The 72,089-nt window shown below is 39.2% G+C and overlaps 3 protein-coding genes across 3 annotated transcripts in view; 2 read left to right on the top strand and 1 right to left on the bottom strand.

The window, feature by feature from the left end:
• Window positions 1-5,522, top strand: part of SLC9A2 (solute carrier family 9 member A2) — a 33,050-nt gene extending 27,528 nt beyond the window's left edge. The window contains exons 9-12 of the mRNA XM_085320771.1: window positions 1-59; window positions 972-1,103; window positions 2,961-3,051; window positions 5,082-5,522. The exon at window positions 1-59 is cut by the window's left edge and continues 38 nt beyond it. Coding sequence (XP_085176897.1) covers window positions 1-59; window positions 972-1,103; window positions 2,961-3,051; window positions 5,082-5,452 — 653 coding nt within the window. The 3' untranslated portion in view covers window positions 5,453-5,522. The remainder of the gene's footprint in view (window positions 60-971; window positions 1,104-2,960; window positions 3,052-5,081) is intronic.
• A 5,114-nt stretch (window positions 5,523-10,636) lies between these two features.
• On the bottom strand, window positions 10,637-21,242 carry SLC67A2 (solute carrier family 67 member 2). The gene is made up of 6 exons (XM_085320804.1): window positions 21,083-21,242; window positions 17,668-17,755; window positions 16,388-16,431; window positions 14,956-15,085; window positions 14,157-14,366; window positions 10,637-13,662 (listed from the first exon to the last, which is right to left on the bottom strand). The coding sequence occupies exons 1-6, from the start codon at window positions 21,170-21,172 to the stop codon at window positions 12,872-12,874; spliced, it is 1,353 nt and encodes a 450-aa protein (XP_085176930.1). The 5' UTR covers window positions 21,173-21,242; the 3' UTR covers window positions 10,637-12,871.
• Window positions 21,243-29,972: 8,730 nt separating this feature from the next.
• On the top strand, window positions 29,973-54,285 carry TMEM182 (transmembrane protein 182). Its single transcript, XM_085320831.1, has 5 exons — window positions 29,973-30,326; window positions 30,710-30,809; window positions 32,237-32,335; window positions 41,546-41,683; window positions 52,848-54,285. Exons 1-5 carry the CDS (start codon window positions 30,186-30,188, stop codon window positions 53,069-53,071), a joined length of 702 nt encoding a protein of 233 aa, XP_085176957.1. The 5' UTR covers window positions 29,973-30,185; the 3' UTR covers window positions 53,072-54,285.
• Window positions 54,286-72,089: the final 17,804 nt, after the last annotated feature.

Below are 72,089 nucleotides of genomic sequence, written 5' to 3'. Positions count from 1 at the left end.
CTGAAATGGAAAACATGCGGGAAATATTAACAAAGAATCTCTACCAAATACGACATCGAGTAAGGATGACGTTTTTACATAGTTAAATATGTGTACTGATTACCTTTAAAATGTGTCTTTGCACTAGCTCTGCATCTACTGTACAATAGCAAAAAATTGAAGGTRTTATTTGCTTAAACTGCCTATGGGTCCATTCTCCCTCCATTACGTGAATAGTTTACTTGATCTTACACTGTCGATAAAGATTAATGTTTTATGTATATTATATAATGCATAATATGTATTTTTATACATATGTATATTTATAAAGTGTACATRTTACCTGCCATGTACTTACATTACTCTGAAGCAGATCATAGGTGCAAATTCAACCACAACATAGTCCCATTTATATCAGCAGTTTGGTCAGTTTTTGATGTAGGATTAGATTTCCCATTTGCCCCCAGTTGTGAAGTTGCTTGTTTTAAGAACAGAGGTGATGAGCTGGAAAAGCAGTGAAATAAAAGCAAAAGGACATTTCACATTTACCCTCCTGTGCCTAAATATTTTGAATGTCTGCATCTTTGGAAAACATTCAGAAGTGGAGCTTGCTTCAGCTTGCTGGAAGTAAAAATGACTTCCCCCTGTGTGACTGATCTTGTTGCTTACAAATGTACACCCTCTGTTCATGTATTGAGTGAGCTAGTACAAGCCTGGGGTAAACACCGTATCAAGCCAGCCTTTTGCAATTTCTTGTCCATTATAAATATCAGCAGGTTTAAAAAAAAACATGCTGGTGAAGCAGGTGACTAAAAAAAATGCTGGCTTAATTAGTATCCTTGTTCGTAATCATCTTTAATATGATTTTGTTTGCAAGGATTTATGATGCTTATTAAACCATTAAAGCAAAAAGCCTGTTTTGCACAGTTTATATAGTTCAATGCATTTGACATTGTGCTTTTCAGAATGTAACCACAGCCTTTGTATTTCAGACAATGTCATATAACCGACATAGCCTGGCTGCAGATGCGAACGAAAAGCAGGCCAAAGAAATTCTGATCCGTCGCCGGCACAGCCTTAGGGAGAGCTTAAGGAAAACTAACAGCCTGTCAAGAGAAAAACCGGTACTTGCATTTCAGTTTGTTTATACAAAGTAGTTCTCTGTAGMTACATGTTATGTCAAAAAGATCTTCTGAAATGTAGAAACATAAATCCTGAGTTTGGAAGACAACCACACAAACATGTCACACTTGCATCCTGAGTTGCACTCATCCACCCCTGAATTTGTGTTGACCCCTTCAGTAAAGCTCCAGTCTTGTAGAGCATGATGTAGGAGCAGGATTTTCTGCCATGATTTTAGCTCGGAGGAGCTGAACGAGCTCCACTCACAGTGTACCTTTAAGACCTGCTCCGAATTCTGTATTGCTATTTTGCTGAGGCCTGTATGATTGAGGTAGAAAATGACATTGAGATTAACAAGATGCTCCAAAATATGTGAAAGAGGAGTATTTCTGGTCAAGATAGGATGAGCACTTCTTTAAAAAGTGTCATGGACTCTTTAGTATCCATTAAATGTAGCTAGATCTTCAGGTTAAGAGAAGCCTCTCTCTTTACAAGAACTTTCATGGCATGATGAGATTTGGTGGTCTGAAGCAAACCTATTATACTATCATTGTAAACTTTAGACCATAAAGAAAAAGAGCATGTCGATTAATTCAGCAGGGACATTGAGCCCCCAAATCATCTTCCCATTTCAGGGCACAGGGAAATTAAGCATCTTATAAATATGTATTTTCATGTTGCAAGATTCCTTAATGACTGCTGCCTTCACTGTCACAGTTGTCCTTTGATGGCTGAGGTTGGAATGACATCTCCGCTGTAAGCACCGTGTCTCGTTTGTGATCATTACCTGGGCTACTCTGGCATTTACTTCAACAATAGCTCTGCTCCTGAATGATTTTTTTCCCTCTCAGGCACAGATACATATGTTTTCTTTGTCATACTAATAAATGATTTACTAAGTGCAGTAACGAAGAGACTCAGCAAGATTGAGACATTTTCAGAGCAGGGACAGAAACAGGATGTCTGACAGACTGACAGATTTTTAGATTGCAAAGACTGTAATTTTAAAAATAATGATCCTTAAGTAAATCCATCATATGAGGAAGGTTAGTGATCCTGAGCAGCACTACCTTATCCAAAGAGGGAAAACAGCTTCTGGAAAATGGATTTCTCTTTCAGTTTCCCTTTGAGTGTGCAACAGTGAATGATACAAGCACAGGAGATCACGTAGATTGCAAGGGTTTTTGAAAAAATCTTTGTAATAAATATAAGAAAGACTACCCTTGAGAAATTTCTGAATTTTTAAAAAATATCCTATCAGGAAAGTACCTCTTACGTTCCAGGAAGAGTTAGATGTGTTGTGCATCCAGGACCCTTTGAGTTTAGTCTTTGGGATACTAGACTGTCGTACCCTGAACTTGCAGTCACACTAGTACTTAACTTTCCCAGCAACTTCGGTGTGGCTCGTCACCTGTCATARTATCACTTACATGTATAAAGCATTTTCAGGATAGAATATAGATTTGTTCTTGTGCCCAAGCTTCAGTCTCAACCTGATTTTAGCAGCTGATTAATAAGGCTGCAGACTGGAGTTGTASAAAAAGATGCAGTGTTTGCCTACCTCAAAGAACCTGTCCAAGCCAAGTTTTGGTTAGAGGGCATACATTTGTTAACTCTGATCTCTGAGGGTGTATCATTTTCTTTCACTGAGCTGACTGAGATTACTCTTTGTCTTTACCTTAGTTAGCATAGATCTCAACCTGCAAAAAAGCACTGAATGTATAGAAAAGATCCCACATTAGCTCATCCCCCTACTCTCTAGCTTTAGCTACATAAGCCCTTTCAAGCCTCAGTGGTGCATCTTAACATTCRTTTTGTAGTCTGCTGTAACTTAACTTTTCTTATATTTATTTGTACAGGCTGCTGCAAATACAAAAAGGTTTCTTTCACTTCCTAAAAACACTAAACTCCCAGAAAAACTACGAGTAAGAAATAAAACATCTTCTAGAGGTAATGGAAAATTTTCTGCTGTCTCTTACTGGGCTGCTACTCATCTTGCCTATGTAGATGGCGAGCTTTTCCAGAGATGACATGGAGAAATCAGCATATTAACTTTCAAATAAATATTAACCATTTTATGCACAAGCACACATTCTAGAGTAATGCATTCTTAGCATATTTCTAGGTGTTGGATATTTAACAGGGGTTATAGAGTGTTAAAGTGACTGGGCCTAAAACAGCTATTTTAATGTTGGGAAATGCCCCAGCAGGAACAGTCTTGTGTAGCTTTTGCAATTCAAAWGCCCCAGTGGCGTAGTCCACACAGCATATCCCCTCATGCGAGCAAGTACTGGCCTGAAACACTTTTGCACCAGAAATATTGTCATGGCCCATGCTCCTTTTCTTTCTTATGTAATGCCYAGATCTCCTTCTTGGTTTGTGACTCTATGATTCATTATGGTTTCCTTTCTCGTTGGGTTCAGAGTAGAGGGTGGTGCCCTGAGAACCAAACCAGAGAAGCAAATGAGGATGTAATCTCTGATCTGCAGATCTCAGGAAGAACTTTTAGAAATGCTCAGAATTACAACCAAAATGTTTAATTTTTTTTCTGCCTAAACTCACAAAGGTTTCATTCTAGAGTTCCTGAGTTTTGTAACAGAAACAATTATGTAGGAAAAAAACTATTTAGTATGAAAACTTTGACCATTCTAATGTATTATTTTTCCTTATTACCATTTMTATGACCATGCTTATACACGCTCAGAATCACTCCTTTTCATGCCATGTTATGGTCAAGATCTCCTGCTGGGAAGATTAAATCTCTGTACAATCACTAAAATTTTTTCTGCCCCGCTTCCCCTTAATCCCCTATTAGTTTTCCTCTCTTCCAAATTAATTTAGAAGAGATTGTGTCCTTGTCTGTTGATAGTTGCATCTTTGCTCTCCTGAGTGTAAGATGCCTTTTATTTTGTAGCTATGTCTACAGAGGTCATCTACTGTCACCTAGAATTAAACATGAAAAAGGAAATGTGCCTCTAGATTATTCAATTGTCAAAAAATATCCAATTTGATGTATGGGGGGGGGAGAAGCCTGCCAACACTGTCTGAAGAGGAGCTTTCTTGATATAAAATTATCTGGGTGAACAGACAATTATATGGTGATATATTTTGTTGACCCCTTCCTCATCTTTTTAAAAGAAATAATATGTAGGTTATTCATGGAAGTTGTTCTTATGACAGTTGCACAATCTACAATTCGTTACTTTGATACATTTAGAACACCGTGTCTGACTTAGATTTAAGAACAAATGTGAGTCATTCATAAATGATTATCAGATGTCTGAAGTGTGCAAGTTTTAGTGAATATGTTAGTCAATTTAAAATAAGTCTTCTAGGGAAAATATATTATGCATGTACACATTCAGAGTGTTTCTAGCTCGGTTTACCTGACTGTGATCYTTTAAGAGTTCATTCCCTGAGTGGTAGTGCCATCTTTCCCTTGGGCATATTCTGCCCTGCTGTGGAGGGTTGAAGGCATCTGCAGCACTTACAACCCGTGAGATCTGCCCCATAGGCAGATCCCTGTAGCATTCAGCACTCTGCAACTCCCTCTCAGATTAGGCCGTTTATGGAGTTTGGGGATGGAACATCTCATTTCTGCATCCTGCCTGGATGTAAGCAGGGACTAGACCCCAAATAGCTCAGACGGGGTCAGAGGATTTTTCATGTCCAGAGCCAAAACTGTAGAATTTGGGGAAATGTCAGCAAAAACAGAGTGTGGTTYGGTAACTTAGTGACAGCTGAGTGGGGGTTTTCTAAAAAACACATTATTTGGGGTGCAAGGATAAGTCAAATCTGTCATCTATCCCTGCAGAGTTAAGTATTTATTACTGAGTCTAATCAGAAAGGACTGAATCTAGAAAACACAGAGAAGCATTTTATTTTCATATGGCTACTTCTGTTCAGGSTGCTGTTATTTGAATACTCCACAAATAGCAATATTCTGCACCTAAAATTTGAATTTTGTTTTAAATTAACAGTGGGTGACAGCAGTGACTCTGAAATGGATGCCTCTACCACAGTGCTCAATTTAAGGCCCAGAGCAGGGAAAATTTTGAGAGACCAGAGACAGAAACAGCAGAGGCCACTGCCCGAGTTTACGATGGAGTGGAAGAATGAAGTCGACGGGAAACAGGATGGAGGAGGAGCGCCCCAGGAGCCGAGCGGCCAGCCTCAGCCATCCGTTGGGTTCAGGCAACCACTGCTGACGAGACCGAGATTTGGCACGTTGACTGGGGAAGATTTATCTACGGACCACAGGTCAACAAGACCTATGCCACCACCACGATTAGTTAGGCAGGCGTCACAGGGGGAAAGGCAGAGAAATAAGCCGGAGAACCAGCCCTATTGAACATAGCAAAAATAGAGGTATCAGTAAGAAATCATGGATGTAATGAATCAGGATTTTAAACTATCTCATCAAACACTGGGATCTATTAAAACAAAAGCAAACTCAGTGGAATGGAATACTGGAGCAACTGCAACTGAAGACGTAAAAAAAAAAAATCTCTTTTACAAATGACACAGCAATGCTTTAATTACATTATTTTCACTATTAAGATAGGATGGAAATGTGCCTTATCACATCATCTTTTCTGGAATGAAGTCATCCAAGTTCAATATCTATTGAAAACCATTGTTGAAAGGCCAGTGATGAAAGGAATCTTTAAAGCATTCTATATAATTTCAGATTTTATTTATGATCAAATTGTACTTGTTTTGACCAGAGCTTTAATAAGAGTAACGCTGAAAWTTGCACAATGCACCTATCATGTAGATTTTGTAAGAAGAATAAATGTTTTCAGAAGCTGAATTTATTTGAAGAGTGGGGACACAGAAAAACAGTATCTTCTTACTGGAAAAAAGGAGCAAGCTGTAAGAGCAGAACGGCAAATACAGTTTATAGAGAAAAGTTGCAATAGAGACAAGACCTGAATATCTTGAATTTTTACTTCGTGAATTTTTGGCAATGTGTAACCTTTGAAAGGTACTGAGGATCACCAAGGAAAATCTGGGTGACTTTGACTTTCATTAATGTCAACGAGAGCAAGTAGCACTACACCAGAAGCCCTAAAAAGGAAAGCTTCAAGCAGATAAATAATGTTCTTATTTAAAATTGCTTTTTGCACCTTAGTGTCTCAGTTGCACTGCAAACACAGCACTAGAAGCTGTAGCGCACTGCACATAGACAAAGCGAGCAGAGTTGCATCACTGACCTTTGATATTCAAGAAAGCTAGTTCACACATGCTTGTGACTGTGGTCTACTCATTTGCCTTTTTTTTTTTTTTTTTTAAACTCAGATAATCTTTTCTTTGCCTGGGCTATACTCTGCCTGGAATGAAAATGTTTCTTCTGATCTGTTTGTACAGAAAAGTAGCACGATAGGGGCCTGGAATCAGCACCTTAATAACACTCATAAGAAACAAATTTTCTTCATTCTAGTGTAAATGTCTGTCATTTGACTGCATACAGGAAGGGAGAGTGCTTTAAAATAAATGATACTTAACTGTAGGTCTCAGGAATTTGCACTTTCTGTCCCACTTAATCTTTCCTGGTTTTTGAGCTTGCTTCAACACAGATATGCATTTCAGCACAATGCAGAAATCATTTTCATTCATTCTACTTGTTACAAGATTCATAATTTTCATTTAAGAATTTATACTATAAAAGTCACAACTTACTTTCCTTTTTGATTAGCACATTTCTAAATCAGTGGGCAATAAGACTTGTTTTTTTATTTAAGGTTGTTTTGGAAGAACTATTAAAAAAACTATTAAAAATTGGATATTCCTTTTAAAATAAGGTAGAGTTCTTTCAAAGGTTTGGGGACAGAGTTGAGTTTTATTAATAGGAATTAAGACTTCCACTTATTAAACAGCTGTTCAGAAATATTCATTTTACGTATTTATTTGAAATGTCAAACTTTCCTAAACTCTTGTATCAGCACAGGTGTTTCAATCTTCTTCCTCTGTTCAAGCTATGGAAATTTCTGCTCTATGTCAAATACAAATCTTAAGCTTYAGAGAGATGGCTATATGAACCCTAGAAAATCTCAGTCAAATGTTCATGTTGAGGCAATACTTCTATTATAAACAAATTATTTTTGTGGAAGGACTGTGGCAATGCTTAGATATCTATGAATAATCACTCTTGTTTGGAAATAAAACTAGGTTCAAAGTCAGTAAATTTTAAAAACAAATCTGAATTTGCCTGTCAACAAGAACATGTGTTTCATTAGTAAAACTGTCATGAATACTCTGTCACTGCTTTACTGAGATCATGTTTGAATATGAAGCCCTAAGTTTGGATTTCAGTTTTGAAACCAAGTCCTCCTTTCCAGATCAGATTCTTTAGGTTAGGTATTGTATATCAGTGGCCAATAAATAAACACAAAATATTGCACATCAACATTTATTTTAGTTTCTGTGGAGCTTTATCTTTCCTGGACTGGTAATGACCAAGCAATTGGCTTATATCTAAGATGGTGCCTATTTTTTTCAAATGGTGATCAGCTTTAAATAATGACTGCAGGAACCTTACAATTTCACTTGCTGTCCACTAAAACAGTGCGTACTCGAATCACTGCTATTTAAACTGGGTACCCCATAGCACAGGCACATGAAATTGGAGGTCATTTTTATGAAATCTGGTCTTAAACTCTTGGTGCTTCAAAACATGCTAATACTTAAGTCACCTTTCCAAAGCACTTCAAGGTCCATGGAAGACAAGCATCAAGATAAGACTCCTGCAGCGTTAATGCTGTAAAGCAGAATCACAAGTGTTTTGGGACTGTCTCCAAGTGAGTGCTTTCTCGCTTGCTCATCCTTGCTCCTACCACCTTTTCCAGGCTCCTTTCTGCTCTCCCATCACCTCTGAGAACTACTTTCCTGGATGTTCTCCTTTTCAATAGCAAGGACAGCAGCAGGCAACATACACTGTGTTCCAGCTGGCCCTTCTCATCTCACTCTTACTCTGGTTTGGGTTTGAGGCTTGTCTTTTCATAACTTTTCTTTTTGTTTTGTTTTTCCTTCTGCAACACTGTTAGGTCTTTCTAAATGGCCCATTTAGCTTCAGCTTGCATAGAAGACTTTTTCTTAATCTTGTATTGAAGAAAGATTCTGCCTGTTGGCAAATATGTTGCCCGATAAATCTGTCCTCGAGCACCATCTGATGGGGAAAGCATGTATTGACTGGGGACATGATTTTCACTTTTTTTTAGCAGAACACTTCTTCAGCCTGACTGGGAAACTTGCCAAATGTACACAGAGATTTCTGCTGCCTGATGCCCCAAAACACTCTGTAGTATCGATATTTTACAGTCTTGGGGRAGAGGGACAATGCCCAGCTGCTCAATTTCAGGGATGAGACAGTAAAAAATATGTATGTTAGCACGTGGGTTATGGGTTTCTGGGATTTTTTCTCCCTCTCCAGTTGCTGAGAGACCTATAGATGGAAAGCAAATAGGATAAGTGTGTAGGTATAGCATGGGCTAGAGAGTAGATACACATCCAGTTATCTGTTTTAAGGAGGTATTGGAAAAAGAGAATAATTTGACATATAGGACCAAATCTTATCAGACAGCCAGCTAAATTGGGAGCTACCAGAAGAATAAAATAAAAATAAAATAAAAATAAAAGAATAAAAGAAAGCATGGCTGCTTAATTCTCCTCTGAATATTTGAAGGAGTCTTAGCATTCAGAATTTATCCTAGTTAGAGCTGAAAATTCTCCCTCCTGGATACTGTGCATCCCCACTTGAGGATTTTCTGTATCAGAAGTAATCCTTCTGCAGGYGGGAGACACTGCTTCTAACAGGACACCATGATGGGATACTGGGTTTGCAGCACTTCTCTCTCAGATAGTCACTGAAGCAGTTCCTGTACAGCACTGACATGCTTTGGAAGGCTCTTTAGCCTGGGAGTTTTCACAGAATACCAGGGATTAAGATCTCATGATCTGAAACCCKCTCAGGTTTACATTTACATCTCACAGATTACAAAAGCACTACAACTGACAGAGATCCTGCTTCAAGAAGCAATTTTTGGCCACAACCTGGAGAAAATGGAAAAAGCATTTTAAGTATCCCATTTTGTTTCTTCGTTTATTTTTCATGTTGTTTGACATCTGCTATTTATTACAAACTTGACAGATGAAAAAACTTTCTAGATAACCTTTTAGAAAAAGCTCTGCAAACTTTCATTTCTACAAGAAAGAAATCTGAGGTCTGCTCACAACCTATTGATTTTCAAAGCTAAGGCTACAATAAACTTCCTTAAAAGATTCATGATTAGATCTTTGTGAAGGAGCCTGCAAAATTATAGCAGTGACAGYACAGTTAAGCATGGGGTTTTACAAGTCCCAAAGCACCAAGCTATAAATACTCACCCAGCATACTTCACAGAACTGTAACTGAATAGGGATTGGCAGTGAGTGATCATATCCATAGAGATTCCAACAGAATAGCTAGAATGAGATTTTCTATACAGCTGTGACATTAGGCCTACTATGGGGGTTGGACAGTGGTATTAAGAAGTGTTCGAAGTACCCTGCAAGTCAATTATTATGTAACACACTTGTCCTGTTTTGTTTCTGCATTACCTGCTCACAGATCAACATAGTCTTAGAAAATAAGAATGGTACTGACCTCTATAGTGGTGCTGCAGTAAGTAAATTCAGAGAAAAGAAAACAAGAAAGGAAACCAAAATATGCAAAAATTGTACATCTAGAAAGTATATTTGCAACATACACCAACATGGAACACAAGTTTTGTATTTGTTTATTCATTTAAAATCAAGACTTAAAGTAGTTACCTACAGAATGAGTACATATCATGTGCCATGAGCTGTTCTACAGAAAGAAGCTACTGCATCGTATATGTAGCCCCTCAAACATCAGCTAACCATAAAGTCGGAAAAGTAGTAACTCTTAAAAAGAGGAAAATTTCAAAAGGTAGAAAGCCCTCCTACAAAACAAACCCAAAATAAAGTAAAAACAAGTAAGCGAAAGTCTTAATTTGTGGACACTTGCAGGTAGAAATTTTGTTTTTCTTTAGTCCACATTCAGATCTGTTTTGTTACAGCCTTTAGCCACCGTAATKGGATTCAACAGATTGCTGAGTAATTCAGTAAGGCCCACTACACTGTAACCAAAAATTGCTGCGACTACTTCTCCCCCTCCCCCCACGTAGTTACATCCCTCCTGCCCAAGGATGTTGTTTACCCACCACTCTCTGAAGGTACAAGGAAGAGCCAACACAAGAGGGTCCAAATATGGTCTCCGGACACTACAAGAATTGCCTTAAATGCATCATCTAAAAAGTGCTAAGCTCTCTATTCCATTTTTTCTTGTTCAATTGTCAATCGACTCCTTGGCTGACCCCTAGGCTCCTTTGCCTCTTAAATGAAAATAGTTGTATTCAAATGATCATTTCCTTGAATGGGGGGAAAAAATGCACTTACATAACATATTGACTTGGATGCCCATGTTTCGTACTACAGTTTCAGCAGAAGGGGAAAAAACATAGTGACAAAATGATAAAGGTGGAATGCCATTCCATTTTATTGCTATTTATTAAAAACAATTTTAGTGTAACTTTTTTGTAATTATAGCTTTACAAAGAAGAAATATTTCTACAGTACTTTAGAAATCATCTTGGTAAACAAGTAAAAACTTTTTTTCAGTAACATCAGTTACAACATGCCCCTGAGACCACAGCCTTCCACAGGTTTATCAGTTCAAATATTTAACTCCATTTTTATTTAAGACCATATGGAGAACTATTTTTCAAAACAACATAATAAAACAAAAATATTTGCTGATTGTGGATAGCACATTTTTCATTGTACATAACAAAAACAGTGAAGTTTTATATGCAGAAACAATATTCAGGTTGTTGTACAGTTTAGCCTAAACTGAATTTTATAGTGTTTATAGAATTTAGCGTTAATCAGTCCACTGACTCTAGAAGGTTAAATGTTATCTAATATAATAAGAATAGTAAAAATTTTTCAATCTTTCACATATACTGAATTAATCTTTGGGTTTTTTTCCTCTACCTTCTTCCCCCCTTGCCCCTTGCTGTAGCTGCAAAACAGAAATCCTTGTTTTAGAGAAATGTTGGTTTAGAGGAAAAAAAAGTGTTCTAATGACTGGAAAAGAACAGGATAGGAAATTTATAGAGTGCTTTGAGGCAACCATGGAGCAAAGTAAGGGCACAAAAAACACTTGAAAATTCCTCAAGTTCATAAGGACAAGTGAATGAGACAATTAGAATAGGAACTCTTTTCTCTGTGAGCTTTACCTATCACACAGAAAATGAGACTATCTACTGGAATGACAGCAGTAATAAGACACACTCATTATCTCAACATACAACATTAAAACAATTGGAAGTTTTATATCTATTCTCATGACGCTTCCATCTGAATCGCTTTCAGCAAGGGCCTTTAACTGTATCAGGTGCTCTTGAAAGGGAAAAGAAAAGGAAGAAAAAAAACTGCAGAACACCAGTGGTTCTCCTGAAGTAGCAACATTATTTGCACATTTGTCTTCAGGGAGGTAACTACATTGCTTTTACCAAAAAACAACATTATACATAGCTGACTTTCTACCTTCATCAAGTAATGCTAGGAAAAACACACGGGATCAATGTTACTAGTGCAAAATATGCTTGCTGTGTGTTTCAAATTAAATACCAAATGGTTATGACTGCTGAGTAATATAGGTTTGAACAACAAATGGTAACGAGCCAGTGCTACAACTCTCACTGTAGTTCTGTGAGTAATCTTTCATTAGTTAAACCATCTAGACAAATGATGACTACAATACCAAATAAATAGTTTTTCTCTTGTCACTAAAATGTCATTTATGCCTCCAAAGATGAAAGAGAACATAATCCAGAGCCCCCTTTAAACTACTCCTATTTGCTCCAGCATACCTTTAACAGTCATCCAAAAAAATAAGAAGGGAATGTATTTTTAAAATGAAAGTAGAAAAATTGCTCAGGAAATATTAAAAAATATTTATGTTAAATTCATCCAGAAGTCATAATTAATACAGAAATCACTAGTGCAACTTTCAACAAAGTTTACATTCTCAGTTTCAGTCYGAAGACTTTGCATTATTTTAAAACTATTTTAGGCCTGCTAATACATGAAGTTAGCACATAACCAATTCTGTTACCTGGGAAAGAATCAGCAGGAGTCAAATGACTGCTCTAAAATACCTTATCATGCTACACAGTAAGTATTACAGGCCAAGCATGCTTCATAACGTCACATATGGAAACATCCTGTTCATTATGCTACTATCACAGTAGACCAATGGCTTATTCATAACAGTATAAGAAATAAAGGCTAACAAGCTATACTGAAAATTCTCCTTCTGATTAAGTAATAAAAATACATTTCTGATTAAATAATAAAAATCAGCTTCTTCATGTCTGCGCCTAACAATGTAAACATTGCTTCAAATGTGTCCAAGCAGTATTTGTCTATTTTGTATCATTTTTTCCTCCAAAAGGTTAAAAATCCTTAAAAAAAAATTAAAAAGCTAACACTTTATATTAATATGTCTCTCTCACAAGTGTTCTGTTAGTACCAGCTCACAGAGAACTGTCCTGAGTAACAACACTGCAGAAGACATTTATATCTACTTGTCTCCATCTGAACACATGATGCTGTATGCGTCTGGCAGGTATAACCATTACCCCAGGTTCTTTAATTCACTTTGTCTTTCCTTTGAGATATTCCACTCAATCCAAATTTGCGACTACTGAGTTTTTAACTTAACATTTCTATTGTCACAGTATTTTGGTTTGTTCACAATCATTATCAGAATAGCTACTAAGGCTAGTCCACACCCTAGACTTGGAGGACCACAAGGACTAAACTCCTGAGCAATTCCTGCAAGGAGTGGGGCAACTACACGTCCCACTGATGTCACAGACTGTCCAACACCTAGGAGCATACCACTGGCCTGATTCCCACCAAGGCTCAATTCAAGATCAATGATACAAGTACGGCCTACAGTAGTCAAAAAAGCTAAGAATGTGCAAGAGAAAATGACTGTCCATATGTTAAGTGCTAATGAGTACAGAAGAATCAGTGTGCAAGAAAGAATGCTGGAATGCAACAAAATTGTGTAAGTATTGTGCTGGTAGAGTCTTGTTATTGGCTCAAGCACACAACCAGCAAGGACTCCAAGAGTACTACTATAGCTTATTAGGTATCCAGTGAACYTGGGTTTCACCCCAAATCTCTCCTCCAAGGCCAGACCAAAATTACTGTAGTATAGCAGTATAGTGACAGACATTAGAAACCGTATCAGAAATATATCCCACAAATCAGARCATGCAATGCCTTTCATCCTCTTCAGCACCAGTGCAGTCTGGATCCACGAAGACTGGAGAGGACTATTACTTCCCATAGTTACTGATTTTAACTGCAGGTCATGATTTGCTTTTGCTGAGAAATTGTCTGTAACTTTGTTGCTGTTGGTGCATTGTTCACCTTCACTACTGCTCCTGTTTTCTTCACTCCATGGTAACACCCAGACAAGACCTATATGGATAAGGGAATTATTTAATTCATTCAATTGCATTAACTTTACACATTCTAACATAAGTTTGTTTTAGTTTACTTAACATAGAAATCAAAAATAAAAACACTTTTGCATTCATTTCACTAAAAAAAACATTACAAAGTCTAGTGTTATTCACAGTATCAGTTCAATTTTAAATGTGGCAAAAGCAAGGAAGGAGAACACTGAGGTGACACACTCACAACATAAAAACTGATCTAAGAACCACAGCCAAAATTCTGATTTCTAGTTTTCATATTTGGACACCAAAAAAACCCTCAACAACAACAACAACAAAATTCAAAATTCCTTCCCTTCCACACAGGTTCAAATTCAAAGTGTGACATCACTTTATAAAACATGTATGACACAGATCTTAAAAGACACCAGCGAATTCAAGGTACTGCAAATRGCATAAATACCCGAAAGTGCAAACGAAAGGGTCCTGAGATGCAAAATATGGCATACAACTTACCAGCATTCAGAATGAAGATAGAGGCACAGATGAAAGATGCTTGATAAAAGCCACCTTCCAGCTCTGTAAAGTAGCCACCAACCACAGGCCCCACTATGAAGCCCACATTAGAGGCTGCATTGAAGCGTCCTATTACTAGAGGACGGTTTCTCTCAGAAACCAAGTCAGAAAGCAGGGCTTTTGAAATGGAGAGTGTGTGCTTGAAAATACCTGCAACGTAATATAAAAAAAAGCTTTGCTCAATCTAGAAAGATTGCAAATGACAGCAGCTATCTGGGATATCAATGTTCAAAGTCTGTATGATTAATATTTTAGAATATTCTATAAACCACAMATCATTCAATACTGGCAAGAATATGTGATGGAGGAGACAGGCTGAATAAACTGCATACTGGGCCATGACTGTTCCCTGCCTATTCAAAGATGTGGAMCCTGGAATCAAAACTGACTAGGCAGCTTTGTCAAAGGAGTGCTCCTGCAGCTCTGATAAAGGAAGAAATAACTATTCTGAGTGCTGGATCTCATTAGGAATAAAGTAGCCTCAGAAAAAAAGGGATCCTGTGAGTGGGTAGTGGTGAAATAGGAATGGCTTGTCTGATTACAAACATATCCCTGTGCCAGCTTTGCTGTGTATGGACATTTTCAGGATTGCAATACCACAGATTCATATGAGAGACAGGTCGGTGGCAGAAATGTAAGTGTACTGCAGGATACTAATTATGCAATCATTTATGTTCCTTCCTGACAAAGGCAATGCTGTCACAGAATTTAAGCCCCCAAATACCAAGTGGTTACTTACCTACAAAGACTCTAGAAATGGCAAACACGAATACAGTGGTGGATATTCCAAGAAGGAAGTAACCCAGTGCACTAAGAAGAATGCAAGCAAGCAGGGAGTACCGTCTTCCTATTACATCACTCCAACATCCCTTGAGAAAGCAGGAAATTAGAGCTTTTAAAAACATTTAACTATCCACTGTGAACAATCCGTACATCTAAATTAGACTGAGAAAAAAAATATCAAAGAACTGTCAATGATAACTTTAACAAGCTTATCAGGTACCTTTCATAAGGGCTCAAATTCTGGAAATGAAGAGTACRGTTCTGTCCTACAGCCTGCACCCCTGCTGAAACTATGATTCKATTTAATGTCATCTACAGATAAAACTTTATTTAATTTCTCCCCTTTAAAAATATAATCCCGTGACAAACACCATGAAATATTACTAGTAGTGGCCCAATGACAGTATTATCACAACCTTACAAAAATACCGTTTGTTTRCAACAATGGTCACTGTGCACAAGACATTTGTTGAGCATCCTAAAAGGAACAGTCTTAGCTAGAAGGAGCTTGTCATCTGAGAGCAAACAAGTAGCAAGTAGTTATAAGAAAAGCCAAYAGTAAATTTGCATGCAATATATTTACAAATCAGCTGGATTTACTAYAGGAAATAGAGCAGTAGTAGGTTTCTTAGGAAAGCAGGCAATGGTCTTGCAGTTCAAAGAAAATGTCACAAAGCTTACAAAAGCAAATTGTCTCAGGTTATCAGCATAACAAACCCTCAAATGCTTTTTGGGGAGATGCTCCAGATCTGTYTTCTTGAGAGCTAAGATGTACCAGGGTTAAATTAAAGGTGCTCCTGGCTAAAATATAGACATCTAAGATATTGATCAGTAAAGCATGATTCAGGAAGTTTGGCCTTTATGTTCAATCTTTGCACTCTTGCTTAGATTAGGAGGTAAGAAAGTTAATAGAAAACAAAACCAAACAAAGCTTGAAAACATGTTGCATGAATTAAGGCCATATGGTAACTCAGAAGAGAATGCTCATTAAGCAGCAAAAGCAAACYCCAGATAACAAGCTCATGAAGAACTGACTTGTGAGACTACTTTCTAAACAGGCTGCTGTGTTGAAAACTGCTCTAATAGCAACAACGTTAAAGAGCTCCACATGTGACAGAGATACATGCTCAGTAATGTATGACTGATTCCAAACCTGGATTCTACTTTTTACTAAATAAGAACAATCTTTAGACAATCATCTGAAGGATCTGACTGTTCCCCATAATTGGAACGAAGTTCCACATGGACTAAAAACTGGGTCCTCCAATCAAAAAGGCTTGTATAAACACTAAAAACACCTTCAAAATTTCAAGATAACAGTATTAATCTCATTGATTTTCCATAAAAATCCACTGAAATATACTTATAAATACAGTTGTAAAACTCACCACAAATGTGCTTGAAAAGAACTGCAATACACCATAGAGAGAGCCTAAAAAAACCCACATAAAATACCTACGGTAAGAATTAAGCATTGTTTACAAAAACTGATTAAAATTTTAAATGAGGAAACATAGAAAAGTTTGGGGAATAATTTAGTGAATGAACAGGAAGAAGAAGCAAGACAAAAGGGATGGAATTCTGTACAAAACTGTGAAAATAGTTTCAGACATGGGAAAGAAGAGAAACAACTGTAGATCAAACTTACAGAAGTATGTAATGTAAAAGGATGTTGCTTTGCAAGACGTATTAAATTAATAATTTCATTACTGGTAGGCACTAATTACTTTCGTATTACGAGGCATCTCAGAACCCCTGAAGAAACCACTGGTCCTACTCTTTCATTTCTGAGGCTAAGAGTTTAGCAGCAGTTAGYGACAGAAGAGAGTTAGAAAAGAGAAGCACAGAGAAACATCTGCCAGCCTCTTTCATTCGTGAGAATACACCTCAAAACCCAGGTTCTTTTAAAGTTTAAATCAAAGCAGAGCATTGAAATAAAAACAGATTTTTGATGAATTGCTTCTTAAAATAATACTCAGTCAACTCAGAGCAGAACCAGCACTATTCCATGAAAACTGCTAGATTTCATCCAAAATAAAAAAGCAGAGTAATAAACTGAACAACAGAGCCTAAGTCAACCATGCATAGCTATAAAAATACCACGCTCCTTTCAGKATGAACCATAAACTACACTGTGAGATATAAATGAGCACTTTAGAATCACAGAGCTTCATCTTACCACTTCATACCAAACCTTCAGAATTCACTTGTAAACACTCTTTAAAGATAACAAAGACTTTTCCAAAAGGCAGCCCCAAGGAATTTAATCAAACTAGGAGCAATCTAGAGCATTAGAAAGGGCTACAGAAAGTAGTGTTTGCAAACAACAAAACTAAAGGCAATACYTCTGGCTTCTAAAGTTGCTAAGCAGCAAGTTCTTGGGTACCAGGAAAGCATCTCTAAAAGGATCATTAAAAGTTTTTTTTTTTCTTTTTTTACTTTATTTTCACAGGCATCTGCTTTTGGCTACTGTCAGGAYGCAAGGTAAGACAGATTTTTGGGTCTAAAACAGCACGGTTGTTCCTGTGTTTTTACTTGAATTTTGTCATTACTTTTTACTATGCTACTACTAAGGCAGAATATTGTTACRATATCCAGTTTTCAGTAATGCAGATTCCAGTTCACATTATCTTATTCTTTAGTAATCAAAATAAGTATTGCAACTCACCTATTATTCCAGCAAGTGTAGGACTTGCCCCTAGAGATCTGATGTGAAGGTTCAGTAGAGGAACAACCATACTCACACCAAATAAATCCTGAAAAGAAAACAGAAAAAGCATCAATAACTGATCACAATTGACATAGATGATAGCACTCTGACTTAAGAACATTTAAAAAATTTTAAATGATTTCTGTATCAATATGGGATTAAAAAAAAAGTTTTGTGTGGTCATGAATGTGATGTTGTAACCTCTGCAATATATTCATATGTACAAAACTACAAAACATAAACTGAAAAAAAAGCCAAAAGAATCAATTATCTTGCACAGAAGTGAAAGCTATAAAAACATCATTCTTCTTAAGAAGACAGTCTTTCTTTCTTAAAGAAATGTACTTGACACTATTATTTTTAATTTGACAAAGTAACTAGTCTGTTATTTCAATCACCTAAAACTAATTTTTACTTGTGCAAAGAAAAAATGTTTGCAAAAKCTACAGTATGTATTTCTTTCACTTTCAAAGTGCAGCTTACGAGTTGAACTCTCATCCACAACGGGAAAAAAGCTTCAAGAWGTATCTAAATCTACCAGAAGACCAGTTTTGTCCATAACTTAAGAGATACAATGAAAAGACAGAAATGTACGGAAAAAAATACACAGCAAAGTGAAAAATTTCTGCAATACATAAATATAGGTTTTTTTGAGGTAYAGGAGGTGGCCAATGTACACTGCTTATTCCAAATAGTACAAYGCTCTCCTATTCAGTCCTTTAAACTTTTTAATCTTTTATTGAGCTAGCCACCCTGATCCAGTAGTTTATTTTTTACTATACAATGCTGCTGGCATATGAGACCTACATCACAGAAGAATTTTATAGAAGAGGACTATTGAAGYGAGATCACTCTTTATCAATGACTGCTGTAGCTGGACTAAACTAGCAGTTCATAGTATGCCCAAAGCTAGAGTAACTGCAATGATCTACATCACTAAGTAGCCTGTCATTAAGTTTCTTATGAYGGCCAAAACTGAGACTTGCAAGGTTAGAAGCATTACTAAATACATTAGCTTGAGTAAATAAGTCACAACCTATAAACATCTTTAGTAACACAATCTCTGGGTTCAATAAACTATTCTCTTCATTTGCATACAGAATCACGATTAAGAGAATAATTCAGGTTGGAAGGGACCTCAGGAGGTTTCTAGTCCAAATTCCTGCTCAATGCAGGGTCAGCTTTGAAGTCAAACTTGATTGCTCTATCCAGTTGGATCCTGAACATTCCCCATGGATGGAAACCTCTCTGGCAACATGTCTCACWGCTTGACCATTCCCATGGTGAAAAGTGCTTTCCTTACATCCAGTCAGAGYCTCTCACTTCAATTTAAGACCTTTGTCCCTCTTCCTCTTGCCGTGAACCGCTGTGATGAGCCCAGCTCCATCTTCCTGTTAAACTCCTTGCACATACTGGAAGGCTGCTGTTAGGTCACCACTCAGCCTTTCCTCACAGGGACAGTGCTCCACTCCCTTGACCACCTTGGTGGCCCTCCACTCAATTCACTCCAGTGTATCAATGTCCTTCTTGTACTGGGGGGGGCAGTATATATCAATATACTGGAACCAGTACATTAGGAACAGTCTCATGAGTGCCAAATAAAGGAAGACAAGCACTTCCCTGTTCAGGCCAATATGCCGCTGGCTGTCTTGGGTGTCAGGGCACACTGTTGACTTACKTTCAGCATGCTGCCCACCAGGATCCCCAGGGCCTTTCAGCAGAGCTGTTCTCTAGGCAGGCAGTCCCAGTCTGTACATCTGCAGAGGCTTCTTCCTTCTTGGGCAAAGGAATTTGTATTTGTCCTTGCTGAATAAGATAAGGCTCCCAACAGTCCATTCCTCCAGACTGTCTGGGTCCCCCTGCATGGTAGCCCTGCCCTTCAGCACATCAACTGCACCCTCTACTTTACCACTTGCAAACCTGAAGACAGTGTWGTCTGCCATTTCCTCCATGTCTTGATTAAATACATTAAAGAGGACAGGTCCCAGTATATACCCCAGTAGTACTCCACTTGCCATAGACATGCAACCTGCCAACTACTCTTCTCTCATTCTTTCTAATTTCACTTATAATTTCTATGTCAAATAATAACTACGCTGTGTTCACTTGGTTGCATGAAGCTTGCATGACAGGTAACAGCTCTTTATTATGATCTTTCACCATACTGTGCACTCTTTAAAACAGTACTCGCTCCTCAGTGGATTTCAGTGTGTAATCTATGCTCCATGTCAGGAAGATATTACACAACTTTAGATCTACAGTTGCAAAACACCTAAGAAGCAAACAGTCTTCTAATGCACTTTTTCCTGAGGTATTAGCTTAAGGACTGAAACCWACTAGATTGCTCCTAATACTCAACCTACAACCCAAGGTAAGGAGCAGAGTAAACCTACACCTCAGTGCAAACTTGCACTCATTTTCTAAATTATCTTAATTTTAAATGAACAAACCACCCTTTTTCTGAGGCTCATAAAGCCATGATAGACACAAACCTGTTTTTATTTAAAAACTATATACTATGTTCTTCGAGTTAAGGCTTTTTTAAGGAAGAGTGTAGATGCTACCTGAGTATATGCTAAGCACCTGAAATTTCAGCAAAAAAAAAAAAAAAAAAAAAAAAAAAACCTCCATGAAAAACATAAGGCAAAAGTTATTTAAGGGCACTACGCTCACCCTATCTTATTGACAGGATAAAAGCCACACCTTTGTAACAGGCTGCAGACTGGATGACTGCATTGGAAAAATATATATATATGCGTCCGTGCGTGTGTGTGTGTGTAACCAGTATAAAACACTGTTAGAACACATTCAAAGACCAAAAATATTTARAATGATAGATCTTAAAACACAGTAGTTCATTCGGAGTGCAATGGGGAAACCTACTGCATCCTCAGACCTGACATCWGGACTGTTCGTTTGGGACAGTTTAGCAGTCACGGAAGAGGGAGGGGCAGATCAGAGTGTTGTTTTTCCGCCTCATCTCTGGTTTTGAGGCACTTCCTGGCTCTTGACCCCGACGGAACTGGCGCAGCCGCCCGACGGGCGCGGGCTGCGGGGCCGTTGCGCCGTCGCCCCCTCAGGCACGGTCCCCTCCAACAGCCGCTCCAACGGCCGCCGCGCGCTGCGCCGCCGAGGCCCGGCCGGGGCTGCTGCTGCCGCGGCGGGCGGCCTGTTCCCATCCCCTCCCCTGCCCAGCAGCGGCAGGCCCGGCCCGGGGACACGGCCCGCAGCGGGGCAACTCAGCTGCGTGCGGGGCCGGGAAGCTGTGCGTGAGCGCGGGTGGAGGGCGGAAGGGGGTTCCCTCCACGGGCACAGCCACCCGTCCCCGCCGCGCCGCGCCGTGCCGTGCCGCGCCTCCCTGCCCGCCGCTCACCAGGAAACCCACGGCGTAAAGGCACCGCACGAAGCGGCCGGACGCCGCCGCCGGGGCGCTCCCCGCGGCTCCGCGGCCCTCATCCTCCATGCAGCGTCCACGAGGGGCAGCGGGGCAGGGCGGAGCGGCGGCCGGGCCGGGCAGGGCCGAGCATGCGCGGTGCCGGCGGCGCGGCTCGGGTAGGCCGTAGCGCGGGGAGAGACTGAGGGTCTTTCTGCAGCCGTGGGGGCAGCAGCCCCAGGGGAAAATCTAACAGATCTTGGCGTTTTATTCATATTTACTTATTTTATTTATATTGGGGTTTTTTTTTTGTATATGTGTGCGTGCTCCCTCTTTTTAAGGTGAGGAGGAAAAAATCTCTTCAGGTTTTAGTTGGGAGACCAAAAATGCTCAGGAGAGCGCTGTGATATATTCCCCCCCCCCAAAAAAAAAAAAAAAAAAGACTTTTAAAACTATAACACTCTGAGTCTGCCTTCTTCAGGGCGAGGCTGTCATGTCCTGCCGTCCTTGGTATCTGAAAGCGCCCCAGCTGGCCTTTGCGTGGCCAGTGTTTATGATGGTAGAGTGTGTTTCTGTCTGCTACCTGTAAACTAGTTGGTGTCTGTGACAGTGATCCAAGGAAGAAGTGCACTCGAGTTGCATCTAAGCCTTTGCATTTTTGTATTGCATTTTAATTAATGTCTGGGCTGCCTGGTATTATTTTCTAAGGTATCTGCATCTGAAGAAGTAAGACAATTATAAATTTCTGAGATGCATAGGTAAAAGTACTTACTATAGCCAAAATAGTGTTACACTGTAACCAGAGGAGGTCTTTCTATATAGTTGCTTGGCTGGGGATCAACTAAAAGACATTTTAAAATGTTTTAAAGACATAAAAAAAAAAAAGCGAGAACTGATCTACAGAACAAGAGATGCCTTTTAATTTGTTTTTAAGTACCACTAAGAAGAATGTCTTCAAAACRAAATTGATTTTTAAATTTTTAAAACTGGCCAGCACTCCACTCAAAATACTCAGGATATCTTAAAGGAGTTGAGCTTTGAGCTGCAGCTAAACTTAACAAATTTCTTTGACTCATTGATAGTTTCCAGAATTCACTGTCTAGAAACAAGCTACTGACACTTTGCTCACCTAAATCTTCTCTAGTGACATGGAGTACATATGCTCATAGCAGAAGGGCTTCTCTGGTCTTCTCTTCTTTGACTGGTAAATTTATACTCTTGACCCAAGTTAGGAGCAGTTGTTAAAAATAAGTTACTGATTGGTTAATAGAGTATCTTCAGTTCTGCATGTTTTCCAAAGAAATCATATCACAGGTTGAGAGTCTTCAGCAGAATTAGGTCACAAAACAGGAGAAGTGGTTTTCCTCTTGGTCAAGATGAATTAAGCTCCTAAGAAAAAAAGAAGGCACTGAAAACAAGACAAATCCCTAGATACGTATACCTTCTTTATAAGATACCAAGGCAAAGGATAACCTGCATATGCATAGGGAAAAGGATGTTATTGTAGTCTCCAGAGTARCAGTTATTTAAAATTTTCATGGATGTGATATTTTATAGTTGCCTTAACCAATATATCCCCTTAATTTAATCCTCTGAGGCCATCCATGTAATTTTAACAAGTCCTCTTGAAATAAAGCTGTTTTTAAAAGTTTGGGAATAATGTTAATGGGGACCACAATTACATACATTTGCTCCAAAATGGAACAAAATGGTTAGAAGGTATTAAAATATTAGAATATTATGTGAATTGACACTAYGTTGTCCATCTACCTAATACTGCACTAATTTTAACACTGGTCATTTTATTTCTGAGAGAAGGAACAGACTTACTGGGGAAAACTATGAAGTGGAAGATTAAAAGATGATGCAAGGATTTAGATTCTGTTCTTGGAGTTGAATGTAGATTGACTCTTGTGACCCAGTTGAAATTGTTGAGATTCTGTGCAAATGTTGAAGTCTCCACGGTAAGTTTCCAAAACCAGACTTTGCAATTCTGCATTCTCCTCAGATTTTAAAGATCAAAATTATCAAATACAATGGAGACAAAAATATTGTAGTCTGCCTTGAATTTTGTGACCATGAGAACTGCTTCATAGTTTTATTATTTCCAGCTATTCCCATGCAGAATGGCTTGTAAAGTAGACAGTAACAAAACTTTTCAGTATTTCAGTAACACTTTCAGTGCATGTTGTTCAGGGAAGAAAAAATATTTAGAAAACACAAGTTTCTGTTCATTTAACACATTCCTATGTGTTTTCGTTCTGGCAGATTTGATTRGCTTGTTAAAAATTTGCACATACTATATTTTTACTTTTGCATAATATTTAAGACAAAGGCATTAATATATAGTAAAATGGCAAATATCTGTTGTTTTGAACTGAAGACAAATGGTTCTTGCTTCCTTAGAGAAGCTCTCTAATTTCAGTTACAAAATTTAAGATTAAGGTTCCCAGATTAAGACAAAGATTCCTGAATAAAGTAATGGAATGACTGATAAGGTACTCAACAAAGAATTAAAGGAATGAAATATAATTAAGGCCATTTATCACAGCCTTAAGGAAGATAGAACTGGACTAATTTGGTATCTTTTTACATAGTTAATTACAGTGGTATTGTTAATATGATATACTTACATTACTGTAAGGTATTTGACTTGTTACTGGATGATTCTTTGCTTAAAATGGTAGAGCAATACAAACTCAGAAATGGCAAACATCAAGTAGATTCAGAACTGTTTAACTGGCATGCCTCCAGACTGTAACTGTGAATGGAGAATCTTCTTTGAAGAGAGGCATGCATGGGTGATCCAGCAGGGGTCATTTCTTACCCTTTTTCCGTGACCTGGAAGAAGAGAGAGAATCAAAATTACTAATATTGTGAATGACACATAGGCCAGGAAGATTATATAGACCACTGATACACAGCACTCTGTATCACTGGAGTACTCAGCTTGCATGATACTTTAGTATTCTAAGTATAAAGACACAGCTAGAAACAAAGCATGAAGACCATACTTAGGGGGATGCATACCTCTGTTACGGTGATCAGTGACTATGAAATGAACTTTGTAGTAACAGTAAAAAATCAGTTGAGCATAAGTTTCTGTTACTCTGTGGCCAAAAAAGCTAACTCTATCTTTCAGTAATAAATAGAGGAACTTCAAGTAGGAAAGTAAAAAACTTTATTATTTCTGTATCAGTTTTCAAACAATGCATTTAGTTCTAGGATCATAATTCAAGGATAATGTTGAATAAATGGCGAGGGTTTGAAAAAGTGCCTTTACAGACAGGAAGAACATTTCTCACAGTGTCAGATTGCCAGAGATGGGAGAGTACTCTGGCTCACCTAGTGTAGTATTCTTGTCTTGAATTATGAATGGGAGGAGTAGTAGTCAGGGAGGCTTTGTGCTTGAGGTTCRGATTGCTAATGAGGAGAAGGAGTGAAGGATCTGCAACCCTTTGCTAAAAACACCTCCTGGGGGAAATGCTTGGTGTCAGCTGCCAAGGAAGGGGCTGAAGAATCCTGCCATTGCTGTAGCTGTGTGCGCTCCAAGCCATGACAAAATGAAAGCCCTGATGGAAGGTATCTTCTGAAGTCTAACAAAGTTTTGAGAAAAGATCCTTTTATTTCTTCAACAAGGGAGAAAAATTTGAACCTTATAAATTCTTAAATAAAGTTCCTACAGTCATTTTTAAAGACAGATCTAAGACAACTACAGCAATTTATTGAGGTAAATGGAACATATTCTTAGATTTCTGCATTACAAATAGGCAAGGTCAAGACCCCCAAATGTACCATTTGTCATCAAATTTAGCAAATCTAACAATGACTTATTTCATTCTGGTTTACAGCTTCAGATCATTAGAGTAACATTTAACAGTCATTTCAACTTTTCATATACAAATTGAGCCCAGTAGAAGTTACAATCCACTGGTCCAGAACATTTTAAGGGGTACTGTAAATGAACTCAAGTTTGGAAACTGTGATAACATTAAGGACATTTGAAGTGTAATCTCTTTGAAAAGATTTGCAGATTTAAGGAGTGTAGAAAGTAGCCTTTTAATTGACTCCAGCCTCAAAGCTATAAATACTGATGGGTATGACAGAGTGACTTGGAAAGCATTTTTAAAGATCTAGATAAAGGAAGGAATTATTGCAGGCATTTGGCCACGTTCTCCCCTTCTACATATTTTTGTGGGAACACAACTAGGGCTGCATAGGTTTCTGTGTTTCTTCCAATTAATATTTAACAGCATAAATAAAATTTTCAGGAATGGTTTATATACTGCTGTGAAGCAGAAAGTGGCCTAGGTGACCCCTTTCTAGTCCATTTCCTGTCATACTACAATATCTTTATTTAATCCACCAGCCTGTGGGTTTTTTTTCTGTTTTGTTTTGTTGTGTGGACTGAAGCCTGGGTCCCCAGAAAGATGGCTTCCTGAGTAAAATCCAAAAATATGTGCCAAAAATGAATGCGCAATATGTGGGAGGAGTTAACTACTTCTGAGGTGAGGTTCATAATAGCTTTGTGCTGTGTAGGGAGCCATGTAAGATAGCAATAGGAGATGCTGAAGAAAGGTGCAAATCTTTATTTCTGACCTTTGCTGCCATGAAGGCACATAATTCTGTTTCCATGGCAGACTGCCCCAGAATGCCTCCTAAAATTAGGCAACTTACTTATTTCTATGAAAAATAAAGGCAGAGGAAAGTCATTCCTTTAAAACATCACCGGGTGCTGAGGAATGAATGACTTAGTGATACTGTATTCAGAATGGCATGATTTCATCCATGTATGGAGTGTTTGTATTTTCTTTAATGGATTTGTGACCTGATTTTCTGTAGTATTTCTTAAGCTTGAAGTGGTCCTATCTCTACAGAAATCAGACTAGTTATCCCAGACTCCCTTTTTGGTCAATGGAAGTAAAAAAAACCAAAAAGAATTGTACTTTTAAGGCGTGATTCACTGCGCGTTGAAGTAGTCATCCAAAAATAGGTTAGGTGGACTGTGTCCTGAAAGTGCCTATATGATTGTAAAGGAAACCTGAGGTGACCAGCTTCATTGGAGACAGCTACAGTGCAGCTGTCTAGAGTTAAGTAAGGTGATTTCTAGCCAAAGATTTAGTGAACAAAGTGTACTGTACTCTGTATGTCTGCCCAGTTCACTGCAAGCAATTGATCTTACAGATAATGGATAACATACCCCCAGCTAGAGAGTATGGACAGGATGAGGATCTGAATCAGTGGGTGAGATACTCCATAACAGATATATATATATATATATATATATATATATATATATATATATATATATATATATATTCTTTTCCAAAAATGAGCAGTGAGGTCTTAGAAGGACTCAGCTCTGAGGCAGCTGCTGAAATCACTTCTTGGAGTATGCACTTCTTGGGACATAGAGCCAGTTCTAAAAGGCTGTTTTTAGATCCTGGACATATCTGCCAGCACAGATAAGGAGCTGCCTGCCAGTTCCAGACATACACACTCGACATTTACTCAATCATACACAAACATAAACAAGCAAATGAACAACCTCCCCCTCCCATAAATTAATCAAGCTATTTCTTCTTCAGATGGAAAAGGAAGAAAGAAACAGCTTGCTATTGTTTTATATATTTTTTTCTGATTTTAATACAAGGAGGGGCTCAGATRCAATATTGATACTGGAGCCATTTAAATACATAAACAAACAGAAATAGGCATTTTTAGGAGTTAGTGTAGGCATATCTGGAAAACAAATGCAAATAAAATTTTAAAACTTTTGCCAGCTTTGTTGAATGAGATTGGAATCCATCCATTATATGAGGGTCTTCAGTTTTCACACTATGAATCAACAAAATCAATTAATGAATGCTGGGCATAATTGGCCAAATTGATTGTATGTTAAAACTCGTTTAATTTAGTGTTGTCATTTTGGTAGGGATAAATTTGGCTCAGTAACTTTGATTTTAAAATGCCAGTCTTTCTATAGAAACTTAAGAGTTTTGGATGGGAGCCCGTGACTGACCTTGTTTGAGATTCAGTATCATGATTGTTTTGGCTTGATAAACCTGGCTGTATTTTCATTGCCTTGAAAATTTCTCTCTGCTATTGAGAGTCTTTCAGAATTTAATTTAATTGAAGAAAAAGTACCCTGAGACTTTCCGTGAGTATTCAAGTAGTGGAGAATGTGAATTTTTATGATGACAGAACAAGTTTTAATATGGCTTCTGATTCATTCCTGACATAGTCAGGCATAATATTGGTGATGTTAGAGTATTTGGAAGATAGTGCTGCCAGGGAATGTGCCATAAATATAAAAGAGTAATTAAATTAGATCCTCTCAGGATGAATGTTATAAACGGAGACCAGAATGGTGCATGTACAGTGTATTAAAAATAAATACTTGCACTGCCTAGTCAGTGGTTCAGCTGTCATTTGGATTCAGTGAAACACTTCATACAAACGGATTTCAGTGGAAGTACTTGGGAGAAAAGGTTACTGTCAYGCAGAAATGGGCTCAAGGAGTCATAGATGTATGTCCTTTTTTTCTGTTTGTGAAGCCACCTGTAGCCAGGCAGGTGTTGTAGGAACAGAACTAACCATTACATTTCCTCTACTATTTGTGGTTCAGTGGCGGRGTCAGGAGGCTTGAGTTCTTTTTTCACTTCTGGTGTAGTGTTGAAAAAGTCATGCACCTTTGTGCACCACCATTTCTTTAGTTACAGGTATAAATAACAAACCATAACAATCTTTGGAAATAGCTTTGAGATTTGTAGATGAAAGCATGAGAAGAGTCAGAATGTCAGAATTCACCACCGATTCCAGTTCTGTCTGCTTTTGCAGTACTCACACAAAGCATCGTCAAACTGGTATTTCAGAGGTTATAAATACATATACTATAAGACTGAGAAATAACATTATGTAAGGCCAGCCAAATGGCATTATGTCGAACAGCACATGAAAAATAATTCCATTTTATTTCTATTTTTGAAATTACTAATGTGTAGAACTCTGTGACATACAGATTTTGTTTATGTCATGACTCACCATCTCTTTTGATTTCGCTGAATAAGATTTCTTGAACTTTGGGCCCAATGCTTTATAAGGTCACCCAAACAACATGAAAATTCTTGGGAACTCAGACCCATTGAGTAGGATTTGGTTCATTGTTAAGATGTTTAAATTCAGATTTCTCTGGGTGAAATAGGAATCTGACACTATAGTCAATGGAGATCRAGTTAATGCAGTCAGTATTGCCTCCAGAATATAATTGACTAGCTAATATAGACTGATTTCAGCTGTCTAAAAAGAGGTGTTTAGTGGCACTGTGAATATCCCACCTGGCCTCTAGCTGTCACTTAAGAAAGGTGTGGGTCTCTTATAAATCCCTTCTTATACCTGCCTGCCAAAACATCCTGGAGCATCTACAGTGGTAGGAGATAACTGTAAGGCAACTGAATCCCTCTGTCCAGGCTTGATTCAGTCAATCTCACACAGGCTCCTAGTGCCATTTCAGGTGGTAAAGGGTGCCTGAGATCCATGTATTGGACTGGCAATATGGTTATACCTGTGAGAGAAACATGGCCTTCTGGAGTGGCAGCTGAAAACCAGTGGGATACCCTGGGAACTAAATGGAGCTATGGGTCTGGGTGGGAGTAATTGAATTGGGCCCTCTGTGTCTTAATTTAGGTTGCGCTGAACCTCTCTTCAGACTCCATTGACTGTGTTGCTGCAAATATGGCATTGGCCAGATAATACAGTATTATAAAAACACTGAGGACACAGCTCTGGGTCCTGGTGGTAGAAACAGTCCTTTCTGTCACATTCCCTGAGCACACCATTGTCCAAGCCAAGATATTGGCAGTAGAAATTCCTGTGTCTGGAGACCAAAGTCAGTGGTGATAACAATTTGTGACAAATGTCTTCTGGAGTAAACTGACTTCATCTTTATCTTGGCTTCAGCACTTCSCAGCATGGGAAATCAGTGGAGTTACTATTTACTCCAGTGATAATACCAGTGGAATCTTACTAGGTGAGGGCTGCAGGATCTGGTGCATAATATCAGCTCAATAAATCTCCAGAGGCGCATGCCCTGTAATCCAGTAGATATGTTAGGGAAGGCCTGCCTGGCATGAGAAGAAGTTGTTGGAACAGCCTTTTTCTTGGGAAGAGGAACTGCAGCGGTAGCTTGGAATTTAAGCGTATTGCCACCATGTTCCAAAATGGCCAGAGCACACATATGGGAAGATTTCTTCTTGAAAAGAATGATGTTTATATATMATGTGCTAGGAGGTGTGGTGCAGGAGTTGGTTTCAGTTTTTCAGTTTTAAGGCATTCTTCTTTCTTTTGATTTCATACCTTTGTGATATATGAAAATAAGTTGAATCTGAACAACTAAAGCATTTAAAYGCTCAGTTTGTTGTTGTCAAAGCTACTACTCTAAGCTAATAYTCTTGATATTTTTAAAGCTAACTGTATTTTCAATAAAGTTGAGRATTCTTCAAAGAGATCTGGGAAATTTGACTATCGTGCTTTCAAACTTCCATAAAAAATCCCAGCCGTCATTTAGTACTGTGGCTAATAGTAACTTCTGAAGTGTTGTGTGTGTTTCCTTCCCTGCTAGCAGCCAGGGAAGAATTCACCACTGGGCTTGAACTTTGGAAGTCCTTGCTACTAGTGTGTGCCCTGTAATGCAGTTACATGGAAAGCCAGAGCCATTGCAACTTCGTCTCCATCTCCCCTGGTGTTGATGCAGCAGCTGCAATAATATTTCAAGTCAATCCCTGATTAGTTAGGGGAAGGTCAGCTATTTCTGACTGGCCGCGCCCAGACAGAGAACCAGAATGAAGCTCTGCCATCCATGTCCTAAAATAGAAGGCCCTTTTCATCTCTCAGGCTTGAGTCAGCCACGTGGGACAGAAATCAACTCACGGGGTGTAGGGAAATACCGACGGAAAAGCAAGCAAAGAGAAACTTCTTCAGATATGAGCTGTACTCTCCAAACTACTTTTTAGGCACTTGCCCAAGAATTTTATTTCTTTTTCTGTTTTTTTTTTCTTAAGACATTAAGAAAAGTGCTTATATTTGTTTGAAGATAAATTTGATAATGAAATTGAGTGTGGGGATATTTTTTGGAGGCTTCTTTGCAGCTTTGGGGGTTTTGCTTTTCTTGGTGGCATTTGGAACTGACTATTGGCTTCTTGCTACGGAAATAGGAAGATGTTCAAAAGGACCTGAGGATGCTGGGGTTAGTATGGGTATTTTGATTCATAACAAGAATTATATGTGTAGGTTTCTTGGATATATTTATTTTGTAAGAACCTTCTTTTTTATGAACTTTAGAACATGTTCATCCTGACCTCCTGGGGGCTTACAAGGATGATCCAAAGCCTGTTATAACCAGTTGTAATCAACTCTAAAATTAATTTGTCTTGTGTGTTATTGCTTTTTCAATATGACATACTTTCAAAGAAACTGTAGCTGCAAATATATGTTATTCCTAACCTATATTCAGACAAGATACATTTCTTTGTGGTAGTGATTTTTTTTTCTTGAACATCTAATTTCAGTTGGACTTGATTTTTTCAGCCAATTAATGCCAATGATATGATAATGGATTTTGTTTCATAGGAAGAGAAGGCTACTTTCCATCATGAAGGTTTCTTCTGGAGATGTTGGTTTAGTGGAGATGCGGAAGAGAATAATGCTAGCATGTGGAAGTTCTGGTACAGTAAGTAACTTTTTTCTTTTGCATAATCTACAGTGGTTTGATCTTAAAGCTGATTTTATTTTTCTTGTGGATCACCTGAGTTCATATGGCATCTTTGGTGATAATGTTCTTTAGCTCTCCTAAAATAAATTCTTGACAAACACTTTCTTAATCTACATTAAAAGGAACACCAAAACAAAATCATACATTCTTAACTACCAAGTCCTGCCTTAAGTATTGTGTCTGTAATGTTAACCATGAGTYCATTCTTACAAGGATGGTCTCTTGCAATTTATTGTTAACAGATTGCTTATTTCCTTAATAAGCAGGGAAGTTTTCGTAGGGAAATAGGAAATTCTATGAGTTTTTGCTTGCAGAGTTCCTTCAACTGATTCTAGCAGTGGATTAAGGAGGGTATGGGAAATTCTACTGTAAGAATGGTGTAGGACATTTCATCTCCAGAAGAATCCTTCAACTTGAATTCATGGATGACTGGACATATATGTGAACTTTGGAAGATCTCAGAACAGAGGAGGATGTTGTACCTCTGCAAAGTACTGTTTTCTTTCACTACATGCCAGGATTCTAGAAGATAAAATAGTGAGTACTTTGCCATCAAAATCTCCCATGAGGAAGAGGTCAAACAAAACTTTTTTTCTTATCTTTGACCCTGACCTTTGAGGCACAGAACTCCCTTTCCTTACTGCAGGATTCCTACAGTGCATGTGGAAAGCAAGTGCCAACATACAAATTTGACTTCAGTGGCCACTATTTTGCTAAATTGGTTGCTCAGTCTTAGGTGACAAATGTAATATTCGCTGTTGTTAATTTCCGCTTGTTCTTTATCTGGAGAATTCTGCAGTCATAAATTGGAAATTAARTGCAGTTTAAACTATAGCCAGCCTTTATCGTTCACAGGGGAGAAGGTGACGCTTTTTATATAAAAGGTGAAATTATCCTCCTTTGGGGCTATTGATTCCATAGACTGAACTCATATTTGTTGAGGCTATAAAATTTCTGAAGATGCTTGATACTTTTCATTATTCTTTCACAAAAGAAAAATTAATTTCCTGGAGACTTTTTTTGTGGGACATGCAATAATGAGAGGGACATAATTATCTCTCACAAGAGAAAAGCACATATGCATACAAAAGCACACATATGCATTGCATATTAATTGCAGTGTAGCAGATACTTGCCTCCAGCAAGCCTGCTTTACTGTTCCCGTAACACAAACCATGCCCGAGTTGTCCTTTAAGGAATATCCTTGGCTGGATATCAAGGCTAGTATCTCTTACTAAAGCAAAATACACTGTGAAGTGACTGCCTGGGAAAGAACCTGGAATCTTGACCTGCGAAACAGTTTATCTATTTGAAGAAGATTTAAAAAATATTTTATAATTAACTCAATAAAACATTAATCTTTAACTTTCTTTTTCTTTTTTCAGCCAACCAGTCACCTTCTAAGAATTGCACACATGCTTACCTCTCACCATTTCCTCTTATCCGAGATGAACACAACTCAACCTCCTATGACTCTGCAATCAGTAGGTATTTTTTTTTTTTTTTGCTGCAAGTGGGTACAATGCCTATAATTTCATGAAAACAATTTGGATGCTTCAGTATAAAACAGCGTTATCACTCCACACAGTTTAATTAATAGAGTTCTGGTGTTTCMTACTTCTCACACTTACAACATACATATTTAAGTCACTGTTTAGCAAAGCACTTGAATGAATGCTACACATTAAGCATGGGGGCAGAATGGAAATCATTTCCAAAAAAAAAAAAAAAGAGAGAGAAATTTCCTTTTTAGTACTTTTTATCTAACATAAAAAGTATCTTGTCGTGGCTGAATGCACTGTACACATATTTCTTTCTATATATTCCAACTAAACTGTTTATTGTTGAATTAATAAGCCAATATWGAATTCTATCGCTTTTGTGCTTTATGAGGAAGGAGAGAGTGGAGCCTTGAAACTGTCTAAATTTAGTCAACTAATTCAAATATACTGCACAGACTGCTGGAAGTGGCAGTCTCTCTCCGCTGATGCTATAGGGAGCTGAGACAGTGAAACGTATATTATGTTAAACTGAGATATTAACACTAAAGAACTCTAGTGAAGTAACAGATATAGATATATACATTATACATATAAATAAATAAATGCATCACAGTAGTTGAAAACTTTTCTGTTTTTTTTTCTTACCTAGAAAGCTGTTTTTACAGCTTCACTTTAAAAATTGGTCACATGTCATCACATCAAGGGCTTTTGCAACTGTATTTAGAAGAAATCACTTCTCATAGCTATTTCATATAACTTCTAAAATAACCTGTGATGTGTGGATGCTGTGTATCTTTTATCCCACTGGCTCAATGACTTAAGTGATCACTTTCAATCTGATAGTCTTCTCTGATGGAATGACTGGCTGGTAGATGAGGGGAGAGCAGTGGGTGTTGTATACCTTGACTTCAGYAAGGCTTTTGACACTGACTCCTATAACATTCTCACAGGTAAGCTCAGGAAGTGCAGGCTAGAAGAGCACAGTGAGGTGGTTTGAGAGCTGGCTGAAGGACAGAGCTCAGAGGGGTGCAGAGTGGTGCAGAGTCTACTTGGAGGCCTGTAGCTAGTGGTGCCCCCAGGACTCAGTCCTGGGGCCAGTCTTGTTCAATTTATTCGTCAGTGACCTGGATGAAGGGACAGAGTACCTTCTCTGCAAGTTTGCTGATGCTACCAAATGGGCAGGAATAGCTGATACATCAGAAGGCTGTGCTGCCTGCCTTTCAGGGAGATCTGGACAGGCTGGAGAGCTGGGCAGAGAGGAACCTCATGAGGTTCAACAGGGGCAAGTGCAGGATTTTGCACCTAGGGAGAAATAACCTTAGGCACCAGTAGAAGCTAGGGGCTGACCTGCTGGAAAGCAGTTCTGCGGAGAGGGACCTGGGAGTTTTGATGCACAAGTTGGTCATGAGCCAGCAATGTGCACTTGTGGCCAAGAAGGCCAATGGTGTCCTGGGGTGCATTAGGAAGACTGTTGCCAGCAGGTCAGGGGAGGTGATCCTGCCCCTCTGCTCAGCCCTGAGGAGGCCACATCTGGGGTACTGTGTCCAATTCTGCACTCCTCAGTACAAGAGAGACAGGGAACTACTGGAGAGAGTGCAGTGTAGGGCTACGAGGATGATCAGAGGGCTGGAGCATCTCCCCTACAAGGAAAGTCTGCAAGAGCTGGGCCTGTTTACCTTGAAAAGAGAAGACTGAGAGGAGATCTTATCAATGTCTATAAATACCTGAAGAGAGGGTGTCAAGAGGATGAGGCCAAACAATAGAACAAGAGGCAGTGGGTACAAACACTTCCACAAACACAGGAAGTTCCACCTGGATATAAGGAAGAACTTCCTTCCTGTGAGAGTGATGGACCACTGAAACAGGTTGCCCAGAGAGGCTGTGGAGTCTCCTTCTCTGGAGCTATTCAAGGCCTGCCTGGATGCAACCTTGTCTAACATGCTSTAGGTGACCCTGCTGAGCAGGGAGGTTGGACTAGATGATCTCCAGAGGTCCCTTCCAACCTTACTGATTCTGTGATTCTGTGAAAACCTGCCTGAACACAATCCTGTGCAATGTGCTTGAGGTGACCTTGCTTGAGCAGGGGGGTTGGACTAGATGATCTCCAGAGGTCCATTCCAACCTCAATAATTCTGTGATTCTGTGATTTCCTGTCCTGAAGCTGTAATTACACCTTTACTAATTTTGAAGTGTCTTCAGAATGCAATCTTTATGCTGCAGACATGGAAAAAAAAAAAAAAGACTGATAACAGTTCTGTTGATCTTTAGAAATTGTAAACTATTTGTCCAGGAAGAATTAAAACCTCACTATTCAGAGTCAGAATCTAATCTGTAACTTCACAGCACATCTAGAAAAGTTTATCTTTTCAGTTAAAAGTGACAGAATCATAAGCACCTAATTTATCTAGGCAGAGTTTGTTTCCCACTCATACATTCACAAAGGATCCTCTAACTATATTGCATGATTACACAGAAGTGGACAAACAAAGAATAAGGAAGGGAGAAGAAATACCATCAAAAGATTAATTAATTTTAGTTAATGTTTGCCAAAAGAACCACTGTTCAAATAACATTTACCTATCTATATTTCATTTTAGGAGATTAAAATAGACTGAACTGTACTATAGATGATGGCCTAGGTAGAGTATATTCAGATCCATTCCTGCTATATAAATAGATACAATTGGATTGCTTTGGAGCTCATTAAAACTACCGATTTTTTTTTAATGCATCCAGTTCATTTTCAGCATTCAAGTGGAGTTATTTACTATAGCAGGTATGCTTGTTCAAGAATCTCTCACAACTTTTTGTGAAGAAGGTTATGTTATCCTCTCTTCTGTTAGTTCAAAGCTCATTTCTGCTTTCGTCTAATTTGACATATTTCTGCCCAGGATATTTAGCAAATAACTTTTAAACCTTGCTGCAACTGCAGTCACTAAATTAAGAAATACAAGAAGTGAATCCTCTTCTTTTTGATTCACAGTGAAGGAAATGCTGTGTCTGTGAAAGCCAGCGGTGAAAACGCTGCATTTGATTTCATGTAGAAGAGAGAATTATCAACAATTTCTAATCCACTGGCTGCATCTAATACCTGCGTCAACTATACATAGAACAATGTGCTACCAAAAGATTGAGGTTATTGTTCCTTTTGCCATTTTTTTCTACTTTTTAGTGATAAAATCTTTTCCATTTCATGTCTCACAGCTTTCTCAACGCTCACTTTGGGAGTTAAAAAGAAATCTCCCACATTTGGTCTCTTCACAAAGATATATTATGGTGTTTTTGGTGAGTCCCTCAAATCCTACTTTTGTTAGGACTTGAGGACTGACAAAACAGCTGACATAAAAACTTTAAACTTAATTAAAAAAATCAAATATGCATGTACAACATGCAATGTTATAAAAATCTCTTTCTTTTAACAGAACTGTTACTTTCTAATTAACCAAAGGCACATGGCTTGTTCTTTTACAAGCTGTTTGTCATAAGAGGCTTTGGGATCATATCAGAATATTTTTGGTTTAACTGCAGTCCCTAGTGGAAACACAAGTGAGGTTTTTTGGTGGAGTCCTGTGTTACTTCAGTTCATCCTTTTAGAACAGCTCAGGCAAAACTAAGTCTCCTGAGGAACGTATAATCTCTGATAATTTTTGAGTGATGTGGCTGGACCAAGTTCTCTGTTGACATAACCCCTTTGGTTTTAGTATCAGTAAGAATTTGGCTCAAAGCTTTTCTGGGCCATAATTAAAAGAGACTGAATCCATGCCCTCTTAGTTTATTTAGATTTTTTCATAAGTTAGTTTTAAGCTGTAATCCGTATGTGCTTTTGTGATAGTTCTGAAAACACTCAGACACTGAAGACTTTGAAGTTTAGAGTTTTAGTACACTTTATAAAACCTTAGACCAAAGGTTTGGTTCATCCTGCTGTGTAAACCTAGCCTATGCACTTCATGTGTCAAGAATTATAACCTTAGGTGGAAATGTAAAGCCTACAGTGATGCTTATAGTGGGGCTTTGAATGCATGTTTTAATGTCGAAGATTTCCTTCAATCACTGCTATCAGCATATCAGTTTGGAAGGGTTAGAAAGAACTGCTTTGAAATTGTAGCTTGCTGTATTTTTTAATCACAATTATTATGGGTTAGTTTATTCACTCGTTTTGTTAAGTATCTTGGGAGCAGGAGAAAGGACTTCATCTTAACTGCAGTGTAGAAGCCTGTGGCTGTGCTATCTATCTTTTATAGTTAATGCTAATGCACTTAAAGGAATTTTCAGGCTGTGTCATTTATCTTAACCTGAAATAGGCATCTAAGTGAAGTCAGAGGGAGCCTGACTGTAGTGAATTTTCATGATGGTACAATGGTTTATAGGGACAGCTACTGTGTTGTGTAACTATTAAGCAGACTCATACAGCACATCATTGTGTTGCCAGCAGATTCATTTGTATGATGATTCACAAACATATGCACCACAGATTACAAGCTAGGAATAAAAAAAAATGAAATTAGGCCCCACAAAAAAAGCACTAGAGTAGTGACATTTGCATTCTAAAATAAACATGCTTCTATATATGTTTGTATAATCATGATCAGATTGGTTGGAGTCATCCTGTTGTGCTATTTGGAAATAATAATTCATTACTAGCTAGATTAATTAATTATATTATGTCATTAGGTTACTTAATGCTGACATTCAAGGAGTGTCACATTTTTTATAACACTGCTTTTCCTTTTAGTATAGGACAATACTAGGCCTGTTTTTGAAAAATATAGAAGTCCTCATTCAYAAGTAATCTCATTGACTTTAGTGAAACTATTTCTAAGAAAAAGAAGTGCAAGATCCAGCACTTAGTCAAGTCGTTAGTTTTATTTTTGAGTTAACTTCTTTTAGCTTTTTTTTTTGAAATAAACAGTAGTTCCTTAACTGTTGTAAATTGCACTAGTGCTTTCCGAAGCCAAATTGGAAGCTATTTAATGGGACTGCATTGACCCATTAGTTTAATACTGTGATTTGTAGCTGCTAGTACTATTTTTCCTGACCATTAGTATCTTATTTTGTCCAGTACTGGGCATATTGCCAACATTTAAAGTAGTGCTTAATATAATGTAGAATACAGAATGTTTATTGGACTGAAGAGAAATTCTTGTTCAGCAACTATTACATCTAAAATGGTGTGATCAAATTTATGGGGAGGTTTGTTACTGGGCTGAAATTAACCTAAAGTAATCTAGGAAATATCARCAATGACATCTGAAAATAATAAATGTATAGTGAAATGTTAGAAGTAACCTATTTCTAGGGCAAAAAATGCTGTTAGGTAATACAGTCACATAATTGCCCATAAGAGATTGTAATACAGTACATTTACTATTGGGAAACTCCCCAGCCACCAAGCAGTGATAAAGCAAGAAGTATTTAACAAAGCAATGTATTCATACTGTGAATATTGTATTTGTTTTACTGTTAAGATCATTTTAAATAAGAGATTATTACTACTAAGGGATAGTAAAGGGTATTGAGAAACAATGAGAAAAGTTTTGCAAGGTTTACTCTGTTTCCAGTTGCACCTCATGTGCTACTGCTGACCTCTGTGATCTCATTTATGGCTGTTGATCTGCAGAGAATATACTTCTGATTTAGAGCAGTTCAGGCACTTTGCTTACAATGTGTTTTATACTAGAGGTGGCATTTTGATACCTCCCATCAAAAGCATTTTGAGGTCTCTTGCATTTTGATGTCTCTTGCATTACAGAAAGAGATAAAAAGGTGAATTCTAAACAGAAACAATTCACTTCAGGACTTGACYCTGTGGGTGAAAATTGAAGGCAGCTTTTCCAAGGTATTTGCTTATCTGTAGTGATGATTACAGAGCACTGTACTCACATATGCTTCAGAAAAGTTTTCAGCTTCACAGTGCTTAATAATTCATCTTTGGTATTAAATGGTTGTTTTTTGTAGGTCATAGGAAGTACATGGGCCAAATCTTTTAAGCAGTCAGGATTTTAAAACATTTGCAGCCAGAGCGATAAAGTATCTGGTATGTTTTCATGAGCTTGGTGTTAACATCTCCAGTTGAAGATGAGTGTTGGATTGTGGTGTTAACTGACCTGTTCCTGAATAATCCATTATGGAGCTTCTAAGGTGTGCACCAAAACTGTATAAAATTACACACTGAGGTGGCACAACTGTGTAACTTTAGCAAATATACTACTGCTGCCCCTTCATATTGTGCACTCTTAACATCTTCAAATATGAAACTGTGGCTTCAGTTTATAGTCAGGGCTGGGATCTACTATACTAGCAAAAGGGGCTTTTGCTATTGTTCAGCCTTTTCTCCAAAATTCAGTCCTTTACTCAAAACCAGATATTTCTGCTAGTTTTCAAATGATGCAGAAGTCTCTAGAGGAATCTAAGTTAGGATCTTTTGAAAGAAAAGCAAGCAGCAAGGCAAAATTACAAGTCATGCAATTTGAAAGAATACACTGCAGCTGTAATGTTGCCATGCTATACTAAATGGTGCAGAGCTCAAAGACAAGAGTACCGTATGCATTTCTGTTTTCCCTTAAGCACGATTTTATTTTTAGGCCTGCCTGACACTGCAGATGTGCTCCTATGAAAGGCTGGCATACTGAGACGTGTTACAGAACCTTCTGTTAGCATTCTTGCAACGTACAGCARTGATATCTAAGAAACAGTCGGATAGGGTTACCTCAGACTCTGCAGTAGTGCCTTGTACTTTTACTACTTTTACTGTAGGAAACACTCGAGATAGCTAACTCAAACATATCTGTGAAACTAAGTTAGTTAGTTGCCTTCCACCTTTGAGGAGGCAAGGATACTCCTTGTCATTTAGACTATGACATGGACTATGTTATAAACTGCCTTAGCAAGACTTAAAACAGTGCAAACTTTTCTTACACTTTTTACAGGTATACTGAACCCTTATTTCTTGAAACAGGCCCTGTGGCTGACAGTTTTCCCTTTCTGCAAGATATAARGAAGTGTAATTCAAAGTAGCATATTCTGTTACAATCAGTTTTCAAAAGTGTTTGAGAAAATCAAACTTTTCTGGTAACATTGCTTGAGGAACAGACTTCAGAGCTTCCTCTGTGAAAAGTAGGTAATGAAACTGTGTACTAATTTTGTATTTTGGAGAAGCTTGTGTCCTCACCCATTCAGAAAATAGAAACATTGCCATATGACTTAGATAACTGACCATAACGTTACTGAAGAAGGATTTTTCAAGGTCCATTTTGGCCAATGTGTCCTCTTATGTAGCATGACTTTGAAGTACCTTACGCCATCCATGTAAAAGAGTTGGGTGGTTATAGACTGATTTAGCAGCATTAGGTTTTAAATGAGGAAGTAATGTCCCATGGACTTGGGGATTGCGATCAGGCTTAGCAAAGTAGCCTCATGGGTAAAATAATATGAAATTACTTCAAAGGCCCAAGACTGAAGGACTTGAGAGATTTACCTTTCTAGATCTCCATTCACTGTCCATTTCCATTAAGTGAATCATTAACTATATGTTTAACTTTAAACAGGTGCCTAAATCCCATAAGACTTACACACTTAAAGCAGAATGCACACTTAACTRCTTTGCTGAACCAGAGCCCTGTTTCTTACCTACTATTTCCATTAATATTTATTTATATGGAAAGAAGTCTTGTATTGGATATGAACCAAGACAGGTTTAACCCTTCTGCCAGCCTTTTTCAGCCAGATGATAGCACATTCATCTTTCCTATCCCAAGTCTGCTGGTCAGTGTGGCAGAAAATTGTGTCTCTGAATCTTTGCCCAGATTAGAAAGGATGTTGTTTAAGAAGTGCAGCTAATGTGATGTGGTGAATGTGATCCAGCTAATACATTTACAAGACTGATACAAGCAAGACAGTGTGTACTTTACCGTGAGTTAGGCTGGTCAGGCTAAAAACTATAGATTTATGGAACACATTAGTGGGAAACACTAACCAATAATATCTAGTGCACCTTCTGGTTCTGAGTTATGCCAGAATAGCTGACTCTAACAAGCTTTGGATTTGAAACTTTCAGGATATGAACCCAATATAATAGTTAATTTGTTGTGTTTTGCCCTAACAGTAAGTAGGTGCTGTCAAATGATAAGTGGCAGTTTCTTTTGTGACTCACTTTTTCTGACTTGCCAGCTGGCTTATATGCTTTCCCTCAGTTGGGTGGAAATGTTTTTTACTGACTGAATTGTCAATGCTTCAAGATTTTCAGATCTGACGATGGAGAGCTTTGCAACTCATAATTTTACTAATGGGTTGTGTTAATGTACCAATTTTTAAATTCATGGGAGAAATTTATGTCACTCTTGTAGCATTTGTAAAATGATGACTTTGTTAAATGGATGTGCAATTAACTAGCTAAAAAATAATTGTTAGAAAGACTCTTTTGGCCAGAGTATGTCACAAAACTCTCGGCTCATTTATCACCAGCTGCATCCATTAATTCAACACTGCTTGGCAGTGTCTAACAGGGACTTCTGAAACATCACATTTTAAATTTAATAAAATACAAAGAGCTTTACAGCAGGATTCGGCTGCTTTAAAATACTTAACTTCAGGAACCTAGTTTACATTTTTGTTATTTTCTCTTCTCTCCCGCTTTAGATTTTCTTCTGTTGAATATTACTATATGGAAGGAGAATTACCACTTTTAAATTACAGAGAACTTRCAGATTTTTATTGATGATATGGTCTGAGCACTAAGAATTTCAAGATGTTACAGCTCCTGCTTCTTCTGGTTAATTTTGGTGAAACAATTGTATCCATTCAGTCCAATCAGTCAYCCTAGAGGATTATTGCTGCGGCTTTGGTATACCATTTTCCAAAGAGCATAAATTTGGTCAAGCTAATGACTATATTAAGCATGCATATACTGTCTAACTATTAAGCAGCTGGATTTCATTCTTGATAACTTTTATTTTCCATGATCATCAGATAAGAACTTTAGTTCAAACCTAATTTGGTCTGCATAGTGTATGACATATGTACATAATAGAATGAATATTTGGTTCATTAATAAGGGAAGTAAAAAAAGAATGAGAAAATAAAAATCTGTTAGCCAAATATGTGACTTAAAGTCATATATTTAAGTTCTTTCACATTTTAAGTTCTAAAAAATACTGTATTCTTTTTTTTTCTCATTTCCTTCTTCCCTTTCTCCAGTTTATCGAGGTTTCTGGACAGTTCTTATGCTCCTGGGAGTGGTCACTATTGTGATGGCTAGTTTCTTCATCATCTGTGCAGCTCCTTTTGCCAGCCATGTCCTGTACAAAGCAGGAGGAGGYCTTTTCATCATTGCTGGTGGGTATGCTGTTTGCTTAGTCAATTAAAGTTATTAGAATACAAAGGCTGTCTCCCTATTTTCCTTGATCAAAAATTATATTAAGCATAGTAAAAAAAAAAATTTTGCTTCTATCATTTGGCTTGTGCAGCACCTGCCTTTGAGATGATTCTTTCCACAGTTATTTAGTCATGAAGTTATTCTAAAAGCTAATTTTGAATTAAGATTAAAAGTCCAAGCTGATTCGTGGAATTGCACTGCAATTTCAATCTACGTTTTTAGTTTAAAAAAAAAAGATATTTAGTAATGCTGCCTTATAGGATTCCCAAGGGCTTTAGTTAAAGAGGGGTTTTTATCAGTGAAACAAAAGCAATGAAGATGATTACAGTGGATTCTACAGAAGTTGAAAGACACAGCCCATTCACATGACCAACGTAGGAAGAATATTTTGAATAGGAATGGAGTGCACGAGATAGTGCTCAAATATGAGTAAGTGGGAGCTCTAAACCTCTATGAATGACAACAAATAAGTGACTTTCTACCTTCCTCTTTACCTGCACCAGCCCAGCATTCAGTTGATATGGCCAATACGGCTCTGTGGCACTGTTCTATTAATCTGGAAAAGTGTGAGAAGATGTTATGCTGCTGTGTAAAATACAGTTGTGTAGGCTGCGTACGATAGTACATGCTCAATCACTTTTCTACTGTGTAGGAGTCAGTTCTGCGAGAGCGGTATTGTGTTAGGTAGAGTGCTCATGTCAGGCTCAAAGGCCTGGGCTCTGTTTCTACCTGTGTTACTGACCTGCTGACCTTGCTTACCCACTTCACCTCACAGCTCTGCCTGCATGGGCTGATGATGATTATTCCCTTTTAAAGGGCCTTGAGTGGGCAATATTTTATAATGTTATTGTTGGAAAGAACTCCTGAATACTTGCATTTACTCCCCTGAGGATTATTCCTCCACACTTTTAAAAGAAATACAAAAATATCCATAGTCTATTGGAAATCCTAAGGTGTGTAAATTTTCACTGATTTGCAGATTAAAAGTCCTTGTGAATCCTGCTCTTTTCCTGTATTTGTAGTCTGCAGTAAACCTCACCTATCACTAGGCAACTGCAGACACTATTAAAGAGGAAACAAGAGCGTATGTACCTGGAGACACTTGGAAGGTGCTATKAGCCAGTGACTAGAGGTCTGAAGTGAGAATATATATTCTTCAGTCAATTCATCTGTCTTAATTTAGGTATGTGAAAGTTAAACTCCTAATTATGAGCTAGTCATCCTTGGCTTCCCTAGGAGGCCTGCAGGAGGCAGTAACATTTGTAACAGCCAAAATAGTATGTAAGAAGTTCCTCCATCTGGAAATACATGTCATTCTAAAATAGGTGCCTAAGACAGATCACATGAATACCCTATGAAGGAGCCCCRTATCTCTCTTTCCTTTACTGAAGAAGTCTAGAGAGACTATTTGTTAGGTGTCTGGAGTTAGGTGAGCTGTTATCATCTTTGTGTGTGATGTTGGGCCTGTATCTTTGCCCCTCTCATCCTTCATCCCTACAGAACAGATGGTTTTCAAAAGAAATCTTGACTTTTGCTGTATGTTTGCCTAGTATCTTAGTGAGCACTATTCTCATTCAGAGCTTCAGAACAGGGCTGTGTTATTATTATTACCATTGTTGTGGTTGGAATGCAAGGATATTTAGCAAAATCATGCTTTGATTTGTCAAAAGGAAGTATTGGCAGTAGGACTGTGGAGCCATTCAGCTAGTACAAGATACTTTGTCTTGGGCAGGGGTACAGAGTTCCCAAATGAGCCCTTCCTTCTGCATCCACCCCTAATCGTACTGGAGTGGTTGGGGAAGGTACTTCATGTAAATATCCTTGTTCAGTCCAACAGTTCAGATTACTCACAAAAACATTAAGAAAAAGAAGAGATTTTCCCCCTCAAATCTGCTCACATAGCCAAGTTGAGGCTTTAATCGTTTTAGGACAAATTTTCTTGTTTTATAGCATTGACTGCAGAGGATAGATTAAAATCATGTTGGAGGGAGCAAACATGCAGACATAGGAAGAGCTTATAAATACTTTGCATTGTCAGTTGTTAAAGCTGTGTCTGGTGGGATGCCCTGGACAACAACTCAGTTTCCTGTGGTATTATTAATCAATGGCACATTATGCTAAATGGAGAGCAAGAAGGATTCTCAGACCCAAAGATATGACAGCATGAAATTGCTCTCTCTGTTTCTCTTCCAATAAGAATTACTCACAATGGGTAGTATCTTAACTCTGGGATAACTTGGGGGCAGAGTAAGACAAGGCAGAGCCTGATGCAGAAGGGGAATGTTTTAGCATGCCTCTAAAGATGAGGGCAGTGTGCTCTGCAGTGTTGCCTCCTGACCTGACCCTTTCCTTTATTTAGCTCCTTCAGGAGCCTGTAATGCCTTCCTAAGGAAGACAGGACATTGAGGGGGAGAGTGAAGAAGGATAGTGCATATTTGACATTCAACATGTAATCAGGATGCAGCCTGATTTAAGCTGTCTATTTAAGCACAGATTTAGTGGGAAAATGAAAAAATGTAATGTGACTTAGATCATTGGTGAAGTCTGTGTTCTTGTAAGACAAAAAGCCAGCAACTGATTTGAAGAAAAAAATCATAGAAACTGTTTTGAAAGGGTCTAGATGCTGTCTTGTGGCAAGGTTCATCTAGGAGTTATACTGGAGGGACAAGTAGGCTTCTGAGAAATAAGTTAATCACCATGGTTGTTCTATGGAAGGTTGAAGGTAGAAGATAGGAAGAACAGTCAATTTCTTCTTTGAATTTATCTGTAAATGAAAATGCTAGATGAAGCAATTTTAAATCCTGTTACTGAACTGAAGAAGTATGTATATCTGTATCTTCTTGCTGCCTTAACTGATGAATTAAGTAGCAGCTAAAAGCCCTGCCTCAACTGAAGAGAATAAATTGTAGCATGATGTGCCGTCCTATTTTGGGGTTTAGATGGCAGCTGAAGAAATTATTAGGAATGGGATTTGGGTCACCTATTTAGCCATCCAAAAGCTAAATATTTCGTCTGAACTAATTGGTTAGATTTCTGTTACCAATGTTAAGAAACACACTCCCAGAGGACAGTTCACCCCATCTGTGTTAGGGCAGATAGACCTGCATTCTGGAGGAACAGTAAGCCTAAACTGATCCTGAATGTCATAGAATAAATTTAGTTAGGAAGGGACTTCTTGTGGCAATCAAGTTCCACTTCCCATGGCTTCAAAGTTAGAGCAGGCTGCTCAGGGCTTATCCAGTCAAATTTCGAAAATCTCCAATAATTGCTATTTCACAACACCTTTGGACAGCTGCCCAGTGTTTGACCACCCTTACTGTGAAAAATATTTTTTCCTTACATCCACCTTAAATTTTCATTGCTACAGCTTGTGACCACTCTTTCTCATGCTTTCACTGCAGCTCTCCAAAGAGTCTGTCCCCATTTTCTCTATTCCATTTGAAAAGATGGAGTTTCTATTTTCCTCACCAAGCTAAATAACTCCAGTTCCCTCAGCCTCTCGTTATGCTGCATCCCCCTAACCTTTTTTGGTGTCATTGCCTCAGTTTGTCAGTATCTGTCTGGGCCATCTCAAATTGAACACAGTATTCCAGATATGGTCTCACAGATACAGAGGAGAAATGATAATTTTTGACCTGTTGGCTATGCTCTTGCTAATGCAGCTCTGTATGCAGTTAACCTTCATTTCTGCTACACCTGCTTTATTTCTTGCACACTGAGAAGGACCACTCTTGTGTTTTAAGAAAGTTGCCCTTGAGGAACAATCAACTTTTCTGGGACCCTTTCCATTGCAAGGCAGCCTCCCTTAGAATCCTGCCTACCAGTTCTCTGAACAGGCTGAAGACTATTCTCCTGAAGTTCTGGATCTTTAATATCCTATTCACTTCCTTACTTCTAGAATGCTAAACTCTACCTTTTCATAGCCATTATAGCCATGGCTAGCATCATATCTCTGACCTGGGTTTCCTTATTTGTGAGTAGCAGGTTCAGTAAAGCACTTCCCCTAGTTGGCTTGTCCAACACCTATCTTGAAAAATTGTTCTTTATGCAGTCCTGCTGTCTCTCAGATTGCTTGTACTCTGCTATACTCCCCTTCTAGCAGATATTGGAGTGTCTGAAGTTCCTAACGATGACCTGGACCTGCAGTCATAACTTTGCTTCCAATCCAGTTCCTTTTCTTGGTTGGGAAGCCTGTAGCAGATACTCACCATGACATCCCCCTTGTTGGCCACCTTTCTGATCTTAACCTATAAGCCCCTGTTCCTTAGAAAAAACTGTGCATTCAAGATATTTCTTTGGGTGGACTGCAACCTTCCCACTCCATCTTACCTACCTGACCTTCTTAAAGAGTCTATATCCATTCATTGCAAGACTCCAGTAATGCAAGCCATCCCACTGTATGTACATCTGCAATGCCATCATCATCCAAGGCCACGTTCATTTGTATACAAGCATTTGAGATGAGCTTTCAGTTGTGCTGCTTCTCAAGGGAAGTGTAAGTGCCTCTCTCATTGCTGTGTCCCATGCATATGCCCTCTTCTTCCTGGCCTCCAGTTATCTGGGGGCTTTGATCTCCATCTCCCAATGGTCCCTTTTTATAGCTCTCCTCACAAGGCTACTGAGCCTGTTGCTCTTGCCCCACTTTGTCTCTTTTCATACCTCAAAGAGGGCCCTATGATCACAGAAGCCAAAGCCTGCTTATGACACTGGCTGCAAGGCCAGGAGTTGAGGAGTTGATACACAGAGTGTGCTGACTTTTGCCCAAACCTTATCCACAGAGCAGCAGATTTGAGACCGTCATCACCTGTGCCCCCTGCCCTTATGCTTCACTCTTAGAGCACTGTAATCATCCATGCAAGGTCTTCTTTGCAGCATCACTACTGCCCATGTGGATGAACAGCAAAAGGTTATACCCTGAGGACCAAAGGAGGCTCAGGAGTCTTTCCATGGTGTCCCAATTCTAGGCCACAGGGAAGCAGCAGATGTACCAAGATAGCAGGTCTCATGTCTGATCTGTGGCAGAGTCACATAGACCTGTCTTTTGTTTATCTCAGTCTTTAAGAAAAGGTGCAAGCTTCTCTCATTGAGCAGGTACATCTGCACTACTCACAAATGGGAAGGCACACAAAATTATCAGTTTTTGTGGCAACTTATTGACTAGCAGCTCTCAATGTTAAGCTTTTGAAACCACGTTACCTGCAGAGCCTACCGATGAAACTACAGATGCTAGACCTGTGGGGAAAAAGTTCATATTAATTCAGAGATATCACAGTCACTGTCATGTGGCCTCACCTCTGTGCCTGCACCATGAGAGGATGGAGGAAGAGCAGGTATGGTAATACAAACTGTAAGCTTTACAGTTGCTTCAACTGTCATAGGGAAAAAGCAAAAAGTTGCCATAACCTAATCACCTAGAGCAGCCTTCAGTAAGTCCATAACTGACCCTGGGCCTCTTCATGCAAAGTATCTGAGTGGTGATTAAAGCTATCCATCTGCACCGATGTCAAACAAGCAAGCTCCCTGAACGTGGACAGAACATTGCAGAATCATTCCCCTTGTGAATAAACAAAACTGGAAATATATATATGACTTGTTTGCTGCCAAAAAAGTGTGTGTATATATATATATACATAAATATATATGTGTGTGTGTGTGTGTGTATAAAACCATGCATACAAGTTTCCTCAAATTAGAGAAAGAGTTCTAAACTTCTAGGCACAATTAAAAAGTTCACATCATTCTTTCTAGCACCTGTTGTCTTCGTGTCTGCAGAGTAAGAGATTCATGCTATAAACAGCCATTCACCATTGACAAGTGAAAGGCATTTCTACATGGGAAGAGTAAATACTAAAGGCCAGCAAACTGCCTCTTTAATTCATAGACATTTCTAAAGGTTCTATATTCTTTTTCTTCTGCAATATGCAAACGTATTTGAAAGAAATTCAAAAGAATAAATGCAAAAGGCAGAAAAGAGTGACCTCAGAGAAGTCCGTGTCTTATCACACTGCACAGAGCTGTGTATCAAACATGTGTGTTCTTAAAAAAAATGCAAAATGGGAAAAAAAGAACAAGAAAAAGAGGAGGAGGAAAGTATTTATTGTCTTAATCTCTCTCAGACATATTTCATGTTCTAGGAATAATTTCCCCCATCATTCCTGATTCATGCAACTGCTGTTTTATTTTATATTCACTAAAAGGCAAGGGCAAATGGACGCCCGCACACTATGAAAAAGATCTAAATACTGAAAATGTAGAAATAGATCGTAGTACAAACTATTCCTAAAAATATCTGCTTCTTGAAGTTGTGGAGATTTTTTCAATCTTGGTAATTCTGTCTGCGAGCTTGGCTGGAGAAGTCCATGACATTCACAATAGACAGTCAGTTTAAGAGCAGGAATGATTTCCCAAAATAAATATATTTTCATTTTGGTATATTCTCCTTCATAACGAACAAGTATTCCTATTACACTTGTAACGGATGCTTTCTTCGTTCTTATTGGCTTGACTAATATTTTGTAAGAAAGAGACAGGCTGGTGAGGAAAATTTGTGGGTACAGAAATAAGACAGCATAGCAGTAATGTGGCTATAGAAATAGAAGACTTCTCCATGCCATCTTCCACAAGCAGCATAAACTTTATCTAACAAAATATTCTCCAGCAGTAAAAGATCTGATTCTGATCTCACTTCAGTTTTACATTGGCTTTGCCATTGATTCTGAATTACTAGTATAACTGTCTTCGGAATCAAGTTCAAAGCTTGTGACTGAGGAAATATAAAGAAACAAACTAATTCTGAACATTCTGCAATATATGATTTTCCTTCAAAAATAATGTATTCCTTACACATAAATTGAAGCAGTCAGATTTTGCAGTGATGGGAGATGGGGAGATTAAATGATCTCCAGAGGTCCCTTCCAACCTCAACCATTCTGTGATTCTGTGAGATAGTCTGAAGCACCTAAGCAGCCAAAGATAGACAATTACTTATTAAGACTTTGCATTGTCTTCACACTTYGTTTTATTTATGTGCACTCCAGTGTATTTCACCAGGTGGTACAAATAACAAAAGATGAATGTAGCAGAAACAGTGTAGCTGTATGCACAAGGTAAATGGATGGAGAGACAGAAGACCTCTCTTTATTAGCAGCTCTGCTACTAATGTGTTATGTGACTTAAGCAAATCTGCCTTGACTCTGAGGAGCAAAACTCCTTTGAAAACCAGAATTAAAAGCAAGATGCTCAGAACCTCTAAATATCAGATTAGTTTTTTCGATGCCTTGTTTTTCTTTCTACAAAATGGAGATAAGTCCAGCTTTAGATCTGTATTTTTCTAAAAACCATGTGAAGTGCTAGCTGTTACTTGGCGTGATTATTATAATTCATAATGTGTAATCCCAATTGATACTATATTGTCTACAAAAATACCTCACATACTATATGTAGCTAAATGTTGTATGCTATGGAGTCCCCTGGACAAATTGTTTGTATTCTATTCTTGTTACTGGTTTTCTCTTAAGCCTCACTTGAACTCTGAGCATCCCTCCATTTTGTTAAAATGAGACGTTGCAAACATACGTGAAATGATCTCATCTGGAAACAAAACATTCTTCTTTTAGAATCTAACAACCAGATAAATGTTCAAGCTCTAGTAACCATTCATTAAGCTCACAACTTGCTTTGAATCAAATATTCGATGCAATCAGTGTGGATGCCAGAAGGAAAAAGTCAGAGAGATGTACACATGTGCTTAAATTTAAGCACAACCTGAAGTGCTTAATGAAGAGGAAGGAACCAAAGCTTCAAGCTCTAAACATCAAACATTTCAAGCAGATGTATTAGTGATAACGCAAGTATGTGATCTGCTTCTCTGCTCCCACCACTGCTTCTAGTATATTCTAACATCTTGGGAAACCATACTGAATGGGCAAAGTAGAGAGCCTACCTGTTAAGAAGTGCTGCTTCTTTCTTTTTCCTATATGTTACCATTTGTAACATGCAGGAGCCTCAATAAGTTTCTGTGTAGGCTCTTAACTTCCATGAAATCATAACTCTTTGGAAGTCAGGCACTTAATTATGAGTTACAAAACACTAACCATTGAAATCGTGTTGAAGGCAATGGGACTTGGCTAGTTTTTACTTAGGCTGATTCTACTGTTCAAGACATTTCTTGAACACACTAAACAATATAGTAACTAATTAGTCTCCATTACTGGACTGAAGCTGTGAGAACCCTTAAATACTCTTCTAGTGTCTTAATTAACTAAGATGGTTTGCATATTCTCCCTTTCTTTTTCTTCTCTCTTAAAGAAGTACATTTATCTCTGCTTGACATACATTTCTTCAGCAAATTTCCATACCAAACAATTTACCACACACAGGTGTTAGCAGCTAGCTGTGAAATCACCTGATGGACTCTAGCTTAGCTGAAGTTGTTTTACCACTCATAGCACCAGCTTGCTATTTTGCACCTACGTGGAGTTTGCTGTAAACTACCTAGAAAGTGTTGCTCCAAAGTACTTGAAGAGCTAGGGGCACTAATTTTGAGTTTAAAGACCCTCTGAAAGAGTGTTATTTTAATGGCAAAAGCTTCCGACTAGCTGGATTACTTARCTTATGTCTGTCCAGGGTGTAGAGGTCAAAACCATTCAAGATGTGCAAGGTCTGGTTATGCTTATCTGTTACAATAGTAAAGAAATGTACATCACTACTTTTTAAATTTATTATTTTTTTAGATTAAGTTTGGCTCCCTTTGTAGACAATAAATATAAGACCATAAACACCTGAAAATACACAGACACAGCCAACTGAAGAGAGATAAATTCCAAAGTTCGTATGGATTTTGCCATATTGTCAATGCATCTTTCCCAATTTTGGTGTAATGTCAGCTAAAACTTTTTTGGTTGAAGTTGTGAAGAACTATCTTAATGTCTCCAGTAACTCCATTTATGAATTTGGCCCTGAATATTTTCACTTTTTTCCATGAGAAGTTACTAGCTCAGTTTGGTTCTATTTTTCCTACGTTGTCTACACTGTCTGTTATCGTTAGATGTTCTATTGTAGGATTTTTCTGCTTGATTTGACTTATATTTAGAGAATCTTCAACTTAATTTCTGATTTTTTATGTCTGACTCTGAGGTGATCCTTCCCGCTCGTTGTTTCACCAGTTCTATGTTTCCAATAACCTCAGAAATAAGTTCTATCAAAATTGAATTTTACTTAAGTGAAACATTTTCAAAATTGAATTTATAACGCTTAGAGTTGAGGGTTGAGGTATTTTAACTTCATCATGAATTTGAGCAAAACGTTATGAATTTTGCAAAAAGTGTAATTCTGGAAGTGTATTTCATAAACAGGCAGTGTGCTTGCCTCAGTCTTTATCTAGTTATTCTCCTTCCTTTCAACCTCATAAAAATTGCAGATCCCTTGGGGTTTTCAGTCATATTTTGATTATGCCTCAGATTAACTACTCATTAACTGCTCATTTTTTTTTGGTGAGCTTCAAAGGTTAGTATTCACAAACATTAGGAATTGGGAGCTCTTGCCTGTTTGATGTTCATGATATCCACAATGTAAAGCTATTATATATTGACAATAAAGGACCAAAAAGAATGTCAGCAGATCACCAATTTAAAGTGCTGCAGCTCACCTGCTTGATTTTGCGTTAAGTGGATGAGGGAGCGAAGACAAAGAGTTGTTCCCTGGAAGGTTGGTAGGAATGGCAGTGGGGATGAGGTGAGGGAGCACCTCAGGATGGGAGTGGGGAAGGGTAATCACATTGGCCAGCAAAAATAGATCTGGAGGAAAATAGCTATCCACAGGTGCTTACGAAGTGCAATTGTGGGTTTTGCCAAAATGTTACAGTTGTGTAAGGTCACATAGTATGATTTTATCAGGACTGGGGAGAGAATGCAAACACCTCTGACTTGTACTCTACAGCCAATTAACTCAGCTTTGAGAGCAAGTGTTCTCAGCAGTATGCACTGGCTTGTTGTTTTAACAACATAAGCATCTTAGGATGAAAGCATGATGGGATGGTATCTCCCTAATATTTTAATATCTGAATAGCTAGCCCTGCTGTCCTAACTTTACTATGACAGCTGGCGCTCAGGGAACAAGTGGGTTCAGGCTGAAGCATGCAGAAAATTCAGACTTGTGTCCCCAGTTTTCCAGCAACTCTTCTGCTAGAGCATCTGTGCTGCAGGCCCGCATTTCTTAAGTGTCCACATTCCTCTGAAGTAAAATGAAATATTAGGCATGCAACTGATACTTTGGAAGGCACTTTCTCCTTATATTTGCTTCTAGTGTATGGTGACAGAGATTAACAGAGTTGGTAAGGGCATGTGCTCCTGTTACTATCATATGTAAACAATCCAAAGGCCTTTCAGAGGAGTAGTTAGGAAAACATCGTGAATTATGCAGTGGATTAATTCCGGGAAACAGTTGTACCCTGTCAGAGGTTAATACTAAAAGCCTACTTCATAGCTATTATTTCAGGATTGCTGGGTTTTGTTGCTATGCCAGTCTTTCATAAAGAATGTGGAAGATTTTGAATAAAATACATCTGAATTTGTCTCTAAAATGTTTGAGTAGAGTCTGAATGTAGTAGGTTCTAAACAAAGCCTTTTTAATTAAAATAAGCATAAAGTAGGGAGGTGAGGATGATAGAAAGATTCTCCAAAGATTTCCCACTCTTTTCCCCATTTCATATATCATCCAAAAGATCGTGATAGAAACAATTCCAGAGTTTAGGAAGAAAAGGTAGGTTTTTTTCCTGGGTGATCCCTCCTGCTCCTCACTGCTCCAACAGATTTAGAACAGTGCATACCTACCTGAATTTGGGCCTTAAACAGCTGTGTTTTGGTCTGCCTATTAAAACCAGATATGTCCTTTGTTGTGGGCTGCTTAGAGGACATGGGCTTATGTCTTTCAATGCAAATTAGAAATGATATAGAGAGTGAGCTTATTACAGGGAAGCCAAAGGCAAAAAATATCCAGTGACAGTTGACTGTGCCTTGCAGTCAGGGCTTCAAACCTTGGTGGGTTTCTAGGTGTTACTGTAACCAGTAAGTGCACCCTGTATTTGTCTCATGCTCTGTTGTTAAAACTTTGTGTTTCTTTTTCCAGGTACCTTGTTTTCACTCGTAGTTGTGATGTATGTCATCTGGGTCCAGGCGATGGCTGATTTGGAAAACTACATAAATATGAAAAAAATGGAGTGCCCAGACTTTGCTGTTTATGTACGCTATGGCTGGTCTTTCATGCTGGCTCCTATAGGAGTATTTTTTGCTTTATTAGCAGGAATGCTTTTCTTGTTAATAGGACGTACCATTTATTTGCACTCAGACTAGTCATACCTAGCTAAAGGGAATACTGGAATCGTAGTGAGATGTCATGACAATTTAAAACTGGAATTTTATACATTATTACCGTTACAGCAATCCTAAGTATGCAGGCACACTTCTGGAATTTCTTCTGTTACTTGTTTAAGGGTAAAGGACACAAAAGCTCAATACAGGGAGAAACAACCTTCAGCCCTAGCTAGCTTCTTTTAATTCTTTAGAAAATGCACACATAGTTTTCCATGCAGTACTATTAGTAGCATTAGATAATTTTGCAAACAGAAGAAGGCAAAAATATTCTGCAACCAAAAGCCCAACATAAAACGGGCCAAATAAAGATTTTATACATTTGTTTTTTAGTATTTGTCTTGTACTTCTGCTTGTGGAGACTGGTGCAAGATGGAGAGAAAAAAAATATTCACACACAGTAATTCAATCCATCTCCTCTCCTGTTTTCCACTACTTGCCTTAGCTTTAATACAAGCAAACATGTCTGCACTTAAAAATAGAGTGCAGTTGTTCATGTGGCATCCATGTGAAGAAGGCAAGAAGGAAGACAGTTTCAGTGAACAGCAATTTGGTGCTAGTCTGTACATGTAAAAGCATAACTGCTTCTATTACATGCTTTTCTGTATGCATATGAAAGATGTATACTTTTATAACCTGAAATCCGTGTTTGTTTGTTGCATGATTCTGTAAGCCAAAATGCCATAGTTAAAGCACTAGCTAAAGTTATGCCAAAATTGTTCTTTGAATTATAGTGTTCATATTTTAATCAAGTTTTAACACTTCTATTTTTGGATGGAATAATTGACTTCTCGGATACACATTTTCTTGGTTGTGTAGATTTAAGTAGAAGGGGAGAAAATGTAAAATGATGTTTTTATTAAAAAGGATTTATTGTGAAAACAATATCCAGACCATGAAAATATATATGTTTTATGTAGCTTTCGTTTTCCTAAATATTAAAAATCTGCATTATAGACCAAATCTTGCTTGCCTACTGGCCATCCCAATAAAACTAATTAAAACAGCTAAGACAGCAGAAGSAGAAAGATTGGATTCTGTATTGTAGTAGTGGCTGGTGTATGTACATGCATATGTATGGAAGATGGGGTGAAGATGCGACTATATGCATGGTATGGAAAAGTAGGGGTGATGTATTAAAAATTTGGTTATTTGGCATTGTGCCCAAGTTGAAATAAAATCCATCTGAGAGTGTAGTTTTTCACTTTGTAACTCAATGAAGAGTAGTTTGGGATAGATGGAGAAAAATAAAGACTGCATGTTGGTTTCTTCTTGTGCATAATGCTTAATTCCACAGCCGTTATGAATACTAAAAGCATCTCTAAAAGGCAGGAAAGGAGTGCCCACCTAGAAGATGTGGTGGGCTAGATTGGCTGTTGCTTCCATTTCAGGAGCTTTTGTGATTGGAAGATTTCCAGAGTTCCCTGCTACTTGTTTATTTTTCCATCATCAAGATTAGCTCTATGCATTATAGAACAGGAAGACAACAAGGGGAGGGAGTATGAGGTTTGGAATAATTACCAAATCAGAAAAATATTTTTATTGGCAGCTAACATAGTGTTTTTAATTACAGTGTCAGAGAGTATGATGGGTGAATTTTAACCAAATATTCACAAACATATATATGAACTCCATATAAATGATAGCCATCCGGAGAACATTAAGATTACACTATAATATGCTTGGTTAGTCAGGAAATGCTGAAATTAACCCTGCCCCTTGTGCATATGGTATTATATTCCTACCCTTAATTACACAATCACATACTGTTTCTCAAATAATACAATCTGTTGGTATTTACCCCCTTTACAGTCTAGGTTACTCACTGGCAAATGCAGAGGTAAATTCAATAATCAAGAGTTATTTGACTAGGTATCCCTCCCAAACCCTGTCTCGTTCTCTGCAGGGGAGAGTCCTTCTCCATCAGAACTTAGGTCACTTTCTTGCAACTTTTAGAAGTTGTAGGAATTGAGAGGTGCCTCAGAGCTGGACTTCTTCCAGCAAACCTAACCATGTGTGCAGTGGCAACTAATAAACTCTGCAAGGAATGAGGCAAAGGCTCCCATGGAGCCCTTAATTCAGCCCATGTGCATCTTCAGAGCTCTTTCCATTATGCATCTAAATTAGCTACACTCTATGTGCAATGCAACCTCTCTCTTAGAGAACCGTTTGGGTCAGGCTGCAGACATCATGGTCACGGAAGATCGAAGGTGTTTCTGAGAGTTTCCTTAGAAACTTCAGGAAGCTTTTCTGGTGTCAGTAGAAATTGCTAAGTACTCATAAAGTTTTCACCCAAATTCAGACTTCTGACAATATTCTGTAGCTCTATCAATTTACTTTAACTGGATATCATCACCTTCTCCTAACGGTAGAGCTGAAAGACAGGTTCCTTCTGAAAAGAGGGTGGACAGGTTGCTTGCACACTTCAGTACACATATATAGTCAGGCAAATCATGTAGCTCTTGTAGATCAGGATTTTGGGTTGATGGTGCTGAGTAAGTATTTCCATATAAACATTATCTAAAAGCATAGTCTAAAACTTGGTCCTCTGATTTTGGAATGGCTTTGTAAGGTCTCCAGAAAGACAGACCAGCTAAAGAAACTCACTCTGTGGCATTCTGCCACATACACTTTTGTCTAGAAAATCCTTGGTGGTGATGCAGGTGTTTTCATGATTAGAGCTGAGTAAAAGATTGTAAAGGGGATTAAATATTATAATCAAAATATTCTGTGAAACTGGTCATAGAACTGTGTTCCTCACAGACATATAGAGCTTTTGGTTTTCTTTTTTTAATTGCCCAGTTGGCTCAAAAGCCCATTGTAAAATCAAAAAAAAAAGAGAGATTTTTTGAGGAATGCGTTTGGAAAAAAAAAAAAAAAAAAAAAAAAAAAAAAAAAAAAAAAAGACCAGTTCAGCCACCCGCACAATGACGAACTCGTCCAGTGCAGATACTGTGAGGACTGTGACTGCCTATGAAGGAAGCAGTGAGAAAAAATAGGTGGTGGGGAAAGAAAGGAGGGAAAGAAAGGAGGGCAAGCATTCCCCCGTGTGCAGCTGTTGTGTATTCCAGGGGGATACAATGACACAATGTGGCAAGGGCAGCTGCAGACAAAAATGGGCAGAAAAGGATTTGCCCTTAGTTAATCCTTGTTACACACTGGGGTGGCTGCTGGAAATCTCACTGGATCTGATCTTCATGAAATATGTGGTTGCTGATTAATGTTTACCTTAGTGAGGTAAAGCAAAGTTCTTCTCTGAGGAAATGCAAAACAAAGCCTGCTGTATTTCTCTGCAGGGTGCCTCTCTGCTGCAACTGAAACTGTAATGCGCTAGTAAACTGCTAATAGGAGAATAGTAAGTAAWATCTGTGCTGCTTTCCACATTCTTGGAAAATCCTAACTGGCTGCAAAGTACCTTGCACTTACTATCTTTTAAGAAGTCATATCAAACCTCTTAAAGGAGCGATTTACGTTCTAATAGAGCACCTGGGTTTTCCTCTGTCTCTCCTGTTCCTGTTCGTACTGTAGGCAGTGTGATTTCCAAGACTAGATAAAAATATGTTCACATGAGATTCTGCTGTGTTAGCCTAGAGTAAATCGGGATTTGTTGTAGATGGTAGAGATACTGAAACTGAAAACAGAAATCAGTCATTTGTAATCAGAAGTGTCACAAGGGATGAAGAATCACAAGTATTTACAGTACCACTTTTCCTTCATGTTCCCAGTTTAAACTGGTCTGTCTAACCAATCCAAAATATTGCTGTTCCTCCCAGGGGACATATGGATAATAGTGAACAGGAGACTAGCGGATTTGAAATGAAGGAAAGGAGAAATGAAGGGTTGGTAGGATCTCCTGTGTGCAGGATCACCTGCATCTGATTTTTCTCTGCATCTGTAAGAGCGCAAATGTGTCTCACACTGTGCAGCCAGGCTTCACATTTCTCTCCAATGGGGAGTGCCTGGAGCAGAGCAATGACCCTACAGGAAAGTCACACCAGGTTATTTGCTGTAATTGAAACTCCTGAGCCTATCTGTAGCTTATCTGATCCTAAAAACTGTCAAGGATGCCTTTTGTACAAACCCAGGGGAGCATGTACATGCAGAAGGTGCCTTTCACATTGAGAGGCAGCCACTTTGACCTAGGCTGCGGGAAGGAGATGGTTTCAGCAATGGTACTCCACATTTGGCACATCTCTCCTCCCTACCCTGTGCCCTGGATCCCCACGGAGACATTCTCCAAAATGACCTGCATATGATTCGAGTATTAAACTGGTTAAGGAGAAGGCCTTAAATTAATGCCTCTTTAGGATGAAAACACATTTAAAACAGAAGGAAACCTAGCAAGATAATGAAAAACGTTCCCCCCCTCCACTTCTATCCCACATCAGATTGACTTATCCTCTGTTATGTGGCTTTACTTTGAAACAGATCACTCTCATTGCAACACGTTTAATGCTGCCAGCCACCACATGGTTATTTGGCAGCTATTTAAAGCTCAGATCATATTACTCTGTCRCAGTGCTAGGCACCCATGTTCCAACTGGTATACAACTGATCTAAAGAGAAATCAGCTTCAGGTTTTGTTCCCTGAAATTAAACGTGACGGCATGATCTCTATGATCCTTTTCCCCTCCTTTTCTTCTTCCTTCCTTTTTTTTTTTTCCTGTGCATTATTACTTTTTGGTACAGCGTTTTGCTAGCACCACAGGGGAAATTCAGTTAGGTTGTCAGCCTGATATAGTGTATTATCAGACGCGTTAGCTTTTCCTCCCTCTTACATTTGCTTAAGAGCTTATAAACCACAGAGAATAAAAAGTGCTAAATAGAATGAAATGACCTGTCAAGGGTAGATATAGTATTTGTGAATGACTTAAAAAAATTCCACCAGCTTCAAGCACTGCAGTCTCACTGACTCTCTGTGCTATCTTGAAATTTGGCATCTTTCTTTCTTCCCCCCAAGTAAAGTGCTTTGATGGTCATTGATCTTTGATGATTGCTTCTTGAAAAGGACTAATTTTGTCTTCCAAATTAAGCCCAGGCCTAGATTTTGTAGCAGGAGAGGTAGCGATTATGAGATAGGAAATAAATTTGAATCCTGCTCTTAATATAATGAACCTAATTTTGAATTTTACAAAACACTGAACAAAGTCAAGACAAGCAACTCCTAAGAAGAATTAACCAATAAATGCTTTACCCTGCAGGGAATTTAATTATTTTATTGATGGAGAATGGGAGAATTTTGCATGTGAAGTAGAGCAACTGATCTCAAACCCAGGTCATTGTTGACTCCAATAGATGTACTGAACTGAAGAGCTGGGGTGATCAGATTGCATTTAACCTCTCTCAGGAAACGTAGGACAGTGCTGTACCCAGAAGCACCAGTGAAACAGTGGGTATTGATAAGGAAACTAAAATTTTGAATGTAATCCCTCTTCCATTCTTTTTTCTTTTTTCTCTTTTTCTTTTCCCAACAGCTAAGTCAAAAGCCTTCTTCAGGCTTTAAAGCTTTACTCTGAACTTTGAATAGCACCTTCAGTTTTCCAGTATGTTCCTGGGACTAGTGCTGAGGTTATACCATAACTTGTTTCTTTGGCACGTATATCACACACTCCAATGCAAAGAGCACCGCTTTCAGCCTTTCTCGAGGAGCAGGCTTTATGAAAGGAAGTGTTAAGGCTCCCTCTGAGAGCGTCTGTGCTTCAGCGCACGGGTGTGCATATGCCACACACACAACAGCCCCTGGTTAGTTGTTTTTAGACCAGCGTGCAGAACTACGTGAGCTGCTTCAGGACCCGCTGAGGGGTCCGGCCTCAAGAGTGTATGGACAAAGCTTAACACTGTAAGCTGTAGCTTCTGCACTGACTCTTCAGAGATGTCTGCATCGTGATGTAGCATAGACGAATCTTTAGCTCTAAAACGTTAGCGCAAGAGTTGGACTCTATCAGCTGATAGAGACCATACTGTGGTGGGCAACAGAGCTGGCCAGAGAGAGAAGAACGGAGTATGCTCTCTGCCTTACCTGCAGAGACAAGGCCAGCTGTGTCAGTATTACAGTCCCATTGCTGTGGCTCCACCTTTGCCTATAGGAAATGCTTGCTTTATTTTTAAAGTTGCACCATACACAATTAATTTGTAGGTTCCCCAAATGTTAGCTGTTTTTGAGGATAAGAGTCTGGTGGGAACAGAGGTTGATACTCATTGATTGCAACTCTTCAGTAAGATTTATATAATAATGTGTAGAAGCCCTGCAGAGTCTCATGTATCACCGGAAGATTTCTAATAGAAGTGCCCATTTGGTTATCATCTAAACGTCTTTTCTAAAGAATATCTAAAAAAGCTCAATGATGGTAAAAGATRKAGCTGTGATGGAGCAATTTAACCAAAAGGRTTTGGCCCATGCYAGGTTTGTAACACATCCAGATTCTSCTGAAGAAGAGTGCCAAAGATGTAGTTTTAAGTGGAAAAAAGACACGTTTACTATGCAGACTTCTGAACTACTTCTTCCAGCATAAAATTTTACAAAAGACAAACTAAACTAACCTTGTGGGACAAGGATGTCTGCCTACTGCTTCCTCTGTGAAAGAGGAACTGCAACATATATCACATTTATAGAGATTTCTCTTTAYGCTTTAGCATAAAAGGAGATACAGGTAATATGCACGTCACCTCATGTAAGCCATAGCCTATATATTTTAAATGGAATGGAAATCCTGTCAGCTGATGCCTGTATTTGTCAGCTCGGCACTATTCATTCTTACTCAAAGCAGACCAGAGGAGGGAGGAAGAAGAAAGCCRGTGATTTTTTGGAGAGGGGAATGTTTACAGCTGGATATTCCCGCGGTGAGGCTTGCCACAGACACATGGACGTCAGAAGCTCTGTGTTCGTGGTAGGCATGTGGGGAGCGAAGGCCGGAGGGAGCAGCAAGGAGAACGTGGGTGCAGCCGCGCAGGGTGGGAAAGGGGCACGGAGCGCTCCTGCAGCCACGGCGAGCCGCTGGCCGCTGGAGGGCTTCGTCGCACCTTCCGAAGGAGAGCTGCAAGCACACGTGGGGCTGTGGCAAAGCTCAGCTGGAGCTGCTTACAAAGAAAAGACCACTGCAGATTTTATTATTGTTAATAATAGTATAGCTTTTCTCTTGCCTTCATGGAGCATTTGCTTTTAGCTCAAATATTATCCATTTAAATCTCTTCAGAGCTTAGATTGTGTTGGCCTAAACACAACTAAGGCTAATACGTTTAAACATAATTTACCCTTAACACAAGTCTTAAATTACCTTAATAACAGTGATTGCCATTTCTGGGACAAGACAGCCCCAAATGTTGTGCTAGAACCTACGGCCTACCAGACTCCTGCTTCTGGGGTTCTGCTCTGCTTTTTACTATAAACGAGTGCTTCAATGATTTCTTCCTTAAATAATTAGCCATGAGACTAATATAAATATTAATACATAATATACATATTAATAACAACAATACATGTTTTGTACAGTTTTATTCATCCACAGAGCTCAAAGTGCTTTTTAAATGAGGTCAGCACAATTAACCCTCTCGAACCACTGCTGTGAAGAATTTCCAGATGTGTTCATATCTGCTGTCACTCTGCATCAGCTGGTCAAATGGTCCCATTGCTAACACCTTTAAGCTAGGGCCAAAACCAAAAACAAAACAGCAGGAAGCCTCCATATTAGATAAGGTTTCTGGTCACAGAAGCTGCTGCTGTCTTGAAGGGAGGAAGAAAATAGCCTGGAAGCATTTGGAAACTGCCCTGCTGTGGTTAAAATGTTTTGGGATCACTGAAGAGCTCAAATGAAGAGGCACAGCAGTTGGCAAAAACTGGAAGAGGTAACAGTGAGAGGGAGAGGAGAGTTTTTTAAGTAATGTGCAGCATAAAGATCTGTCAAAATTTCTGAGATAGGCTCCTGCCCTTCCTTGAAGAAGAGCATTCCCAGTGATCTGGAAAAGGAGTGTGTGTGTGTGTGTGTGTGTGTGTGTGGGGGGGGGGGTTAAAGCTCTAAAAGGAGGCCTCCAATTTGAGAAATGTCTCTTCTTTCCGTAATCCCTCAATTTTTATAACATTTTCTAGGTATGACATTATACAAACTGCATAACTGACAAATCCTCCGTTTGCATTAGGTTTAAGTGGCTTCCCTCCCATCRCTCCTCACTGTTAAAAATACATTACAGAAATTACTATCCTGCCTCGGAAAATGTGTGATGACTCTGATGTCTGTCGTTTATTTCTAAAACATTTTGGCACTTTTCCTGCCAAGTTGTCTTTTCCCTTCAGCTCGGAGCGGGGGAAGGCAAAGTGCAGGGTGAGGGCAGGATTTTTCAGTCTCCCMGGTTATTGCACGCATGTGTTGCAGGATCACAGCCCACATGCCAGGCGCGATGGGATCTAACTGGCGAAGGGGAGCAGTGGAGAACGCAGAAAAAGCCACAGTTCAGGGCCGCCACATGACAAAGATTCACCCCCGCTTCCACCTCCTTGCCGCATGGGCTGAATTTGGCCCTCCGCACCCAGCGCTGCTTCGGAGGGGCTGCAGAGCTTCTCCAAGCGCTAGTCGTGCCGCAGAAATGCGTCTTCCCTCCGATAAGGGGGGGGAAGGGGAAGGCAAAGGGGGAGAGCCTGACTGCCGGAGACCCTCGGTTTCGCACGCCGCAGCCCCTGGCTGAGCGGAGCCGCGGCGGGGCCGGGGCGGGRGGAGTCTCCGCTTGACGGGCTCGGTTGCTCCCAGCAGGTGTCACTATGGAACGGGGAAACGCGATCTGCGGGCTGGGAAAGCGGCTGCCGGAGCCCCGCGCCGCAGCCAGAGCGCAGGCGGGGCAGCGGCTGCCGCGGCTGGGAGGGCAGCGCGGGGCCGCTGCCTCCAGGAAACTTTCATAGCGAGATCTGAAGCAGATGCGATTCTGCCCTCTGCTCCCCACCCCCAGCCCCCCTTTTCTTCCCCCCCTTCCACCGCAGCAACACTCATAGAGGATGTGAGGGGTGTTACGATTTTTTTTTGAAATATTCCCTAGAAATGAATTAGAGACACCCTGCTTCATGGATCSCTACCTTGCGTAGTAACACAGCACAGTGATGTGTAAAGTTTCCAGAACTGTTGGTAATTACTGATAAGCCCAGTTCATCTTGCAGTTACATACAAAGCTGGGTAAACAATGGGAGGAAAAAATTAATTAGAGCCCATGTTTGCTAAAGCTGGCTAGCGATTCCATCTGGTCACGTTTCTGCTCCTTTTATTCCCTGTGCACAAACATTTGGGTGGTCAGGTTTTGTTGGTGCTTAGGTGTGCAGGAGGCGCTTTGCTCTGTGCAAATAGTGCAAATAGTCCCAGGGCGTGGGCCCTTCTTTTCGGGCACTCACCTCTGCTCTGCCCTTGTGTTTGCAGCTGCGAAGGCGTTTGGAGGCTTAGGGAGGAGGTATTGCCTCTCCCAAGCRATACTGAGACGTCTCCACATCAGCAAGAGCAATGGGGAAAGGGGAAAGAGAAGAAAGCTGAGAATAGGAAAGAATAGGAAAGACACTCATCTAGAGACTTTTCATGTGAGTTTTGGCCTCAGAGTGCTCTTGTACAGTATATTGTCCGTGACAGTAAGCACAGCCTATGTGGAAGAGGCAGAAAGGAATTCAGCACCGTGTAGCAAACTTTCATTATGCTCTGGACGCATCGGCAGCACAAACACTGGGTCTGGCTTGGATTGTTTTGCTTGCTGGGAAAATTAGAGAAAATCCATTTCTAAGAGATTTACTCCAGCCTAAAATTTCCTGAGCGCTACTTCGCAACTTGCATCCTACCTGTGCTGCTTGTCCCTCTCCAAATCCTCATCAGGGACTCAGGCAACTTCTAGCTATTGCAGGAGACTGAGGGTGTCAGAAGGTGTTGCTGAGTCTCTGAAAATCATGTTCTCCTTCATGACTGATTGAACCTGTTCGCTGTGGTAGGTTTGATTCACTAAAGTCAAAGCTAGCTCAGCTTTGAGCAGGTGGTTGGACCAGATGACCTCCAAATGTCCCTTCCAGCCAAAATTATTCTATAATGTTATAGCTGTGCCCTATGGCAATGGAGTCCCTTTTACCTGTGCATGTCCTTGAGCAGTGAGTGCACTTCTGTTTTCTGCATATCATTGACCAGTTTTATGCAGTGACAATCAATGCCTGCTCTTCTACTCTGCCTTCTCAAAGCTCAGGGCTTCCATGTAGGAAGGCTGAATGTGACATCTCCTTAACTGATTATGGATCTGGTGTCCTGTGAATCCTCTATCTCAGCCTGAGAGAAACCCGGATAAATCTACAAATTAGGACCCTACTTGGTCAAAGTGAACAGGGAAAGTGTCTTAGTACCCTTGACCTCATCTCCTGCCATGTTCCTTTCTCTGAAGAGCTCCCTCAGAGTCAGTGCCTCAGTGATTTCTTCAGACTCTGCGAAGAGTAGAAACCAGTCCGGGCAATTACAGGGAAGCTACAAGGCCAAGTTCACCATGTCACACCTAGTCATATAGACGAAGCATAAATACAATTGAATGCATCGATTAGGAGAAACTCMAATGTCCTCATCCATTGTTTGCAAGGTAGAAGAAAAATGTATCAAGGGCAATGCGCGTCTTTGGCAAACAGCTTGCAGAGAGCACCAAACTGGCTTGATGTTTTGCTGGCAATAAATGATTTGGTGAGTCCTGGCATCTGCTTAGACTCATGATGTGTTTCTCCTCTTGTAAAGAAATGCTTGGCAGATGGATCCATAAAATCCTGCCCTTAAGTGCACCCTTTTATTGGTGTCGTTCGTGCGCTGGTGCACAAAGCTGTGTTTTATGGGCTGCTGGGAAAAGCTCAGATCAACGCTAATATGCTCTATTTTATCCATGATATTTTCAGTAAGAGAAAGAGTTCAAATGATAGGAAAACATGTATGAAGAAAATCAGACTTCTCATATAATTTCCTGCACTTTTGCAGAGATAGAACAACAAAAAGAAGGTCCTGGGCAGAGGCCTAATATCAGTCACTCACCCACTGGACAACATGCACGCTGTCTGACTTAGCCTGTTGGGTCTCCTCTTGGCCTCCAACCAAAGCAACCTGGCAGAGTGTTTCTAAAACAAATGGTGAATGTATGAGTGTAATTAAATTCTCCCCTCTCCCTATCTGAGCTACTGTTTGGGGGAAAAAAAAGTCATCCCTATGCTCTAATTTTTGTTTATTCTGAACACAGTTGCTGGATGTAAGCCATTCTAATTAAACTGCAAAGTTCTTTTGTAGAGAGCTCAGATGTTGCTGAAATCGATGTCAAGCGTTACACAAGTCTGTATCATTTCCACTGATCTTTCTAAATTCCACTGGCATAGAAAAGGAATTGCAAAAAAAGGAAAGAAAGGCCCAAGATCTGCTTACTGTTGCACTTCAGCTGTCCCTGGGGTCTTCATGGAATTTACAAAACCAGGAGAACAGTCTGACGCGGGGTGTCAGCTGGTGAATGTGGGTGGTACTTGGGCTTCAAATAAAGATTCTTTTAGAAATTCAGCTGAGGAGAAGAAAGCCTCCTTCCATTCCCAGAACAGCCCTTTCAAATTGGGGCCTGAATTTGGTACTATGGAGTGAGCAAATGGTCTGCAAGTTGTTTCCTATATGTAGGTTRGAGAAGTGATTCAGCTTTAATTTATATAATTGCACCCCACGTCCAGCAGAAAAACCCGAGATGCTTATGCTACGGATGCAGGAGGGTCTGGGACATCAGCCAGTCGAGCTGCGTGCACTTGCTCTTAGTCAATTAACAAGTTCAGGCTGCATATGTAATCGTCACTGCCTACAGTGCCAAGCAGCCAGTTGCCCTCAGCAGCTAATAATATAGAACTGCAAAGTACAGTTAATTAAACAGCTACAATTTATTCTATAATATGTTCCCTACATACAAAATGGCATGTAGTTTTCTGCCAGTGATGCGGGACACTGCTCTGAGGGTTGTTCCTCGTGGTCCTTGGCTCAAGTGCCAAGAGCTTCCTTCCCAAGTGCTGTGTGCAGGACTTTGGTCTGCGTCAGGGGCTAGTGGATGCCATAAATGGCACCAAAAACGTTATATTTTGGACTAGCGTCTTGCTAGTTTCTGGGTCAGAGCTTGATATGGTCTTTTGTGGTGTATTTTTGCCAACACTTACCTTCTTAATAAGAATCCTGAAGAAGATATGCAATGGCAGGAGACAAGGTAAGAATTTCAGTGTTCTAGGCTAGCGTGTGGACTTCCGTGGAAGTTCGTGCCAATTGTTCGTACTCTACCGAGCCAGTTACTCGTTCAGTGCCTTRAAATATTAGGCAGTAGTCTAATGCAGAGATTCTGCCTCAGCTTTGGTCATGCACAGAGGCAGGGAGCTATGTACAGAGGATTCATGGGAAAAGCTTTGCAAATACAAAGGGGTTTGTTTTAGAAGCTGCCGATGAGTCCCCTTTTACTGGAGATGTTTTTTAGACTATGCATCGTGCTGTTTGAAGGCTGATTTGTGATAATTGTGTTGTTAGTTATTGGATGAAGAGGGGTGCAGTAAAACTTTATAAGGACATTAAAACCCAGAACAAGACAGGAATTATTTTTGACTGATTGAGAGTAATCTGGGGGCTGCTGTATGAATGCAATGTTACTTTCTCCTCTCTCTTTGATTGCTGCAGTGAGATTTTAGCAGGATCTGCTGTTTGTCTGGGTCAAGATGAAATATCTATTTGGTTCTGAGGAGGAATAAAACATTTTTACAGTAAAGTTTTGATTATATAAAGTATAATTCTTGGGATGCAAAGATATCTCTGTTGCTGCACTGCAAATGAGGTGTAAGTACATTGAAATAAACTTGCACCAGTCTGAGCAGAGACCAGAAAATGGTACCACATGTTTCTTTTAAAAGGAAAAAAAAAACAAACAAACAAACTAAACAACAAAAAAGCTGGAAGAGACAGTTGAAGATAAAGATGTATTTGAATGATCTGGTAATTATATGTACACCAACAGCCATTCATTCGTCTATCTATTCTTCCCTTGCCAACATTGGCGAGCAGGCAGAAACTAGACTCTTCCAACCTTCTCTGTCATTTGCTGCTTCTTTCATCTGCTTTCCARTTTTGAAATCAAACATTTAGCTTTCCCTCTTCTATGGAGATTTTGCAGGTTTCTGTTGTATTTCCTTACTTGAGTTGACTTCCAATTCACACAGCAGTAGATGGACCCAATACAAAAGGTTAAATGATTAATCTAGAACATTGAATTATTACTTTCAGGAGAAAATAGAGGGCCATGAATCCTGAAGGCTGGGAATGTCCCTTGTAGTGACAAGGAAGGTGTCTAGGTTTCAGGGAGGACTAACGGACATGTAGTGGGCACAGCCCTGTACTTGGTATAGGTATAGGGATAATTGTTGTACACACACATTTTGGACATAGGAGGCAAAGTTTATGCCCGTAACAGTTTACAGTTTCACTTAGAACAAAACATMACAACAGTTAGGAATGGAAAGAGCAAGAATTAGGAAAGTAGTAATAAGATCACACAGTAAGCGACTGACTACTTGCWCAATTAGATAGTTCCAAGTCATTTTAAAGTAGAGCTGTGTGATTAATTGATTTTTCATTTCACTGGACAAGCTGAAGGAAAAAAAAGTCATTATGGATTGATCTGAAGCAAAATTTTACTAGTTTTTTGGCAAAATGAAAAAAAGAGACAAAATTACTTGGACTTGAAGATAACGAATGTTTACTTTGACTGGGGTAGTTCAAATTCTCATTAAGTGCATCTTATTTTTGGGAAGTTTAAGATCACTAACTTTTGAAGAGAAAGGTTGAAATATTTTGAAATTTTGAAAATAATTTATTTCAATATTCTGAAATAATCCTTTTTTTCAGTCAAAACTATTAAAGCAACTAAAGTCATGAACAATTTTGACCTGTTTCATTTCTCTAGTAAATAAGAACACTAATTCCATCTATCCTTCAGCTTTGCTTTCATGAGATAGTTCATTCTTGGAAGAAAGATTGAAAAGAACTTCTGAGGAAAATGATTGCATAATTTTTAAATGAGGATTTTTGACTCAATTCTGTTTGAGATGAAGGACATAATTCTAAGACCATTCCTCTCCAAGTATATGGAGAGAATATTCAGCTGAAGTTATTCTATAAGTTTTTATACAGTAATACGTAAATAAGTAATAACCCATAAGTAAGACTTGACAAATAAAGTAATTATTCTTAAGCAGTCCCTCAAAACACTACTGGTAAATTACAAACAGAATTTAAAACAGAACAAAACAGTGTGTGGTATCAGATTCAGGTAAATGTCATAGATTTGCACTGGAATTATAAAGACATCATTTGTGTAGCAAACTGGTAATGAGCATTTCTGCAATGGATGACTCCTGGTTACTTTGTGGAGCTGAACAAGCCAAAATCAAGTGTATAATTTCCCCAACTGCTCAGGTGTTAACATGGAGCAGGAAGCTACAGAGGCTAAATCACTGGATTTCACTCATTAGGGAAGAGTTGCAGCATATTTCGTAGGCTGTGGTTTCAAGCTCTTCCTTCCTCTGTAATAGTGGAAAGATTGAAGAAGGAACACAGATTATTTTCTCAGGATCCCAAAAGACACCCACTTCATGTGGGTGGTGACTGTTAGGGCTCTTTAACAAACAGATTTAGTTCAGGATTTAGTGCTTGTTTCATTCTGTATCAGGTTCGTTCCTCTTAACCCCTGTATTTTCCTTATAGTAAAAATATTTCCTTTCCTCTAAATGCAGTCCACTCTTTATCAGTCCCTCTCTCCCTCAAGAAGCATGTTTTATTTTTGCATGTCAGACTTTGCACGTACTGAAATGTTACTGAATGAGTAGCTGTATTATCAGTACTGTATTATCTGAGTAATTTARAGCAAGAATAAAGAATGAAACTGTCTAGCATGATTGCTGTTCCCACACCCATCTTTCACATTAAACTAAGAAGAAGTGATGCTGCTCAGGCCTGAGCCCTACGTAGGAGAAGAGAGTATATTTGGCGTGSAGGGCCTCCGCGTGGGTTGGGGCGCACAGATCTACGCTTGCAAGTGGCTGTATCAAGCTCTCCTCACGTGGACCCAGCACAGGACCAGAGGCAGTTATTTATGTCTCTCTTTCCTGAGGTCTAAGCAGCTATTCCAAATGAAGGCACCTTGAGCCAGTTAGGTTACAGAAAATAATGGGCACTATACATGTACTTTGATACCTTTGCTTTTCTTTTGATTTGGCTGAAAGTCTCTCTTTCTCTTTCCTCTTTCTACTGTTATTTCCCCTTTTCTTCCCTTTCCATATGAATTTCAAGTCTGACTTTCAGAATTTACGAAGGAAGGCCAGGCCCCAGCACAGCCGTTGATCTTAAGGGGAGTAGGATTTTGCCCATATCGGTGCATCGTTCGGGTGCTGCTGAAGCAATTAGACAATAGATCTATTTTATATTRAAGTTTTATTAGGGACAACTAGTCTTGTTTTTCTTTATGTTTTTCTCCATTTGCTTCTCCAGAAAATGGAAAGAAAGAGTCACACCAAGAGGAACTCATTGAGCACGTAATAATGAAAAAAACACCATCATCATTATCATTAACGGCCACACTATGATACTCTTCTCAGACGAGAGATCACCTTGTCATGCCTTCAGTGGGTCTCTGTGCAAAACAGTGCTTCTCATGGTGTACAAAGAAATTGAGACCTGTTTTATTTACGACTGGCTAGGAATGAGCTGCCTCATTAATGTGGTATAAAATGGGTATAATTCAGCATTCCATACAATCCTTTGTGACGTGTTGACAGGTGCTGTCATGCACTATCACTTTTAGGTTATTGCGCCCTATTAGGCTACAATTATAGCTCATTTAATATGATATGACAGTGGAAATGCCCGTGTGAGGTTACAAGCAGTTACACTTACAGAACAAGCTGGTAGTTATAGGTACGGTTGCAGGTAAATACTGCAGGGGGCAAACCCCCTTCCCAAAGCCACAGTGCCCAAATCTCTGCAGCGAGGGGACTTGTACATACAATTCTTCCAAAAAAAAAACGTTTGTGTGTAGCCACGTCCTCACACTTTCCCTTCCCCCCCCCCCTTCTCCAAATGCCAATATTACTGCTTTCAGTTGTGTCTCCTAATGCAGCTCCAACAGTTGAAAACGCAGTAGGGGGTGGAGTAGTCTTGAAGAAAAGCTGAAGCTCTAAGTAGCACAAGATTTATAACAGTTGGCAGCCCAACATCTCATCTTATACAAACTACTGAGTTTCATTTTTGCTTCCTACTGTGCCACTAACAAGGCAGGCTACAAAATTCACCCGTTGGGTGACTGGGGGAGGCAGTGAGAAACACAAGTTGATATCGTTTTCCTGTAGTAGGGAGACTGGCAGAAGTATTTGGCCCCACACTTTGGTTTTATTTTTTAAAGGAAAAAAACTGTAAAATTTGTACTGGATATATTTTTTTTAATAATTAAAAAACTCAATAGYATTTGCAACTCAAGCATTGCAGGGTTTTGTTAGAGTCACGCTGCAGCTGCCTAGGTGGTTTATTATAAGCCCAAAAGATAYCAGTTAGTCTGTTTTTTCGGTCTGAGCGCTACACTAAGGTGAGTGGCTTTGCTACTTTCTGCTTAAAAATATTTCAGRTGTACTTTTAATTGCTTGGTTCATTGCCGTGTTCGCACACTGAGCAACCGTAGTGTATTTTCCTGCTGGGAGTTGCCACACACTTAAATTCAAGGTTTTTAATATAAAAGCCTAGAAGCTGATTCTGTGTGCTGTTTTCAGAAAACCAGCTTTCTGGCCTGTGCAGCCGAGGTGCCTTGACAGCTGTGTTACACCATATGGGTCAGGATGCCCCCTTTCCATTTCACGCATCCGCAGACCCTCAGTAATGCTCCTCAACTTGTTATTAACAAAAAACCTCTTTTGCATTACAAAGAACGTGCTTGCGCGCTGAAACTCTTCTCTCCATCGGCAGCGATCATATGCTTGGTACGCCGCCTGGAAGAATAACCGCACGGCCGCCTCTGCTCCTCCTCGGAAACGCAGAAGGCTCAGCCYGACGGGCTGCTGCCTTTCTCCCTGCCTCCCGAGCAGCCTCCTCTGCCTGTTACARCTCAGCTCCCCCTGCTCCCTCCTCGCATCTTTCCAAACCTCCAGCTCCTGGTGCATCCTCTACCTGCCTGCACCTGCGGGAAGAAAAGTAATTTTCAAGTCAGGTCTTTCCCCCTTTGCAGTTGGCCTGCTTCTCCTCCGCTAGCGGGATGTGCTTTTTCCTGTGTGCCTGATACACCAGGAGTATTCTGCCAAAGCTAATTTTCAGGTGTCTGAAAATACCTATGCGTACTTGAGTTTGAAAAATTCGATTAGCTGCAATGTCCAGTGGCCTTGCCCAAAAAGATGCATACTAGAGGCATCTCTGCATACACACCCCAGTAAACTGACTGTGCCCTCTGATTCCTGAGGAGACCACATTGCTATAGAAACATCACAACACTGCAAATAATCTCCTCTACCAGAAAGAACAGAGTGTTATTTTGCATCTCTTCACGGTATTTTATGCCTCCGTTACAAGGGAAGAAATGAATTAATGCAGGATGCAGCAGTACTGGATAGGAAATATGAAAAGTGCTGATATAATCATGCTCCAGTTGCCTTTAAATCATTGCTGGTTTGGGGCAGGATTTTGCAAAGCGCCTGCTGCTCTTTGGGGCAGCAGTGGCTCTGCACAGCAGTGAGACTTTTGCTCCTGACCCCTTGGTTCCTTCTGGCAATCTCCCATTTAACGTCACTGTTGTTTTTAAATTTTCCAACAATAAAGACAGAATTGTGGATATTAAACTAAACAGTAATGCCTTTTATAGTCACTCTTTGGCATCTGGAAATGAATTAAACTAAATAGTGTCTAAATATTTGGAGTACGTTCATTAGTAATGGATGCTTTTAAAAAAGTTGATTTAATGTCACAGCTGTCTGCCCTTTTCTTCATTGTTTTAACCAACCTGCACAGTTGCTAGCCTCCCTCTTTTTTATTTATAAATGTACTAAAATTTAAAAGCCTTCTTTATTACACCAGTAATATCACACACTTAAAGACCACTAAGAAAGTGCAAGTGTTAATATTGTCACAGTGAAATAAACTCTACTATCCTGCAGGCTGAATGCTACAGGCAGTCTTATATGCACCCAGTAATGCATGTGTTGCAACTACACAAGAAACAAAAGGAAATAAAACTGTGACTGGAGTACCAAAAAGCAGAAGCCTTAACTTCTGGTTTTCTAATTTTTGTTGTTTGGCATAAAAAGCTATCTCTGTAAATTCAAGGACAACTGTATCTGAAGCTTCTGCCCCTGAATAGTGTTTGGTTGGCAGAAACTGTATTCTCCTTGGATTTGGATGTTATTTTTTTTTTATTTATTTATTTATTTTTTTTTGGTCCATACCTGAATAAAGACTTTGTCACTGACTGGAGAGGTTAGGAAGCGGAATGAGAGTTAATGCTGCTTGAAATAAAAATATAAGTGCATTTCTATGAGGATATTCTCYGGGGTCCCAAGGGAGGTGTGCCACAGCCGACATGTGGGTCCTCCCACCTTGACCGGCACCCAGGAGGCACCTCAAGATATGGCTGTGGGGATTTGCTAAAGGTGCGGTGCCAGCGTTGGACTCAAATGTTTTCCTTTCCTGCAAGCAAGCCAGCTGTGAAACAGCACCAGCATAAAACCTTTCTTCTTGCAGCCTTTGGTGATTTTATCACATGTCTTGTAATACTTCTTGCTTTTAACAAGCTGCCTCTATACCCTGAGCTTGGTCTGTGGCTCGTAGAGCCTAAAAAAAAAAAAAAAAAAGAAAGAAAAGAGAGAGAGAGAGAGAGCTGCAAAGACCTAACCATTCTTACTTAAAGCTAAAACCAAAACACAAAAAGCGAAAAAGCGGGTTAGGTCACTCCTCACTCCTGATTTGTGAATGTCTGGCTTTGGCCACGCTCTGTGTTA

The sequence above is a fragment of the Rhea americana genome, unplaced genomic scaffold (genome assembly GCF_003343005.1).
Source record: "Rhea americana isolate MKP2758 unplaced genomic scaffold, rheAme1 scaffold_66, whole genome shotgun sequence".
NCBI classification, from domain to species: domain Eukaryota; kingdom Metazoa; phylum Chordata; class Aves; order Rheiformes; family Rheidae; genus Rhea; species Rhea americana.
This window is presented reverse-complemented; position numbering and strand designations above follow the sequence as displayed.